The sequence below is a fragment of the Haemaphysalis longicornis genome, unplaced genomic scaffold, assembly GCF_048455015.1.
Source record: "Haemaphysalis longicornis isolate Haplotype H1 unplaced genomic scaffold, Haemaphysalis longicornis Haplotype H1 scaffold_3, whole genome shotgun sequence".
Classification (NCBI taxonomy): Eukaryota; Metazoa; Arthropoda; class Arachnida; order Ixodida; family Ixodidae; genus Haemaphysalis; species Haemaphysalis longicornis.
The window spans coordinates 24,657,171-24,728,858 of record NW_027526335.1 but is presented as its reverse complement, the minus strand read 5'-3'; the positions used below and the strand labels follow the sequence as shown (position 1 = coordinate 24,728,858).

At 46.3% G+C, this 71,688-nt stretch overlaps 2 protein-coding genes across 3 annotated transcripts; one reads left to right on the top strand and one right to left on the bottom strand.

The window, feature by feature from the left end:
* Window positions 1-36,981: 36,981 nt before the first annotated feature.
* On the top strand, window positions 36,982-49,636 carry LOC144174155 (uncharacterized). Of its 2 annotated transcripts, none has more exons than XM_077702652.1 (10): window positions 36,982-37,642; window positions 39,696-40,005; window positions 40,140-40,299; window positions 40,514-40,907; window positions 40,983-41,147; window positions 41,304-41,490; window positions 41,629-41,871; window positions 43,681-43,852; window positions 44,401-44,549; window positions 44,624-44,793. In XM_077702652.1, exons 1-10 carry the CDS (start codon window positions 37,316-37,318, stop codon window positions 44,644-44,646), a joined length of 2,130 nt encoding a protein of 709 aa, XP_077558778.1. In that variant the 5' UTR covers window positions 36,982-37,315; the 3' UTR covers window positions 44,647-44,793. The 2 variants fall into 2 exon arrangements, with proteins under 2 accessions (XP_077558778.1, XP_077558777.1); XM_077702651.1 differs by having other exon boundaries at window positions 36,984-37,642; window positions 44,610-49,636.
* Window positions 49,637-49,696: 60 nt separating this feature from the next.
* Window positions 49,697-51,404, bottom strand: LOC144174156 (P2X purinoceptor 7-like). Its single transcript, XM_077702653.1, has 3 exons — window positions 50,958-51,404; window positions 49,999-50,214; window positions 49,697-49,910 (listed from the first exon to the last, which is right to left on the bottom strand). Exons 1-3 carry the CDS (start codon window positions 51,122-51,124, stop codon window positions 49,697-49,699), a joined length of 597 nt encoding a protein of 198 aa, XP_077558779.1. The 5' UTR covers window positions 51,125-51,404.
* Window positions 51,405-71,688: the final 20,284 nt, after the last annotated feature.

Below are 71,688 nucleotides of genomic sequence, written 5' to 3'. Positions count from 1 at the left end.
CGCTTCGGCGTTCCTTTTCGCCTCTTTCACAACTGTTAATGACCGGTATCTTCCACGTTTAAGCACGGGCGCATAGGCGGTTGCCGGTTGGTGCGTGAACGTACGGGGAGTGGAAGGAGGAATGAGGGGGGGGGGGGTGTCGTACACGCGCATATAAATTTTCTGCCCTCACTGATGACAGGTCCATTGTGCTGGCACAAGGCATATACGTGAACGTCAAACAGCCGAATGCGACCTGTCTGGTGTCTTCACTATTCAAGCGGACTGGGTTGTGTGTTACACAGACAGTAAGATCCCTGCGATGTGGGAGGGCAACAGACAGCCACATGCTTGTTCACCAGAATAAAGCTCGAGTCTTTCCAAGTTTGATTCGGCTAAATGGCTAGGAAGTATGCTCAATCGCAAATTCTAAACAAACGTAGTTTGTTTTGTGCATTGCGTCGACTGCGTCCAGCTTCGCAGGTCATCCATCTTCGCAGAATGAAAGAGCACTAATTTTTGTTTGGAGGTGAAGCCAACCTTTAAAAAAATTGTTGTGAGCTGGGTCTTTGTAAGTTGGCTTTCCCATATTGGGGGTTGCACAGCGAAGCACGACTTTCTACTGAGGGGGTATGAATACAGCCCCCCTTTAAAATTTTCTCCACCGCCGTGGCCTCTTTCCCGAGTAGTGTATATAACATCGCCACGCGCGGCGCGTCTCTTTTCCCCGACGTTGCGCAATTCGGTGCGCTCTTCGGAGGCCACCTGTGCGCCCACTAGAGACTGCGCCGTGAGTGGTGTAGCCACGCTATAAAAAACGCCATTGTCTCTAAACACTAATCGTGTGTGTCCTTAGTTTATGACGTGCAAATGACGCCACTGTCCTTATAATTCAATCCAGCCAATCTCCAGCGTAGCTAAACCCCAACGTAGCAAATTCCGCTAGTGCGCCAGCCTCGCTCAACTTCCTGTTCACAGGGGGAGGGGCTGACAATTTAAACACGACAGTGTTTAATTCCGGGGTACACAAACATTTGAGGGATGTCATTTCGTCACGGAAATGACACCAGTACAACGAAACATGCGGCCTGTAGAGGGTGCATCCTTGTACACAGGGTTTTCTCGCACGGAAGCAACCTTTAGAACCAGAGTACGTTATACTTAGGGATGTTCGTTTTCGGGTTTTATATTTTAACACAACAGTGTTTTATGCCGGGATACACGAAGAGGTCACTGACGTCACATCCGTCACGGAAATGATGCCACTACACCTTTGCCGAAGCGACCCGCAAGCAAGGCGTCACTCGCCAAGCAAACCCGCAAGACAGCCGCCGACCATGCTCAGCTGCAGATTTCGCTACACATTTCACTTTCGTGTTTTACAATTCCTATGACAGAGGAACCAACCACATTTTTTATCCAGGAGACAAATACCTTGAGAGCACGATGTAAATATAAGTTCAAAGCATGCATACGACTATGGAACTTCGTTAAAACTCAAGTGGCAGGTAGGTGACTTTTAGGAGGTAAATAGGTAAAAACTCAAGTGGTAAGTAGGAGGCGGCAAATGTTGCAAAGCAGGTAATTTCCACATGGTAGTGTTCTGAAGCGTTGCTTACTAACCCTATGTTATCTGATACGTAAAGGCGTGTCCTGACGGGAAAATAGCCGGATGGAAATGGAAGCCCTCTTCGCGCTCACTGAACAGCACACCCACTTCGGTGAAAGCCTTGGACCCACACATCGTTATCTCCGCATGAGTTCCCTCTTTCGAGTTGAGTGCCCTTTCAGAGAGTGGCCATCTGATCCCGCCGCATTACTCTTTTCGTATCTCTTGCTACTTCTTGCAGTGGTGACAAAACAAACGAGGGCGTAGCTCGGAAGACAAGAAGAAATAACAAGAAAGGAGCGGGCCTCGAAACTGTGTCTTGTGATGTGAGAATGCGTGCGCATCGCTTCTCACTGAGTAATGTAGGTGAGCTTGGGGTCGCTGAGTTTTGTTGGGCTGAATTTAGTGTCTCTGAGTAAATAATGGCCTGAAACATGCAAGGAAATTATTTTTTGTGAGTAGGCTTCTCTTAACCGTTTATGTGGAAAGCAAGTTTTAAAGCGATTACACTTTAAATCCAACTTATTGTATACCGGTTTCACTATTTCAGAAAAAAATTTGGTTGATTCCTCTGTGATAGGAATCGGTAAAACACGAAAGTGAAATGCGCAGCGAAATCTGCAGGAGAGCATGATTTGTCTTGTGGGTGTGCTCGGCGAGCGACGTCTTGCTTGCGGGTCGCTTCGGCAAAGGAGTACTGGCGTCATTTCTGTGACGGATATGACGTCAGTGAAATCTTCGTGTATCCCGGCATAAAACACTTTCGTGTTAAAATATAAAACCCGAAAACGAACAACCGTAAGTATAATGAACTCTTTAGTTCTAAAGGTTGCTTCCCCCAAAGAAGACCCTATGTGAAAGGGTGCGCCCTTTACAGGCCGCTTGCTTCGTTGTACTGGCGTCACTTCCGTCACGGACATGACGTCACTCAAATGTTTGTGTACCCTGGAATAAAACACTTTCGTGTTAAAATGCATTGCTGTGAATAATTATTTTTAGGGGTAGTCTAAGCCGTTGTATATTATATGAGGGCCCTATAGAACCGTTCATTTTAATTTCAACGTCCCTTTGGAACCATTTCCTGGCCTCACGTTGCTGTTACGATGATGTGGGGGCAGTTTGTTTTCATCAAAAGATCCAATTAACGCGTGAGCGATGCTCGCGAATCAGTTTCATTGGGTTCAACAGGCTTGCAAGCGTTTCTTTGTAGACTCTTAGGGTTTGACGTGTCGCACTATAGCCGCTAATGAACATGTGATATTACTAAATATAACCGAGGTACGACGAAAAAAATCTCTTGCATATGAATGAAAATTCCTGGTGTACAAATTCTACCCCGTGACCTCTCGGTTTGCATGCCGGAGTCTTATCGACTACACTACCTTTCTTTTTTTGTTTTGTATTATTTACACACGTAAAGGGTGTATTCCCTGGCGTGGCGCGCATGCCGGCAACTATGTGTGTGCGCCGCCATGCCAGAGCCTGCGCGTCCCCGTTGCTAAGGCGACGTCGTATGCACGGCCGCGAGCAGCGCAGGCGGACGCGACTCCTCCATGTTTGCCGGGCTGCCCGCGATTCAGTTTGTTCTGCGTGTTCTAGTAAAAGGCCTGTTCGAATAATTACATAACGTATGGTGTGCCCTGTTAACGCTGGTTACGCGAAGAGAGTGGCTGTTCTGTTCATTGGTGCGACAACCTTGCGCTACAATTCAACCGCGTAGGCATTTCGCGGGTAGTGCCGCTTGCTTTCGCAACCCCTCCTCCATTTTCCAGTGGTGATGCGGAGTTCTCAAGGGCAAGTAGAGCATCACTACACAATGTAACTGCGTTTACTCATATCTGTTATACGCCACGGCCGAAAATCGGGTGGTAACGGCTGAAAATGGCGCAGACGCCGGGGCCTGTTTTGTATTATAGCGTGAGCTACACTGGACGAGGTTGAGCAGTTTTGTGTAGCTCCTGGGGAGCCATGCTGCGCATGCGCGAGGAGCATTGACGTCTCACGGCGCAGCACTGGCGCCGAAGCCGCCGCTGCCACGACTGGATTGGATTAAATTGATTTGGATTGAATTGGAAATCGTTTTAGCAGCGGTAAACATGATAATCAGCTAATTCTAGACAACCAAGAAACCTAAGAATAACCAGCTGAACCTTAGCTCACGCTACGTATATCCTGACATAGCCGAGCTATGCCACTGCTAATTTTTTTTGTCTTTTCAGCGTGATGCGGACGCATGCGCAGAACGGTAGGCGTGGTCATGGCGGATTTCCGTGTTGCCAAGAGAATAAATCACCCTTTAAACTTTTATGCGAATACCTTCTATACACAGTGCTTTATAGGACCATTTACAATTCGCATTGCATAGAATACAAAGTGAAATGGAAAACCTGGATTAAGCGTACAAATAAACAGTGACACTGATACCTACTAGCCACTGGGAAACGCGGAACGTCGAAGCACAACAGGATACCGATGAGGTGTGAAATCACTATGGCCACAGAAACACTTTAGATGAATTATCATTTGACTAAAGTGAAACTTCGACGACACCATCGCTTCAATGTTGCTGCCCGACACCTGCGTTTTCTGTGCACTATGTAGGGCTATCAGGGGAAAAAAACAGCTCATAATACCCATCATCGCAGGGACCTACAAGGTATCGTATACTATAGGGAGTAAAGTCAAAGTACTTTTGGAGTGTCCTTTGAAGGACATCCTACAACAGTAGAGCATCCCTTCAGTCAATGAAACTGTGTTCCATTGTTTGCGAACATCAAAAGAGCGACCCTTAACAGACGACAAATATGTTTCTAATATGTAACTATGCCTTAACGAGTAAGGTTTCAGTATGAAGCTTGAAAAAGGAAGATTTTGTACCCGGAGAAAGAGCCTTTTTTCAAACTCCCGATAAAACATCATGACGGGGTAGACCATCGCAAAGACATCTGTAGGGAGACGCAGGCACTAAATCTAACGCGTCCCTTATACAACTCTAAGAGGAGTTTCTGCCTTATTTCTTAACGCCGACCAATACAACATTTTTCTGCCAGGAGTTTGAATTATGGCGCATTATTTTGTAACTTTCGTTTACTTTAAACTATTTATTGTGACTCCGGCAATCTTCCGTTTCTTGCGTTCCAGTAAACAGTGCGCTGACGTAAGTCGATTGGCCCGCAAACACTATGTATGTCGGCGCTTTTAAGTACTTGTAAGCGCACAGCGTATTTTCGTCTTCACGCAACGTCCAGTGGGCAGCTCGAGAGAGAATTTCACCAGTTATACCTCCTAACACTACTATTCGGTTCAAATCCCTGCATTATATAAACTGCCCACCCCCTTTGTCACCGATGAAACAGGACACATAAGCTAGCGCATTAACTCAAACACAAAGTTTTAAAAACAGCCGACGGTGGCACCAACCAGGGCAACTAGCGGATGTTTACCTAGAACCCGGCCTTATACCTAATAGTGCGCCTATCAGAGTTCTTTGCCCGTATAAATTTCGTTTCAGTGCTTCGCAATGTTTTCCACTCCACGAACCCTCTTTTCCTTTCTTTAAGACTGCAGTCTTAGTAAAAGCGCTTCTGTACCGTAAATTAGTAGGTGGCACGGTAAACAAAAATTGCGTCCTTTTTTGCGCTCTTGTGGCAAAGATAAAGGCGACACAGTGCGTAGCTTTGAAACATGTTCAGACGAGTATTATATAACACACTTCTCTAATGCCCACCACATGAAATAACCTTTCTGAGAACTGGATTCACGCACACAGTTTAAAAAAAAAGTTCTCGGCAGGATTTCAACCCGCACTGCGGACACTATATGCAACGTGAGCAGAAGGCCCTACAAGCCGAGCTATCTGGCGAAATTAATTCCCTTCCGAACCTCGACGTTTACACACAGATTTAACCTACCATCTCAGTCCTGCGATACTCGATGTCATGCCATTTCACAATACACAGTTGTTAAAGGACCACGTATTAACACTTGTCTTTTCCGAGCTACACGCTCGGCTAATTCCCAGTGACTGCACTGCTTTGCAGTGGCCGTGAATTTTTTTCCGAAAACATAGATCAAGCTCCAGCATATTTTCTGATCCTACAGGCCGTAAGTGTTGGGAGTGCTTTCCAACTGTTTTTTGGTGTCATTTTCCAGAGCATGTATTTGACATGCGCCGCGTATCTTGCTCCTTTTCGCAAAAGGCGAGTGCTACGTGAACATCTAATACCTGTTTTTCTTCCTAACCAACTTCCAGCATTACTTTGCCGAAATGTTATACAGCTCTTTTGCCCCTATCGCACTTATCCGAACTGTATGGGTGGCGGTATTTGTTTAGATGCTTATGCTGCATCGTCGAATCTCTAGACCCACTTCACGGAGAGAAAGCATGCCATGTTGTCTTTGCAAAATGTTGTAAATAAAATCCCATGTCACCTGTTCGTAACCATCATGAATTACTTACGTGCACAGGTAAGGGGGGGTTTTTCTACTCGAGGACACTCCAGAATCGTCATTAAAACAACAGCGGTACGTGGCAGTAGCCTCAAAAGCCTGTCGTGTTGATTACCTTTCCACAACCTCCATGCCTACTATCGTGCCGCCAGTGACTATATGGTATGTTTAGAATATTGGAGATCTCTTAAAACAGGAAATACACCACCCCTAGGGAATAACTACGAAGTGGAGTATTATCATTTGGTCATAGCGTACAAATGTTCGCAGCCAACGCCGCCAATGTAAAAGATATCGCGTTGATGGAAGATCTACTTCAATCAATTTTAATAATGAATGTCCAGCTCTAAGTGAATGACCTAAAAGCTAATTCCTCTGCATTTTTCTGTTGCATGCGGGATTTGTGTTTTTGTCAGTCATATGAACAAGACATCTTCGAAAAAAACCCGTGTTCTTCAATTGTTTGCCTTCTTAATTGCGACTTCGATCGGGCTCCTTGTTACGGGTACGTACAATAACAAGCCGGCTAAGCCGGCCTGTCTTGTGATGGGGCAGCTCCAGAACTTGGGCTTAACTTCAAACTGCGATCTTCCAGGCCACTGGCTTTGTGAAAGCACTACTAAGCTCAAATAAATAGTGGGAAGCTACAAAGTATTTCCTTTCTGTTGTTGCAGTTGTTTGAAAGCACGTTTCGCCCTGTTTTTTGTAGATATGTATATATACGTTCATCTAGTTTTTTTGAAGTGGAACCCCTTGACACGTGAAATCCGGTTGCCAAAACAGGTGTATATACGGGAGCAACGACCCGCGCAAAAAAGGAAAGAGTTAAGAAAGTGGAGAGACGGCCAAAAGGGCTCGTTTGCTCCAGAGTGGGTCCACGTCATTGTTCAAAGGTTCAACGTACTATCGGCGTCAAATGAAACGCGAACACTAAAATATGAACCTGAACACACAGATAGCGCGATTTCTTTCCGTGCCAGCCACAATGACGCGTGGCTTAGTTACAAAAACAAAGTTAGGAAAAGTGGACTTCCAAACATACCAATATCAAGTCATTATATGAACTCTACGAACAGTATTTTTCAGTTTCGCACGTTCTGGTTCATATTTTCATGCTCGCGTTTCATTTGGCGCCGATGGTACGTACCCGTTTCCACAACAGCTTTCATATTGTGGTTATTGATGGCTTTAAGATATCGTTCGCATAAATATATACCGACATTCTATTAACCACAGGTGGTGTGCCTTCGGAAGCGAGTAATCCAATAGAAATTTTATTGCGTATTTGTTGATTGGAATTTTCTGCTATCTCGTACTGCAACTGTAAAGGATACTGTACAATTTCAAGAAATAATAGACGCCAGCATCGGATATAAATAAATAAGCGTTATCTGGTGTGCATGAGTGTCCTTTTCGGATTTCAGTTGTAATTTCTGTGCGCTCTTTTGTACTTTAGTCATGCGCAACTAGTATTTATTTTTTGTTTAAGACCAGTGTGTACTTTTGTTTTGCCATAAAATTTTGTTATTTTATTGTAGTTTATGGCAGTTTGTGTGTAAATTGTGATACCACCCTACAGAATACCTCCTAGTGAGGGTCTTTAGGCCTACCTTGAATAAATAGGCTAAACACATTGAATAATTTTGTTCAAGTATACACTGGAACCAACGAGTAATGCCTTGCGTTATTGGCAAAGTTAAGACGTTGAATACTTACATTAGCGTAAATGTAGATCATTCATAAAAATACAAAATACAAAACGAAAAGACAACCAATAAACCTAAATGAAACACAACGTCGCCCAATTTAGCCAAGTCCAGACTAACAGTTACGGAAAGTAGGGTAATTCCACTATTCATTGCAAAGTCCGGATTTAAAAAATCTCGCAATGAAAAGAAGTGGCGAAAGAATGCTCCTGGATTAAGAAAATTCTCAAAATTGTCTCAGAATTTTCTAACGAAGCTTATATGTTTTATTTTGTGCATTTTTGATCCCCTAAAAAATCTCCAGAGGCTCCAGGTGTCTTTCCAGCGCGAGGCGTCCTATAGAGCGAGGCGTTGGAAGATGAACGTCCCCATGTGTGCGCTGATGGCACCCGGTAACCGCAGAAGTTGCATGCGGTTCCAAAGGTGATTCAGGCATCAAGCTCATAGCCTCATTGCTTGGATATGCATTTGGAGCAGATAAGTTACCTGTAAAGCCAGAAAAAAAAAACATGGACCGTGTATATATTAGTCTTTGTCAGGGATGATCGCTGTCAGCTGTACTCATAAGAAATAAAAATTGCTCACACCTTTCGCTCAAATTCTGTGTCGGGTTGTAAAAAGCTTCTGTGGTGATCCGCCTTCACCGAGCGAATGACTCAATTTTTTGACACAGGGCGTCCCGGCGTAGGTGCAGTGTGATTTCCGTGAGAAAGATTGCAAACCTATGTTGGTTTCTGCGTTTTAGTTCACTGCAGTCGCCAAAAAACAGAAAACGCCCCTGGCCGAGGCGTACTTATGCGAGTGCAAGTCACATCGTATACAGTGATATCTGTAGGGCCAAGCGTCACAAAGCAACTGCTAGTGGAAGTGAGTAACGGCGGTTGAGGACGAGCACTGGCTTCTAGCATTCAAGAAGAGCATCTGGAGGGTCTTCTCAGCGTGGACAGTTTGAGGCGCGACTGCGCTCCGTCCCCAGTGAGTTGTTAGCAACGGCTGCACCCCGCTTGGCGTAATATGAGGCGCTCTGGAAGAAGAGCAGGAAACAGCTTTGCTTATGATTTTCTTTAGCTATGCTAAAGCGCCTTTCCTGCTTCTGTTCAAAGGTGTTGGTATTTGGTTTTTGGTATTTCTTGGCAGGCTGTTAAACGATGGGGTGAGGGTCGTTCAGTTAGTGATAATAGGAGCATACTGATTTGTAAGTTGCTGCGTAGTTGCTCCATGGCTTTTATTTCATTTCATTTCATTTATTTTACTCCCGGGGCCATTCAGGCGTCACAGAGAGGAGTGGGGTAAAAAAAAAAGTATATAACAAACAATGGAGGGGCAATAAAAATGATTGGCAAGTGAAGACTTCAATTTTTCCAGTTCTTTTGTAGACACGATGCCGGCAGGAAGGCTGTTCCAGTCCACACTGGTTTTCGGGAGGAATGAGCCAAAATAGAGGTTAGTGTTGCTGCATGACACACCTACTTTTATATGGTGGTCAAAGCGGGAAGAAATATATGAAGGGGGGCTGAAAACAGATTGTTCTAGAATTTCGGTTGTAAAAAAATTTGTGGAAGAGGCACAATCGTGAAATGCGGCGTCGAGTAGTTGAAAATAGAAGGCAAGGTTTTTCTTCATCAATAATGTGCTAGCCTTTCGGGCTTAAACTGATAGAATGAATCGTGTATTCATTCATTTAGCCCTGGAAGCTTGGCCAGCTGGCTTCCGGAATGAATGTTTTTGATTGATTGATTGATTGATTGATTGATTGATTGATTGATTGATTGATTGATTGATTGATTGATTGATTGATTGATTGATTGATTGATTGATTGATTGATTGATTGCAGTTTTGGAATTTGCCAAGTACCTTAAAATGGGTTGCGTGCTTTACACGCCGTGAAAGTAGCTGAATCTCCGCAGAGTGAGGCGTAAAACTGATTATCTGTAGGCAGGCTAATATATACGATGAGGTCATTAGCAATAACCATTAAATTGTGTTCAGCCTGTTCGTACGATCACACGACGGGATGTGTGGTGCGGGGACAATTGGAAATTCCCATTCCAGCGGACGCCTGTTCTTTTTCCACATTAGAAAGCTACCTTTGTCTTAATTAAGCTGTGGAATCAACGCATCGTGGTTTGAGAAGGACGGAAATAGCGGCCGAAACTTATTCCAGCGCAGAAAAATGCTGCCTATTTCTCCTCGCTTCAATTCCCGGCATTCCCTTGGCACGCAATACGCTTTACGTTGAATAGAATTACCCCCTGTGCCTCTTGCGGGCCATTGCCCCTGAGAAGCATCGTGCTCAGCAATTAAAAGTAAGTCTCCAGACAAACAGAGGCGTAATGAGCTCACGCTTCTAGGAGGTCGAAAGAGATCGTTAATGGGTTTCCTCAGTACGCCTTGGAAAGTTTTTTTCGCTTGCCTTACTGGTTCTAGTGAAGCAACAATCGAATTAAGCGGTGGTGGAGGCATGGTGTATTTTATTTCCGTTTATTTTTGTGTATATCCGACTTCAGTTTCTATGCAGCTCAAGTTTCGCAAGCAATGTATTTACTGGCCCACGTAACAGGTTTTGTGACAGCGCTGTCCCGCTGAGATGTATTGCAAGAGTATCCTTAACAATAAATAACCCCGGTGAATGCGTGCTAACGATGTGTTGTTTAGCGGTGCCAGGTTCCAAGTTAGTGTTCTCCCAAACGAAACTCCCTCCGCGAGGGGTTGCAGTGTAGGGCAATTAGGGAGAAGCAAAAGCACCGTTGTTTACAGTAAAGAAAGGGAGTTTCATGAGCGGGTGAACGTAATTGGACCTTGCCCCTATGCCAGCGTTTGTTAATTTCTGGAATGGGACGCAATGACCACTGCAGTAGAATACAACTTAGTTTAATTGAAACGGGAACTTAAGCCGATTATCAGCTCTGCGGTCATAAAAAGGTGCGCCACACCTCGAAAAACAAAAGTCTCACAGAACAAGAATACTTAAAAAAATGCAGTTGACTTTTGCATTGGGAAGCTCGGACGAATAGTTGCGTAAATATCAAGAAGTGTTCGGTACTGATATCCAAGTCAATCCTCTAAACAGCAAACAAAAAGTGTTTACAGCTATACGCTGGTGGTTCTATTCATGACAGAGTAAGTCAAATTATATTCGGAAAGAAGATAGCCAGTCACAATCGCCCGGTGGTTTTTTACAGTTCGAGATGAAATATCTGGGAGCCAAACGTCATACGAATTCTATTCTACAAGACTCCCTAGAAAATACGTCACCCTTTTGGTTATGCTTTACTTAGATATGGCGGTATTCCCCAACTTCACAAACAATTATACTTGTGTAGTGTTCATGAACCTCAGCCTCTACTCACTCACGATCACAAGGCTCTCTATGCCCCCTGCAAGATGGATGACTCTGCCATTGACTTCCAACCGCTCCTGCCCTGTGCTCCCGAGGCCGTTCTTGCGACTACATATTTCTTACTTCATCCCTCCATTATGTTAACTGTCTTTCGCTTGCTCTACCCAATGTCCAGCGGTTGTCAGTTCTTCGCATTAACTGCCCAGTTATTTTCTTTTATTTTAACTATCCGTTCTAGCACCAGAGTGTGTTTCCTGGTCCAAGGAGTTTTCTATCCCTAACTGGCACCCTAAAAGCCTTTCTTTTTAAACGGCTCGCTGGGCAGACGTAACTTTTCTATCCAGGCGCTTACTAAAGCGCCATTTTTTCTGGCCCATATATCACCGCCGGCATTACGCATTACTCGTGTATATTTCTTTTTAAGGCCTTGCTTCCATAAAACAGGTCTCTGGAAGAACGCATGCTCGTCCGTTGAGGCCCGTTCTGCGGGACGGGCAACGTGGATCACCAGGCAGACACGAAAAAAGAAAAACCAGGCTGGAGAGGTGCCTTAACAATGGCCCGTACCCACTCCCTCTGCCGTATCTTTTTCTTTTTAGGTCGAGGTGGTGGTGGGGGTGTAAACACTTTATTGGCACGAAGCTGAAGAGAAAGAGGCGCCGGTACTCTCTGGGGAAGCTAGGGATTTGCCAGACGAGGATTGCAACGAGGGGATAGGAGTGGTGCCGCTCACACACTTTAGTCCCTTTGTGAGCGCTATAGTCTTCCAGCTAAGCCTGTGTCCTTCATGAAACGCAAAAGGCCTTTTGCTGCCTTCTGCGAAGTTGACTGTAGGGGCCGATGTCCTAGAATAGTCTCTACTTTGAACGGTTGATTGTCCAAACGGCTGAGCTTCGCGGCCAAAGCGCGTCTTTCCGATGAATACTGGGGGCAACAATAAAGCACTTGTTCGATTGTCTCTTCAACCTGACAAAAAGCGCAGAAAAACGCAGGATAAAAAGAGGAACTGCACAGGACATTATCCTTATACTACACTATTCAGCTCCAGTTGGCCCGCACTGTGGCGCTAAATCCACCGTGCAACACCAGACGTGTGCCTGTATCTCCGACCCCTCTCCTCCCCCCCCCCCCCCCACAAAAAAAAAACAAAAACAAAAAACCTCCCCTGACCACTGACCGGAAGCCCTGGGCCGCTCGGATGAAAACTCCCAGCGCCAACTGGTCGCCCCTGCACAAGCGGTGGTGCAAATAAAAGTTTCTATCTCTTTCTTCTTGTTGCCACCTGTCGTATTATCTGATAAACGACAGACTAAGGAACTTGTCGAAGCCAATGGGCATGCCATTTTTCTTTGTATTTAATTTCTGATGGAGTTCCTACCAAACAAGTCCCAGCCAAAGTGAATTGAGCGCGTGCTGTAGGTGTTGCGGCTGCAGGTGTTTGTGCCGGTGCCAGTTTTGGTGGGAGAGGATGGGTCTTCTGAACATCTTTTGTGAGGACTTTTAGGGGCGAAGTCCCTGAGGGGCTCGGGCTGTCGGCGTCTCCTGTCGTCGTCGTTTCATGTCATCCGGGTACTAAAACACCAGGGCAATCATTTTCAAACGCCTCGCGCTAGAACGCTTCGTGTTTGAAAGACACGAGGCTTTTACAACAGAGCTGTATACATCGACCCCCCCAACGGTTTCATTTCACCAACACGTCCAACTCACAGGTCTTGTTAGTTTCATCTCTGCGGGCAAAAACGCCAAGGCACCAAGAATACACTTATACACTGCATGCTTCACCCCTCCTCGTTTTCACGTTTGTGGTGATGGCTCAGGATTTCTTTTTTTTTTTTTTTTGCGGATGCCGGCTGCATGGGCGCTTTTCACAACCTAGCCAAGTAACGCTTCCGCTGTAGCAATGCCCCTTTACAAATCATCCATAGGCCCCAAGCTGTTCCGTCACAGTATGTACAGCAATGCTTAACAGCGCAAATCAAATAGACGGCGGTAGTGGCTCCCCACTTCCGTGGAGAGCCATTGTCCCTGTATACATTTAAGTGTTTGCACCTGTAAGGAATCTTTGGAATGTCATTGATATAGCACACTTTCATTTTCAGCAAGGGTAAAAACGAACGAGGGGACAAGCGTGCAAGAACCAGAGTTACTGGATATAGACAGTTGCGAAACTCCCCATAGGCCCCATGTATCGAAAGCCGGTCTTCGGTTGCCCCCCTGCGCCGGGGCAAGCACGGGGCAAGTTGACTAGCCTGTCGTCTGTCGGCAGGACGTTGAAGCAGTACTCAAGTGCTTGCGGCTGCTGCCGTAAGTCATAAAAAGAAAAGCCGCAAAAACACAAGTAAATTTTACGTAATTGTTGTGTTTTAATTTAAAAAGCCATCTTTATTTTACAGAAGAATTTTGAATAATAATAGTTTTGCGAAGTTTTGTTTTTATCTCCTAGGTGCCGCGCGCGTCGACTTGCCCCTCAGCTTGCACGGAGTGGGGGGGCTAGCGCCGCCCGGATTCTGAAGCGGAGTTTCGCAACTGTCTATATTGAGTAACTCTGTGCAAGAACAGCTTATCTTGTTCATTTTCTCTGGAAACAAATACTTTGTCCGATTGTGAAGTTCTTGTGCAGGAATATAAGAGTAAGAAAGCGCACCTATACTTCTCGCACTACCATGAAAGAGACAACGGTAACCCCTGGGTACGACGTGCGTACTGTGGCGAAGACATTTCACAGGTCAGCATTGTGCACACTTCGCCCTTAAAAAAACATAGCCTGCAGTACAGACAGATGGGCGGGCTATCATCAAGTGAATATAGCGTTCCGCGTTATGAGTGGCTGTCGTGCTGGCGGTTTATTTTTAGTTTCGACGGCATCGAAGGCTACTAGGCTGCTGTCTAATGCGGAAGACCATCTGGTTGGTCTCCTGTCGTCTGATGCGCAATGCAAAACGCTTTGCAAGCGATCAGTCGATCAAGAGCCGTGCCCAATATATTGTTGGCTGTTGTTTGCTCCGAAACAGCAACTTTGAACAACAAAAGCAACAACACAATCTCGACAATTCTTTGTGGCATACTGCGCGTGTTGTTTTTATATAGAACAGCATTCGAACCGTGCAGGAAAACCACGCCTTCAACATCATCATGGCCCAAATCTGGAAACAAAAGCTCAGTGCTCGGTTGCTGAAACCGTTCATGGGAAATGATAACGGGCGTTCTCTGTAAGTACGAACAAAACGAAAACGGGGAAGCGCCGCATTCCATCGATTGATGCACAGAGGCGCTCAATGCAAGTTCCTTACGGTAATCTGGCGTCGCTTGGAAGAAGCGTTCCCTTTGAGTCGTTTACAGGATCATCACCATGGTAACATTTCCTTTCGCCCCATTCAAATGCGAGCAGTATCAGAGCCATAAAACTTGTAAAGGTTCCCTCGTGCATGCAAAATAAACGTTAACCACACTCTGAAACAAAAACGGGCGTTTCTACTTGTACTGTGATCGCTGTCTGTAACGATCCATGATCGTGCGCTCTCTTATTTTCCTCACAAAGAAGCCTTTGAAACTTTCAGTGCACTAACAGCCCACACATGTGACTTAATATCGCGCGCGAGTGGAATATGCATGCTGCCCTAAATATAATAAAAGCGAACTCAAAGAAAGTGAACACACGTAATAAAACGGGACAACACAATCACGTAGAAAATGAACCGTGTACGCTAATGAAGTTCGCAAAAAGCTTCTTGGTTTTTACGCACGAGCTTCCATGCACAATTACGACCAAAGTTTCTACCGGGAGGGAAGTTTCAGACGTCATGGAGCTACATTTTGCACATTGTTAAAAGTAAGAATGTTGAATATGTACGTAGCATATGTCCGCCGCTCGACCATGTAGGACATCTGTCAGGTCGCTTCAAGCTGTGAGACGTCCAAGTTGAAATTCCCCACCAGCACAACGCGCATGTCACAAGTGCTGATGGTTTTTCTCACCGTAGAATGTTATCAAGAGCGTAAAGTTCAGGTGAAAAAATTACCCTGAACTTCCAGGACTTCAGGTAACAAGCCGAAAATGTAGGCATTAAAAGTACCATTTCAATCTAGTCAAGCCATTACGTAGGTAACGCAGGAGAATCGCAGCTAGTGTAGCTTTGCTTCCTTTCTTAGGCACCGCTGTAAATTTTTAAGTAGGTTCTCAAAAACCTGCAGTTATCTGATCCAGATTTATTAATACGCGAAGCAAACTACGTTTACCGAGCCTCCAAAAAGTCAGCAGCGAGCGCTTCAATAATTTTGGGAACATAAACAGCAATGGGGGAGAACAGGACCAGCCAACTCTCGTCAAAAATCTGCAGGCCAGTTTCTTCCGTCATCCCTCAGCCCTTCAGCGCCATCCGTCAGCGCAAAGCAGGTGGCATGGGCTGGAAACCTACAGCTTTAAAAAAGAATAAATACCAACACCGGAAATGCGTACAAAAAGCAGGCGTAGTAGCCCATGCGTTTCAATTGCTACAGAGTTTTGGGTAAACAAGAAGGGTCGTCGAATCATTTTCTTCATTCCAGACGTGACGCGCTCAGCCTTTTTTTAGACTGCGTATATGTTTTCTTTTGCTTTCCGATGTCTCGTGGATGTGGCAGTACCCTGGTATTTTAGCCCCGCACCATTTCTTTTTTGCTCCTCGCGGCGGTGTTGAAAGACGAGTTCGGAGTGATGGAGCACATAGAATAACGACTACGCGGCTTTGCGGCAAAGAGTACAACGCCCGCTTTTCGCTTTTTCAGGAACATCGGAGGCTGCACCAGACGAAGCACGCGTATTCCTCGCTCTACTTCGATGGCGAAACCAAGGCTGCAGTCTCATGGCTTCATGCCAGACGGACTCGCGAACTACCCCGCTACTCCAAAGTGACGCTTATCTATTGTCCTCCACTTGGTATTGTTATACTGAAGGTTGTCCTGAAAGTGTTAAATGTTTGACAATTCGCGTTGCTGCACCGCACTCCACGGCATCTCTTCCGTATTGCCGTCCACTTTTTTTCCTTTCTGAAGTCAGTTTTATATTTTAAAAGTATTTTTGGAAAGTAGACAGCTGTCGTCTGCTTTATACCGATTCCTCTCGCTTGCTGTCCGCTTCTTTTTGGCAAATTAGTCGTGAAGATGCGAAACATTTTTGCAAGGTGCCATGCTTCGGCTTCCCTGTTCACTAGACTGCAGTGAGGAAATACAGCGCTGCCCGGGGCCCTAAATGTGGTTGTTTTAACCATCAGCAAGCTACTTCTAATGCGCCTTTATTTTAGGAAAGGATTTGAAAGTAAGCTAAGCAAAGTCGTTGCGTTCTCTTGATATTATTCTTTCTGAAATGTCTAAATTCTTTGCTTCATTCGGGATCTTAACTTTGATTCCGATGGAGGCGTGCCTTTCTAACTCATTGGCGGCGAGCTTTGGTGTCAGTGAGCACCATAAGAAGCCAGTGCTCTCCCTTAAGTGCAGCAGTTTCCTTTCCATGCCCTTTGGTTCAACTGTATAATTCCATTTACCGCGATAGGGAACGCAAGTGGCAGAGTTTGCGAGATGCGTAAGAGCTAAATCCACTTATGCCTCAACGAATTCACAAGATCAGTTCAAACTCTTGTTCCAGTAATTTTTTTAACCCGACCGACGGCTTTGCAGAAACCTTAGTGTGTGTCGAAGGCACTCAAAAGTATGCCGCAGTGGTGGAGAATTCAGGGTATGTGCTGGTTTGGCTAGCTTGTCGGGTTAGCTCCATAGGGAAGAACTTCAGCTACAATCTAAAATTAAACTAATTTGATCTTGCTTTTAAGAGGGTCGTCGTTACCATATTCTTCACTCAGCTCATGAACAAAAGCTTTAACATAGCAAAAATGCGTCTAGGGTTGCGCACTTTTATTCCACCAGTTCTTGAGTTAACTTCAATGTAATTAATTTTAGGCTCGCTCTGGCGTCTCGTATTTGATTAACTGAGGTGGATATAAAATAAGCTTTCTCATCCGAATACGGAAACTTGCCCCTCATGCTTTTCGCAGGCCACTAGGGCATATGACATGGACGAGAGAAGCTGGAAACGGTGGACCGGTTTTAAGTAGATATTTGCGTTGCCGTTGGATATTGGTGGATGCCTTGATTTACTTGCTTTTTCCACTCTGGTGAGATCGGGTCGAGAATACGCATAAAGGCAGTGGTCACGTTACTTCAAGCCATGCTTTAAGTTGGGCGCCATTTTCACAACACGCTGTGGATCTCTGACCACACTGCGTCCGATCTGTGAAATATTAAGCTTTCAGATGAACAAAGCAAATAATGAAATGTATTTTCAAAAAACTGAGTTTGTTGAGAAATATAAGAAGTGCTTCCCAGTTTACTAAAACAAATGTGTACTATATATTGTGTAGATGCAATTGATAATTATTTTAGAGAGTGGTTCGAGTACGCTATTTTTATTCATTTGCATGATGTGCTCAGCCGTTTGATGATATAATTTCGTTGAATGAAATCTTTCCATCATCATCAGCAGCCTATTTACGCGACCTGCAGGACGAAGGCCTCCCTTGTTGACCTCCACACAATCTTCGAGCACTAAACTAAATGTGCGTTATACAGTATGTCTGCTCCTAAATATTCGCCATTAATTATTTAATTAATTCGGTGTTCTTAGAAAAATTGGAACTTGCTTATTACGTATTCCTGCGGCATTACAGAGTGTGTGTTCCTGATTTGTAAATGAAGGATTTGTTGATTTCTAATGCAATCATGTGGTGTAATCATTATTAAAGTAATGCTGTTTTCCTATGTTTTGTGTTGCACCCGAATCAGCATAAATGGCCGCATTTCAACCACCTAACGTTCCGATTTCTGTCTTCCGTTATTATACGATAGCAATACACGTTCTTTCCTCCGATTACAATGATTGCCAAAATTTCGCTCAGAATATGTAATTCCTAACTTTCCGGCATGACGTCACTAGAGTTAGTTGCCTGCTTCCTCTGCTGCGTGTACATTGCCTCGCAATTCAGTGGCTCTGCAAAAAAAAAAAAAAAAAAACAGCCAGTTATTTGAAATGCAGTCCTAAGGCTACAAAGTAAAGCTTCCTTAAGTAGTCGTACGGTTGCATTTAAGGTGGGTTGTGAATTTTCTTTAGCAGAAACTGACTCCACCTTGGGGATTACCCTTAAATCTCGGCGTTATCACTTAAATGCAGTGGCGTGTGCATGTATCTGAGAGCACATGCATGCGGGCGCGGGCGTATGTTCATGTTCCTATGTCCTCAATACCTTAATGCAAATTCTTTTGCTAGTTGTGTCCCTGTTGTTTAGCTCTTTTCGACGTCCTCTTTTCAGTTTTTCGCCAATGTTGCGCCCGTCCTGGGAACCCGCTCGAAACTCGCCAACTGAGAGTGCTAGATTTCTTCCGTTTCCGCTTTGAATTTTTTAGTATTTCAGTAATTTTGTTTTTTTAGCTTACTCCGCCCCTTTTTTGGTTGCCGTTGCAATTTTCATGCCCAGATTTGACTTATCCGCCTCCTGCGCAAGAAAGCAGAAGAAAAACTTCATGGGACCCGGAGTTCAACCCCTACAGTGACTCAGGGTTACTTTGCATCTCTGCTCGTGTCTTGGTTTTCTTTCTTTCTCAGTTAACTTTTTTTACAATATGTTCTACCTCGATGTATGGGGAAGCGCTTCTCATGCTGCTCAGGGTCGCCGGGAGCCTGTTTTTAGGTTAGAGGGTGTTTCACCGTGCGGCTCAAATCGCCTGTCTGGCTTCCGCAACAAACCTCCTAATGGCACCATTCCGCTGAGACGCAAGACGTAGTACTCCCGCGCTTCCAAACAGACCACCGCAGAAGCAAAAGGATATATAGATTTACGCGCTTATCCTCTACCTTCTTAAGCCCTTCGTCCGGAATAATATAAACAAAACAAGAGCAGCCCCCGGCCGACGTGGGTTCCCCTTCGCCCAAGCCGTCTAGCCGATAAATCCGAGCCATTTGTAGACTTCTGCCTTACTCTACAAGTTGGTCCAGCTTTCGCTGTATAACGAGCGGAACAAGCTTGCTGGGATGCCCTGACGGTCGGCTGGCGGGCACTTCCCCTGACTGACAATCTCCGTGGAAAGTATAAGTGCAGTGATTCAGAGTGCGTAAAGCAAAGGCAGCGGTTGATGATTGTTGCCGAGAAGCAAGGGAAGTTGCATTACTAATGCATGCGAAAGCTTTTCAGAAAGTTGGTTGGCTCGTGAATTATATACCAACGTCCCAGAAGACGCTAACAGTGACTCTGAGGACTGTGCCTGGACAAACAAGAATATTCTGACGTCAACAAGAACAACGGTTTCTTCTGAAGATTCCGTCTTTCGATCGAGACAGTTGACGACCAAAGACCTCTGGTAAATATTTCAGCATTTTGCACTATTTTCTGCAAAATGCAGCTTCAGAGATATTTTTTTCTGCGTTGGGTGCGCATGTTTTAGGTTTTTGTTTTTGTTCTTCATTTGTACTTTAACATCCGCGATGTAACTCAAAGAGGGAATTTCCAGTCACCTTCAGCCTGCGTTACATTGCACCTTGGGCTGCGCCTTGTAGGTTTTTAAATTAAAATTTCATGTAGATTTCGACGTTTGCTGCTATCTACCGCGCGCTAGTACAAGCTGAGCAGCAAATGTTAAGCTCCCCAATGCCAGATAACCGACGGGAAATACGACTTTCAGAGGAATAGCTTTTGAGTGACACAAGTTCCACCAGAAAGGTTAGCGCCTCACACTGAGTGCAAGTGGATGTTCGTTAAGCTTTGCGGGTGACCTATGACCCCTCACGAGTCGGCAGGAATTTGCATAGGTGAATTTGAATTCAACACTCCTTTGAAAACACAACGTAAAGTTTGTGTTCAAATGAAGGGGAGGTGGGGGGAGAGTTATCTTAGCCACTCTAGCACTGAGGAGAATGTATTTGGTGTTTTGTTTATGCGTTGGGTATAGGAACCGTCAGCACGAAAATGTGGAATGGGACAGAGTCCTCTCACCGAAAAGTGCCGCAGCGGGAGTGAGGGTGCTCGATGGTACAGCTTTTGACTAGGCAGGGTCACTCGCGATCGCTTTGTCCGAAAAAGCGAACGTGAGAGTCAGCACGCTATCTACCGGAGCACCGAAATTTATGTGGAGCGAAAGAGATAACTGGAAGGACCGCTGTTTCGAGCATTATGAACGGTTTCAGAGACTAGTTTCTTGTGGACGCCGCCGCGAAGGAATGTACGAGCCTGGGTAAGGACAACGACATTAAGATTACTGCCATCTGTTACGGTCTATGTAGTTAAAAATTTAATAGCAATTACTCTTCGGCCATTGTGTCTGTTATAAGTGTTTTCATCGCGAAAATTCAAGCAGCGGTTGAAGATTCGCTGCGTTAGGCCGGGTTCAGACTGTTGCCGCAACTGTCGTAATAACTTTAAAGAATGACGTCATTTCACGTCTGAGCCAACCTAACAGCGGGACGTGCCGCTTTTTTTACGTCCATTGATCACGATATGGCTTTTGCGTCGGTGGTCTGAACATAGCCTTACGGGTCAGTGCGCAATAAAACAGGCTTTGTTTTTTAGCTACGTCGGCCCGAAACCGCCTTGGAACTGAAATACTCCCACAAAAGTTTTGGAATTCTAGCAGTCACCTCTAACAGTTCCATAAAAAAAAAATTGAGAAAATTAAACAAGCAAAGTCACTTAAACCCTGAAACTGATGCATCTCTTTTGGCACACGCACATTTTTGGAAAGCTCGTTTCTGGTTTGTTTTCACAGGAAAAAAAGAACTACCAGGATACTCTAGTACTCTAACGATGTTGTGGTTGCGGACGCGCTAATGTTTAGTTAAGTGTTCCAACACGTTCGGCGCTGACAGGAGCAGACGAGGCCGCAATGCCCGCAGGGAATTCGGTGGCGCAGTCTGCAGAGAAGACTGGCTGACTGGTGAATGCTGCGCCGGTGGGTGAGGCTGCGCAGGTTTGTGGACAAGCGGCGTCTCGATTCTCGCCACCGCTTGTATGCGTTGCTGAATCGAGCCTGCAGCCAATGCATGAAGGTGAAAGAGGAAGGAAGGCGAAGAAATGCCGATACTCGTGGACAAAAGAGAAACAAACCAGGACGCGACAGAAGGGCAATGCTATTTACCAAAGCGAGCAAACGTGACCCCTCAGATGGTCAAAGCGCTAAGCACGGTTGGTGCAGTGTACGAAGGACGAGCGATGAATGCCGCGTTCCGGCCTTGTGGAGCCGGAGCAAGGCGTGCTTTTCAACCAAGCCCAAGTCGCTAGGAAGAAGGACAAGATTGTCACGCATCCCTAAAGACCCTTCAATGAATCCTTAATTGTTTTTCACTCCAGGAAGACACAGCCCGATTTTCGTAGCTTTAATTTACAGTTAGAGTCTACGCTTTTGCAGAGAGTAACCACGTTTAAATAATCAGGTGTCACGTATGACTTGCTCGAAGGTGGCGTATGGCTGCCACGCGTTACTAAAAGCCAGTGAATGTTTCAACGCAGCCACCTTGCGTACCCTACATTTTGCATTTGTGCTTAGCCACCTAAGCTACCGTATAGGATCGCGGCGCAACACATACAAGACATATTTGAAACGTCTCAGGCGCTTGTAAAAAATGGCAATAAGAATTATTACATTTTCAAATAGGACTGCACTTTGTTCGCGTAATAAGCGTTGCGGATATAATGAACAGAACAGTAAAACATGACGACCCTCTACCACTAAGCATTTTTAAGTTACCCGCACTCGGTACAAGAGCTCCGACGAATAATTGCTTTAATTTACCGGTTGCTAAAAGTGTATTCGGTCGGCGGCTAATGGAATTTTATGGTTCTCTTATTTGGAATGCTATACCGGCAGATGTGAAAGCCGCATACAACTTTTCTGCGGCCATGAAGCGTTCTTTGTTAGAGGATAGTGCTGTAGTTTAATTAATAAACTATGTGCTTTTCTTTTTCTCCAAAAATGCATTGTGTAATCCAGCATATGAATTTGTACATGTTTCGTTTGCCACTGTGCTACCGTTTGCTGAGTTATGCGGTATGTCTAACCATTGGTCTCTACACTAGCCAGCCAGGCTATGGGACCAAAAATGTTTTTCCGAAGTCTTTTTGTATCACATGCTGAAAGTGACAATAAAAAAATATTTTTTCCCAGGCAGAGCCTATATATCCATGTTTTTTTTTTCGGAGAGACTCTAAAACGTGCTTTGCTGACTCTTTGCTGACGTGCCATGGGACACGTCGCAACTAATAATGACTGAGATCGTGCGTTTCGGGGATGGTGGTGCCACGCTTCAGAAATGCTGGCCTCCTTGCTGGATACGACCTTAAAAGCTTTCAATTAAGTTCTGGTACAGTTCATCAGCGTTACACGAGGAGATGCGCTAAATGATCGGGGTGGCATAATACCCCACTAATGCACCACGCAGCTTAAAGGTACATTCTTTTAAACATCGGGAGCTCGAGAATATCTATCCACGCGGAAACTTATGAACGCCATTTTTATTAGCGCTTGCTGTATTTGCGTATTTTTAAGCTACCTAACGAAGGCAACCTCCGATGTCACCGGTGGGCTATATGTTTTTTATTCTTCCTCATATTTTTCTTTTCTTCGCATATTCTTATAAACCCAGATAGCTGCGTATTTTTTTTAATTTATGGCGCAACTGCAATATATTCAAGACGTTCACTTAAAATAGTAATCATCATCTTATATTTATGCACTGTAAAACTGGCGCAGACATGAACATTCCGACGCTATTTTTATTTTTGGGCCGACTAGTGTTTTGATAACTTATAATTGTTTTCTTCTTTGTGTGTCAAATATATGAATCCGCCCGTGGCCAGGAGGGTGTTTTTTGTTGCCCGCATCAGTTTTTACTTCTTTAGCCCTGAAATAGACAACTGGAACGTGAAATCTCCTAGTGGATCGACGGAATAAATTGGCACGTAATGATGTTTTGCAACAGCCCATATGCATTGCTGCATGCTTGATGTGGCGCTGGATGCAGGACCTGAGGCACGTTTTCTAGTGAATGGCATTCCTATCTATAGGGTGAATGTGGGTCAATGTGCGGTCGATGCTGCTATGTTCGCCTTGACATTATCGTTTGCGCAACAATGGGTTGGTAACTATTCGAGTTGTGCCTGACGGTGCGCCTGTAGAGCTTGAAGACGTAGTGCATACATATCGCAGTAGTAAGGAAAGCCAAACTAGTTCACAAGCCTGCGTACTTGAAGTAGTATTGGATTGAACTGTAGGGTTTAACGCACCGACGCAACGCAGGCGATGAGGCGCGCCGTAGTGAAGGGCTTCGGATTAATTTTGACCACCTGGGGATCTTTAACGTGCGCCGAAATCTCGTACACAACGGGCGTTTTTGCTTTTCGCCTCCATCAGAAAAGCGGCCGCCGCGGCCGGGAATCGAACCCGCACCCTCGTGCTCAGCAGCGCAACGCCTTAGCTACTGAGACTTGAAGTAGTAGTTCGGAACCTGTAGTACTGCACTGCCGCCGACATTGAGCCTATAGCGCGTGAGCTTTCCCTTCTTGAAGGTGATGGCAGTGCATTGGCTTGCTAAGATTTCTAGGCCTCGGGTAGGAGCATTGCCGCAATGAAGTTGGTTTCTCTTGGCAGTCTCGGCGTCAGCACATGCTTGTTACGGCCAGAGCTCAAGATGCTGTTGTCATGCGTGTGCAAGAAGATTTCGTCCGACTGTGGCAAGCATTTATCATCGCTAATAACGGAGACGTTAAACAGTGCTGGGCTTAGAACTCTTCTTGGAGGAACTCTGTTGTCATGTGTCAGGGCACCCCCCCGGAGAGGGGATGCATGAAACCCCCCGGAAAATGGGAAAAAAAAGAACAAAGGAACGAGAATTTTCAAGGGCGCGCCAGGAGCGCGCCAATCAGTAAGCGCCAGCGCCGACGCACCAAGGAATCCTGGGAAAAGGTGGCAGCACACTGGTCGGCCAATCGGGGAAGGCCACGCAGGGGACAAGTGGCGAGATGGCCATATAAGGACAGGGAGGAAGAAAGAAGCCAATGGGAGCGCGCCACGGGAGAGCCCAGAGGGTATAAAAGCGGGGCGCACAAAGAGAAGGGGGAGGCAAGACAACGGGAGGCAGACAACCAGGAGGCGGCCGGAGCACGTGCGCTTCAACGAACGAGCCAGGGGGACGCGGCCAGGCCATCGACCACGCCATCCGAGCCTGGGCGGGAACGGGCCGACTTCGCATCGGCACCGTCATCCTAGGTGCACCACGAACCTCTGTCTTCGTGGCCCCAGCGGCATCGGTCGGGCACCAGCGGCCAGCGTCCACGCTCCGTCGACGTTCGTCTCGACGGCCCCGAAAGGCGACGTTCGGGCCAAGCCTACCTGAGACCTCCAGCGGCAGCGGCTACCAGGGGGTATGCAGCGAGGAAGCACGCCGCCGAAGGGATGACCGCGCGCATCGAACGCCGGCATCAAGGACCTCCAGCGAAAGAGGCTACCAGGGGGTAGCCAGAGAGGAAAGAAGTGAGGACGCGCGGAGCCCACGCCGTCCAAGGAGTGACCAAGGTAAATATAACTGGTAGCGAAGCTTCCATAGAAGCCCATACGTTCAGAAAATGGCGGCTCTTAAGCTGCTCATGGGGCTTAGCGCCATCTGTGTGAGGAGGGAACACTTCCGGCGGAACAAAAAATAAACAGGATGTGACGCAAGATCCGGTCAGAAAGTGACGTCATTTTGGTGGCATTAGCGGGAAAATTTGACTTCAAAACACCCTTAGCAGGACTCTGATAGCTGAGGGCTCATTTCATTGCCATCTGACGCAAGTTGGCGACCCCTTGGCGTGTGTGCTTCAAGTCAACGCCAGCTTATACTCGTGACTAGAGAACCGCACTTTAGCATACTGTCGTATGATTCGCCTCGGTGTTTATAAAAGCATCTTGCATCTTCTCTGAACCTTTATTCTGTATTCATGCCTTCCACTGCTGTATAAAAGCAATCAGGTGTTTATTTTGATTGCAGCGGGTGGCAAACGTACACCCCCCCCCCCCGACCGGAATTTTTTTTCTGCCTTGGGATACAGAGCCCAAAATGACACTTGACCACTCTCCCCGGCCCCCCTTTTATATAAAAAAGGTGCCCACTCCTTACCCCGATACCAATTTCTACCAACGCCACTGCTAAGTTTAATTGCGTCGCACATACGCAGGTAGGCGTGCGTGCCTTAAGTACAGATCAAGGTTATATAATGCTTGCTCAGTTTTGTGTACTTCTGTTCTAAGAGAAGAAATAACGCGAAGTCATGCTAAAATCAAGACATTTGAATTTTATTCCAGGATGAACATAAAACAAATTTACCACACTGCACGAAATGAGCACGTATACAGTAAGTACAAAATGTTCGTGGGCACTACATGCATTATGATTTTCCTTACCCGCCGAAAAATTGACTTTACCCGTAACACATAGCATTATGAGCAATGAAAGCGTCAACAGCAGAACTACTTCGAAACAAGAGAAAAGAACTAGGCACTGCATCTTGACGTAGAAAACCGGGCCGCAGGAATGCCGATTCACGAAAGTGCAGCGAGCACACTGCAGCTGTCCCGGCGTCTTATCAAGTAGACAAGGCAAGACAAGGGTTTCTACAGAAGTTCACTCAGCATTCACGCCTGCAATTTCCTGGTTGCATTATTAGGCAAGTGTCGCAACAGATAAGTAAAAAGAGGAAAAATGGATCAATGCAAACGAAAGCTACGGCAGTATGTAAAAGCACATAGCCGGAAAGATCTGGCAGCAGCGCAGCACAGAGCAGCACAACACAGTACTGCGATGGAAATAATGTTTGCGCATACAAGTGCGGGAAGCAACGAGCACTACAAGCGTTGTAATGCAATAGAGAAGACACTGAGATAGACAATTAAAGCGACTCGTTTAAATTCGAGTGGTACTACGTCGAGAAGTCCTAGAGTAATTGACACAACTTGCTCTGAGCCAGCCTGAGGTGAAATCAAGAGATAACTGTGACATAACAAAGCTTTAGACCCATTTTTTTTTATGCACCACCACGTCCCCTTAAACAACCCCCGTACACATATTAACAGTACAATAGTTTCGCGTTACCTGTGGAAATGAGAGGAAAATGGTGCAGTAAAACGCCAGGTGTACGGGAGTTGCTGTTGCAACTTGTACAGCACATCGTTTCTGTAGGTACCGACGAAAGCGCTCCGCTCCAACCGTTGGCAGCATCGTCCCGTAGTTCACCGTGCCTGCCGGGCATTGTACTAAACGTGTTCACCGACGATGCAACGCACCTCGCAAGTCCACGCACGGCAAAAATTAAGTTCACACCAAATTAACAAGGAAAAACGAATGCAAATGTGCACCACCAAAACACGCGAGGGGCGTTTCCTAGCAGACGAACTTTAGGAGCGCCTTTCCGATCATTACAAGGACTGCATCACAAAGCAATGACATGTGCCATTCTTCAGAGGGCGCTACAAAAAAGGTTTTTGAGAATCAACGGCATTTTTATAAATTATTTATACACTGTGCCTAAATAAATGTGATTCAGAAATAAATATAGTTCGTAAAATATAATTGTTGTTTTATTGTTGAACAAAACTTGGTTTTTTGTTACTAGTGTTTGTTCCCTCCTCACCTAGTCGCGCTTCAATCGCCACTCCCATAAGCCCCCATGCTGATGTCGCTGGCAATAGGTTCTGAACCACTTTTTGCCCGAGCCTTCGCTACCATTTATATTTACCTTGGAGTGACCGCGCGCATCGAATGCCGGCACCGAAGCGAGAAGAAGACGGCTACCACCGAGTCGCGGCCAGGCAACGGCTGCGACACGGCAGCGCCGACAACAGCGGAGTAGGCCAGTCCATTATAGGGACATAGTTGTAGAACACAACGGAGGAGTTGTGGTACAAGAGGAATTAATGAGAACTTGGTTAAGGAGTGTATTTAGAGTGTACTTAGTGTAGGACGTTATTGTAGAGACTTTTGAGTTTTGATTTGAATTGTATATTGAGCTGTGAGGTTACGGGTTTGTATTTGAGTTGTGTTTTGGGTTAGTTAAAGATGTGGGTGTTTATCGTTTACGTGTAGTTTAATCATTGAGTGCTTTGCGTGAGGGTTTGTTTGTGTGTTATGTCAAACTCGTCAACGGCTTCCCGGTGTCCATTGCTCCGAGCTGGTTAAGACCACCCCACCATCCGTTCACGTGACATCTGTGCACCGATCAGTCGCCGCTGCCCGTAGATTTGTGCCCATACTTCTCTGGTATCCATGGAAACGAGCGGCTCCGAACGACCCCTCAGCCACGATACGCCTAAGGAGTTGGTGTAATCTCGTTTGGCTGGTCAAACCCACGACTCGAAGCCCTAGGTTCTTCAGCAGCTTTAGCGACGTGTGATGGAAGGCTGCTGCAAAGAAGTATTGCCGGCGGTTTTCATTATTGAGGAAAAGCAATAACATGCTATGAGTTTAATTTAGAAACTTTGTCACAGCGTTAAACGTTGCCTGGAAGTTTATAAGCGCAGCTTTTGTGGAGCGATTCCTAAGAGAATAGTAAAGTTAGAAGTGAGTGGCAGAAAAATGGCTGGCAAAGAAAACGCAACAAGCTTACGACCACAGACGTGCTCATGTTAACTATTGCCTTCTTCCTTTGTGTCTTCTTTTTCGGGAGCCGAATGCCCACGTAAAGAACTACGAGACCAGGAAAACATTTGTATGCCTAACTCCCCAAAATCATGGCAAACCCAACAAAGTGCAACCGGGTCGGGCAACAATTTTATCTCTGGTTATCTTCGTTGTTCAGGAACATCTTAAGCTTCTTTTTAAAAAATGGATAGAGGAAAACGGGCATGAACGAAGCAGTTTAAGATTAAATATACTGGCGGGTATTTACAAAGGTTCAGTTCTGTAAGTTGTTCCGATACTTATAGCCAGCATATGTAAAGAAACATTTTTTAACAACAGAACTGTTTAAACTTGAGATAGGGCCAGTGGCGTTAGCAAAAAAAATACAAAGAAAAAACATTCCGGGCCATCTGCAGTAACGGGAAACTTGGGGAGGGGCGAAACATGCAGTGTATAAGTGTATTCTTGGCGCCTTGCGTTTTTGTTAACGGAGACGAAGCCATTGGGGTGTGGAAGTATACAGCTTTGCTGTGAAAGTATTGTGTCTTTGAAGCACGAAGCTCTCTAGCGGGAGGCTTAAACGAGTGTCCCGGAGTTTTTTTTAGTGCGCGTTACGTTCTAGCGCGAGGCTTAAGCGAGCTTGACGGTGTTTTAGTGCCGTGACTACATGAGAGGAACGACGATTACGACGATGACTACAACAGGAGACGCCAACAGCCCCAGCCTCTAAGGGGCTATGCCCCTAAAAATTGCGCTGCTTGTAAAGGTTGCAGCCAGCAGATAGGGCATTATAACATTGAATCCGGCTTTCTCCCGTGCTCGTAAGTGAGCGCAAGAGGCGCATACGTATGCGCACCCCTTACTAGAGACACACCCGATTATATCGAACCAGGACAGAGCTAATTACGCAATATATTATAGAAGAGTACATCTGTCACGAAAATGCATGCGAAGTATATTTCTTATAACAAAGATCACATCGGATATATCGAACTCGGCGCTCCTACAAGTGCCACCGAAATGCGTGATCTCGGAGCGGAGATTGGGATGCTGATTGGTCACGAGTGTGATGCTGAGCCTCGCATGGACCGGCGTGACGCCCGACACGTTCCGTACTGCTGCCGACGCACAGGATTCACGACGGAGCCCATCCAGCCAGCGATCGAGTCCGGACCAAGACGGCACCATCGGTGAACTGCGCGAAGAGCTCGCCAACGTTCCAGATGCTGGGCCCAAAGGGGTGTCCTCAGAGGATTCCCGGAGTGTTTACGACGATGTTGCCGTCACTTTGAGCCCCTCGAGCTGGTGCTGCTGAAAGCACTGAAGAGACTGAGGATGTCACAACGTAAAGCCGTCCGACGCTGTATGAGCCGCTTTTGCCAGTCGATGAGGGGGCCGCGCGGAGTTGCAGCAGTCTACATGGGCTCCGTGATTTTTGACCATCGGTGGCGAAATTCTTGGTGTTACAAGTAAACAAATACCTGTTTCGTGTGTCCGAAGGTGATTGCTACCCGCGGACATTAATTTTTTGAAGATTGGACCAACGGCCGTCAAGTTACGGCGAGATCTCCAACACAGGCGAGCCGAGACTCGCCCTGAGCTGACGGCGCCAACGCTTCTCGGAGCTCACCCCGGGCGCTCCGACAGCGGAATGGAGGTCGTGGAGGTAGAAGGTGCGCCAATTACACCGGAGGAAATCACTACAGAGGCGGGATTGATGACGAGCCATCGCCAGCGGGGCGCGAAAGCCCTGAACGAGCTAAGCCTAACGCGAAAGCAGAACAACAATGATGGCGCCGGCTCCGGTGCAGTGCAAGCAAGTGTTGACGGGCGCTCGCGGGGCCGCAAGAAGGTGCGCGTGCTGCGCCAGCCGAATCTTCCGAAGGAAGATATCAAAATAGTATTGCGGCCGAGGGACGGGCTCAACGTCTCCAAGATCAGCCAAGCGCTCCTCAAGGACGGGATACTGCGGGCTGCAGCACTGAAAGCCGAAGAGACGACGGAAGATACTTTTCGCACCAACAACTTTAAGAACATAATCGTCGCGAGCACCCCCAGCATGGAACGCGCCGCGAAGTATAATAGGATCACAGAACTGTCCATTGGCGGACAAACGCACGAGATCACGGCTTACGTAACGCCGCCTGAGGACTGCACCAAGGGTGTAATACACAATATTCCGGCGGAAGACAGTGATGAAGACATCACCCACAGCCTAGTTTACAGAAGGAACCCAAAGATCCTGCAAGCAAGACGGATGGGGAAAACAAATTCAGCCGTCATCGTTTTCGAGGGTGATGAAGTCCCCTACTTTGTCTATTACAGAGGAGCAGAATATCGCTGCTACTTACATAAGAAGTGCCATGAAATATGCAAAACATGCGGAAGACTTGGGCACCGAACTGATGTCTGCAGTACACCAGAAATCAAAGTATGCAAAGGCTGTGCCACCACGAACCCACCAGAAGATCACAGATGTGATCCCAAGTGTGCCCTGTGTGGTAGAGATCATCCAACAGGAGACAAGAAATGTCGTCAGCGATACCAGGTTCCTTATCTTCTGAAGAAACGTCAGTGGGAAAGGAAAAGAGCACAGGAGCGTCAAACAGACGGCAACAGCAGACAGAACCAAGGGCAACACAACGTTGAAGAAAACAGCACAGGCATTCTCAGACTATAGAAAGAGACAGATCAGGGTCCTTCCCCCGCCTACCTTTATTAGAAGATGTGAGCAACAAAACAAAGGAAGAAGAGAAACGAAGAGCTACGAGCAACGGCGTCCGAGGCACCCCGTCATCCGGCAAACGAACCTCAAGATCGACATCACGGCTCCGAGATGAATCCAGGTCCAGATCCAGGTCCAAGTCCCAAGCACGGAACGGGACCAACGTGGCATCACACGGAGACGACCACAGGGATGAAGACCACCACCAAAACAAGGTGAGCTGGGCAAGCGCCGTCTCCCACAGCTCCACACAACAACACAAACAGAACATACCACCAGCGGAAAATGAGAGCCGAACAGAGTTAGCGAAGATTAAAAAAATGCTGGAATTAGTGCTGGAAGAAAACAGGACTCTGAAAGCTGAAATCGCAAAACTAAAACAAAATGGGTCGCCCAATATGCACAGCACAGCCATGGAAGTGGAGGTGACGCAGCAATCAGACATTCAGGGGTCGAGGCAGACCACAGGAGCTAGCCAAGAAGGGGTATCACCCCCGATGAAAAGGAGGGCCACAACCCAGAACACTCAGAAAGAAGGCGACAACAAGCCATCACAGGAAAGATACATAGAAGAGGAAGTATTAGACAAGCGCTTACAGGTAATGGAAGAGGAGATAGACCGCAAACTTAAAGCCCTACATACATCTATTAGTGACCAGCTAGAGCGCATGCTGGAAAAATTTGTTGGCAACAGCAATGCACGGCTTGCCAAACTAGAAACTGCACGACTCACTGAAGGATTGGGGGGACAAATTGGACCGATCAAAACAACCAAACCATATGCAAGGCCCCCCGTGGCAGAAGGAACCAGAGCGCAGCATGACAATACGCGATCAACTAAACATGGCCACTAACAACAAATACATAGTCTGGCAGTGGAACTGCAGGGGATTCCTTCGCAAACGCGGAAACCTAGCCCAGTATATACTAAACAAAGAAGATTCAAGCAAGCCAGATGTCATATGCTTACAAGAAACAGGAGGCATTGCCAAATTACCCAATTACAAATCATTTGGACCCATAAACAATACCCATAGCGAGGACAAGAAGTGTACAGTAACCACCTTAATTAAAAGGAATACGACTGTCATACAGCACGATACAGGCCTTGATACAATCGATCATATCTTGACAGAAATCATTCCCATCAAGAAGAGAAGAAATGGCAGTCTATTTATACTAAATATATATAGCAGTCCCAGGAGCAAGCATAAGTTCTCTCGGCTATTCCGAAAAGTATTGGATATCATCAAGAAACAAGCTCTAATTATCACTGGTGATTTCAACGCACATCACCTGAACTGGGGATACAAAAAGGAAACGGCCAAAGGCAGAAATCTTTGGCAGGATGCACAGGTAGCAGGGCTCACACTAGCAACTGACCCGAGCTATCCTACCAGACTTGGCAGCAGTTTTGTAAAGACACGACCCCGGATTTGACCTTCACCAAAAACATCGGTGGCCACATAGAATGGACTAACCTCCAAGAAAATTTAGGCAGTGACCATTATATCGTGAAAAACACAGTGAGCGCAGGGCCAGCCCAGCGCAAACGAGGGAAAGAGATTAAGATTGTAGAATGGGATAGGTTCAGAGAAATCAGGATGGCCGAAAACAATGTTGACGAGTCAAGTAACAAGATAGTAAACATAGAGGAGTGGGTGGAGCAACTGCAGAAAGACACCAGCGAAGCGACTAAGACAATTACTGAAGAGGCATATCTCCAAGAAGTAGATGCCAAACTACTACATATGTGGGAGGCCAAACAAAGTCTAGAGAAGAGGCTAAGCAAGCAGAAATTCAACCGAAGTCTACGAAGACGAATAGCACTTCTCAGCAGAGAGATCGAAGACTACGCCACTCAGCTCACAAGACAAAACTGGTATAGCACATGCAACAGAATGGATCTGCAAATGGGATTAAAGCGAACCTGGAACATCTTCCGTCATCTCATTGATCCCCAACAATGTAAGACTACCCAGAGACAAAGCCTAATAAGCTCATCCACGGATACCCAAACACAGATGACGAACTAATCAGTGAACTTAAGTGCAGGTACATCGGTGGGGACCCAAAAGAGAGACAAAAACCATACGAGGGATTGCCTAACCCAGCATTAGATCAACCGATCACAACAGCAGAAGTTAGGGATGCCATACAAGATCTCAAGACAAGATCTGCACCTGGACCTGACGGCATAACTAACAAAATAATAAGGAACCTGGATAACGACTCTGTTGAAGCATTAACCCAATATATGAATGAAGTATGGGAGACAGGGTGCATACCCAAATCATGGAAAAGTGCCAATATCGTCATGATACCAAAGCCAAGAAAAAAACTATCACTCGAGAATTTAAGACCAATATCACTCACCTCATGCCTGGGCAAACTGTTAGAACATGTTATCCTGAAAAGGCTGAATAGATATATGGAGGACAAAGACTTGTATCCTCATACTATGATAGGATTTAGAGCCAACCTGTCAACACAGGACGTACTGCTACAACTTAAACATCAAGTTATAGATGGAGAGGGCAGCTCACCCAAAGACACCAGAGCCATCCTAGGACTGGACCTAACCAAAGCTTTCGATCAAGTTCGACACAAGGCCATTTTACAAAACATGGAAAAGCTGGGATTCGGCAACAGAACTTACAACTATGTAGCAAACTTCCTAACAGACAGAACGGCAAAACTACGAGTCGGAAGCATAGAATCAAAAGAATTTGAATTGGGGGGAAGAGGCACACCGCAAGGATCCGTACTCTCTCCCTTCCTATTCAACATCGCTATGATAGGACTACCGCAAGAATTGAATAAGATCGAAGGCCTACACCATACCATCTATGCGGACGACCTCACACTCTGGGTAACTGGCGGCAGTGATGGTCATATCCAAGAAACCTTACAGACAGCCATCGATGTGGTAGAATCATATGTAGAACCTAGAGGACTAGGATGTTCGCCAGAGAAATCGGGGCTCTTGCTCTACATGTCAGGCAGGAGTAGACTAAAAGCTCACAAGACTCCACAGATAGAGCTCAGAACACACGGCAAGCCTATACCAGCAGTCTCCGTGATCAAGGTGCTGGGACTCAAGATTCAAGATAACGGCTACAATACGGAAGCCATCAAGACACTCGAAAACAGTGTGCTTCAGACAACAAGACTGATATCACGGGTAGCAAACAGACACCAGGGACTCCAAGAATCAAACTTGATCAGGCTAATACAAACCTTCATCCTCTCCAGATTGGCATACGCCACACCTTTCTTATCACTAAAGACGGATGAAAAGACCAAGATCAATAACATGATTCGTAAAGTTTACAAGCAAGCCTTGGGTATCCCCATTACGACACCCAATAATAAATTCGACGCACTCGGTCTACATAACACACTAAGTGAGTTAATAGAGGCCCAGCAGACATCGCAGCTTGAACGACTTACCAAGAGCAACACAGGAAGACAAATACTAAGAAAACTCAACATCGGATACGACGCACAACACGTAGCCAAGAAAGAAATAAAACCTGAAATCCGGACACAAATCTATGTACCTCCGCTACCCCGTAACATGCACCCAATTCACAACCAAGAAAGAAGAATGGAAAGAGCCAAAGCCCTCCATAAACGCTTCGAAAACCTTCACGAGATCGTCTATGTAGACGCTGCAGATTACGCTGATCAGGCAGCCATGACAGTAGTGGTTGTGAATCAAAAGGGACAACTCCTGACCTCAGGAACAGTGCTTACCACCACGACAGAGATTGGAGAAGAAGCAGCCATATCCTTGGCCATCGCCTCGACCCAGGCTAAGGTCATAGTCAGTGACTCCAAGACGGCGATACGTAATTTCGCAAAAGGGCGCATTTCTAACATAGCACTAAAAATACTCAATAGCAACGGCACTACCAACATCAGAAACATTCAACTAGTTTGGGCCCCAGCGCACTCTGGTCTACCCGGAAATGAGAATGCTCACCAGCTAGCCCGAGGACTCGCCGACCAGGCTAGCACCAATGAAACCACCGAGCCACTCACTTTCCGCAGAGCAGACAGGGATCGCATGGTAACCTATAGCGAAATACTTGATCATTACAGAAAAGGCAGGCTTTATTACCCGGAAGCGCATAAAACCCTCAACAAGCAGCAGGCCACAGCTTGGAGACGAATTCAAACTGGTATGTACGCAAACCCAGTCTTCACAGCTATTACTATCCAAGCATACAAGACGACAAGTGCAAACACTGCAAGCAGAGAGCGGATTTAAAACACATCATCTGGTTCTGCTCCAAAATAGATAAAAGTGATCAGAGAACACTCATTATAAACACACCCGAGCAGTGGGAGGCAGCCTTGCTCAGCTCGGAAGCTGACATCCAGCTACAAGTAGTCCGGATGGCCGAAGCCACCGCCAGGGACCAAGGACTCCTGGCTGATGGCTGAGGGGGAATGGGCGGGGACTCACACCTCTCCTACTCCCAACCCCTTACCGGGCAACAATAAAAGTTTTTCCTCCTCCTCCTCCTCCTCGCCAATATTGCTTCGATATTGAAGGACACGGACTTGAACTGGTGCAAACGATGTCTCGTGTAGAGAATGCGATGCTAGTTCGTGCCGCCAAAACCCAAGTGAAACCAAAAATGACCCCTTTCTTGCGAACTAGGCAGTTAAGGCGGAAAGTAGCTGTATTTGATGCAATAAATGGATTGTTTTGTGCGAGGTAATGGCCTACTTTATGTGTTCTTTTCATTATGTGGGAGTGGCAGAAGAGGGGGGGGGGGTCCTGGGTATTGCGAACTCGTAACAAAAAATTTGTTATAGACGGGTTCGTCTATATCGAACTATTGGATATATCAAACAAATCGCGGCGCATATTACAGTTCGCTCTAACCGGGTTTGGCTGTATGCCATTTTAAAGGTGATAGTCTTTCTTGGGCTACTAAAGCGAAAAAAATGGCGCAGCTTTCTCTAGTGGCGCTAGGCCGGAGAAACAGCTGAGCTGGGGGTCGACCTAGCTTCTTCGCCCTTGCGTTCTGCTGTCAGTCTAAGGAACTGACTGGAACGGCCTTGCAAACTTCGGCTAAAGTTGGCCTCACCTCTCAACACTTAGCCTAGCCTAGCAAGAGCATCGAAAAACGTCACAAAACTTTTCAAAGCCTAGAGAAACCTACGAAAACTTAGCAAAACCGGAAGAAGCTAGGTCGACCCCCACTCTTCTGTTTCTCCAGCCTTGCACAGCTTTCGACCACGGAATCTGACATCGCCGTGGCAAGCGTTGATTATTTTCTGCAGAACAGTGCAGTGGGCTATTTGCTGTCGCTCCTTGAGTCCCAAATGAAACACCCCTACATCATCACTATACAAAACTCTGCCGGCCACAAGCTGTCGGGGGTATGCCCCTTAACAATATACCAACGACACAGCCATCTTTGTACAGCGCAACATCTAAGCACAATGCGACAGTCTTGTTGACAGCCTTACCCCACGCAAATTCTTAACTATCTTCCCCGCCAACATCACATAACCCCACATCTTCATGCTAAGGATCTATAGTAAACCCTCTGAACATCATCACAACTGCAAACCCCTCTTCGTAGCCCCCGAACCCATCCTACGCAGCACCCCCTCATTATTACTGGGGACTTCGACGTTCCCCACACAAGCCTCGGGCTATCCAAACGGTACTAAGAAAAGAAGGAACCTCTGGGATCTCCTCCGAACTCAAGATTTCACTCTAGAGACACCTCCTGATCAGCCAACGCGAGAAGGGATTAGCGTCCAAATAGACACTACACCGGAACTCACGAAAACCAATCGCACATGGCCAACCGCCTGGCAGCGTCTAGACCATACGCTAGGCAGCTATAACCACATTATACAGTTACAAGCATCCAACCGAGCCTCCTGACCCCCCGTGCAAGCTTCGAACTCATATAGCCGATTGGGCTGCCTTCTGGTAGTTTCGTACTTCTGCTTACCCCAGTGACTCACCCACTCACACTCCTAGCACTGTGGACGCAACAGCTCCTCCACGATGTTTACACGCACCGACACCTCCATACTCAGCCATACCAAATCCCCGTGTAGACGCCAGACAATACCACATGTCGCAAGCTCTTGGCAGTCTTAAACGTCATTGGCGCAAGCAACGTCAAAACAGGCGACTGAAAACTGGCATTGCCCATCGCGGAAAGGCCATAGAAACCCCTTCCCAAACACTAGTCAAGGAAGCCTTGGACACTGTATGCGACAACATTCCAAATGGCCTCAGCATTAGGCGCTTGTGGGCTCTCCTACGGCACCTGATGGACCCCACATCCCCCTGAACAATCCAAACCATTCGTAAAACCCAACTAGCCCACCAGTTAACAGACTCCAATCACACCTGACCCCAGGCACACGCCCAGGAATACGTCCCAGCAGGCTCATCTGAGCCACTGCCTTAAAGGGCTGGTGAAGTGGTTTTGAAAGCAGGTAAATGTTTGTTTTTTACAATTAGTATGTTGGATAGGTTATGACTGTAAAAAAATTTTCGTCATATCTCGCTTGGGGACTGAGATATTCGGCGATAAAGTTGACCCGACGCCCCGCCCACCGCTCGCCACTGTGCCGCCGGAAGAGCAAGAAACTCAGAGGCCGCGACCGGAAGTACCGTCATAATCGGAAGGCGACCAGCGGTGAGCGCCGCCGCTTCGCCGTTTCCCAGCCTTTCTGGTCGAGGCTCCGAGTTGGATAGACGTGTAATCTAATCGTTATTGATCTTTGTCTTGTGTCTTCACGTATATCTCTCGCCACAACACAACGCGTTCACTCTGACGCCACCGGCTGTGCGCCATGCCGTCGTACTGTGCTATGTACGGCTGCACGAACACGGGCGGACGAAATGCTGTCGTGTTTCACAGCTTCCCCAAGGACCCTCGGCTTGCGGCCCAGTGGACGGCAGCGTGCAAGCGAAAAGGCTTTACTCCAACTAAAAACAGCCAGATCTGCTCCGATCATTTTCCCGACAGCGCCTATGAACGCAGCCTTTCACTAATGCGTGAAAATAACATTCCGGTGAAGGGCACCCGCCTGAGACCCGGCGCTGTTCCGACAACGTACGCTGCGGAGAGAGCTTCGCCGCTACCAAGAGCAGCTTTCGAGAAGCGAAGAAAGCGGGAGGTAAGTGGCAAGAAGTTTGTGCCGTTATAGATGATAAAGGCCATTTCATTCCGATAACATTGGCGTACGCGCGACCGTCGCCGGCGCCGGCCGCGGCCAAGCTCTTTCGTAGCAACCAACTCGCCAGCGCTTCTAAGCAGCACTTGAAGTAATGTGACGGAGCGTTTTTGAGCTAATGCACGCGAGCGAACCACAGAGTGGCACTCACGAAATGTTTGAGAACTCCGAGTAGAGCAGATCGAGTGGCAGCGCCGCGAGGCTAGGATGGTCGCTGATCGCTTGGATTTCTTTAATTAGCTGTCCGCAGGACGTCGCAACGCGGCGTGCGGTGGTGACGCGTGCTTGAAGTTCAGTTATTACTAGGAAGTGCGGTTAAATTGCCTGGTTTATTCAGTAGTAAAATGGCCCAAGGTGAGCTCTCAGGCAGCTAGTTCTTTCAAAACAAAGCGTACACGCTCCAAAATTTTTAATAATGTAGCGGGAGCGACGACCGATTGCATGTCAGCGCCTTATCACGGTGTTCAGCAGCTACGCGCACAGGACTACCTGCTGTATGCGCGTCGTCTGCTACGGCGTTTCCTTGAGATTGGCACGCCCCCTGCCCCTGCATCCGAATGACTTTGCTCACTAGAAACCGTGGTTATTTGAAGAGCATGCGCGTATCAAATGCGCGTTTGATTTTTCTTTCGGATTACTCGTTCCGCACAGCGTGAGGAATGCCATCTGAAAAGATAAATAAAAGTAGAACAGGACCGGTTTTATGGCCGAAATGGCCTTAGACCGCTGCGCGATATAATGCGATAAATAACAAATCTGATAAAAATAAAAACTTGTGCCCTACGCTGCTTACTAGTTACCTTTGGCGGTAGCGAAACGACCTTGCGAGATAAGAAAAACTGGGGGTGTGTTGCCCTGAGGAGAACAGTGGAGCAGACGACGCTCCCACCACAGATAGTTCTGTGCGCGTGCGCGTACTCTCCCATATCTCGCCGGTGAACACCCTGATAAGGCGCTGACATGACGGTCGGTCGTCGCTCCCGCTATATTGTTAAAATTTGGGAGGCTGTACATGACGATACGACTACAGAGGCACAGTTTTGCTTCTAAAGTGTATTGTATAAAAGTGCTGTGATAGCCTTCTACTGTTGCTGACTGGTAGAATGGTTCTAAACCTCTTGGGGCTTCGAAACAATTTGCACAGGCAATGAGAGATGGCAAATAACAGTTGGGCAGAACTTGCTGTTTGGCGACTTAGTTGTGTATCCCTGTTTTTGTATTTTATGTATAGTGAGCTATTGTTTTTGGCACTCATTAGTATTAGATCATTTGATTAGTGCGACCTTGTTTAAATAACAAAATTGGTTGCATCTTGCATGTACAGGGCTAAAATATCTGTGAACGAAGTGAATAACGTGATCGACACCTTTTAGCGTAAAAAATATTTAGACGAAGGACATGCAGACCAGAAATGAGAACCTGTCGTCCACGTCCGTCGTCCAGATATTTATCATGCCTAAAGCTGTCGATGATGGAGTTCCAACTACCTCGAACCCACACGTTATGATGGATAACGTGTGGCCGCAGCTGCCTCATGTGGACACTGAACCGAACAAAAAGCTTCCCTCATTGGGTGGTCTAAACTATTTGCAAGTATACATGCTACCGTTAGAATGGTTAACCGTCAATGTCGCAACTGCTTTAGTTGTGGCCTTTGCGACCACTAACTAGGACACAAGTTGGGAGCCACAGCTTTCACGGCTAAGAGGGTCTTTCTATTCCCCCCCCCCCCTCAAAAAAAAAAAGCATTGTTACGTATGTTGATGGGGCTCATATCAGTAGCAACCTTGTGTCACATTCAGTGTTTTGCTTGGCAGTGGAGGGGTGTGAAAAGGCACTAAATAAGTAATTGGGGGCATTCATTGGCAGGGTTTAGTCAAGCATCGCAAAACAGCAGCACATGCACGTAGCTTTCATAGCGCGAATATACTTAACCACAAGAACATAAATGGCTAAACAAACATATTTCTGGTACATTTTTCTGGTGCCATTGCAGATCCTGGAAAATTTGCTGCAAAGTGATGGCAGCACCTCACAACAAGCTGATCGTGCTGAGGAGGTTGACACTGACGTACATGTGCTACCTCTGCTGCCAGAGGCCCCCGCTGACCCATCCTCACCAGCTGCAGATCAACAACCAGAGCATGGCGCACAGCCAAGGCCGTTCAAGGTGGCTACAAGGAACCAGTTTTCGCAAGTGGACTTCAAGGCAACCACATCGTCGCAGCACAAGGGCTCACAGGTCAACTTGACGCCAACCAGGTCATCACGTGGAGTCCTTGCAAGACCACCTTCTGTATCCATTGGTATGTTAAACATATAACACCTTTTCAGAGTCAAGGCAGGCTGGCAAATGTTACTTCATTCCACTTGAAAAGAAGAAATCCTAACGTAAGTGGGAGTTCCCACACTGCAATGGGCATGTCACATTTTTTTCTAGGTATCCAGGTTTCCGTCATCGGGGTGGATTTCGGCTCCCAATGCGACTTTGGATGTCAGTGCGGCGATGTGGAGGCTGAGAGCGAGGAAGACGACTTTTGCAGTGACGATGACGACGCTGACGACGCCGACTACTACCCAGGGAATGAAGAAATACTGGAGTACGTAACTGCATGGATGATGTTATTTGTTTTTAAACCAACCTTTTCTCCTTAATAACGTGTTTACGCAACTCGTCCTCTAATCACTGCAGTTGGCCTTGACGCCTAGCTACTTCATTTAGCTTATGTGGCACGGTAGCGGCAAAGTAAAAACACACAAAAAAACGGTTATGTGTTACATGCCTTGCAACTCCCTCCCCTCCTGTTCTTTTAGGGATGGCGAAACATCTGAAGCCTGTGATGAGGAAAAGGATGGACCGGAAGAAACTCATCAGAGCCGCATTTTTTTAGTAGAGGAGGCTTGCCTAAAAAGGCTGCTGGCAGTTTGCCATGACTGCCTCTCCCCCTGCCACACTAAGATTGTGTGTGAGGGTACACAGGTGTATGCGCAGGGCAAATGTGCTGCTGGCCACAATGTTTTCTGGACAAACCAGGAAGTTGTTCGGCAGCAGCCTATCCTCAATCTCAAGATCTGCGCTGCAATACTTTTTGCGGAGTGCAACCCCCATGTGAGCTTGAGAATGCTGGCATCAATTGGAATACCCGTAGTGACACCGCGGACGTTCTTCACAATACAGCATGATCACCTGTGGCCAGCAATCGACAAGGTGTGTAGCAACCCTAAAGAAACTCACAAATTGATTTTCCTCAATGGCACATTTATTTACTGTTCCTTTTTTTAGCTTTGGACTGCAAATCAGCAACACCTTCTAGAGAAGGCCCAAGGCTCACCGGTCAAGCTTGCTGGTGATGGCCGAGCGGACTCCCCTGGCTTCAGTGCCAAGTATGGCACGTACTCACTTCTAGATGTTGAAAAGAACAAAATTCTTCATTTTGAAGTCGTGCAGGTTCGTATTGACTGAAGCCACTTTTATTTTAATCAAGCAGTATCAAATGTTGTCTAAACAGCGAACCTGTCTGGTAGTGCAGTAAAATGTGCCAGGTTGTGTTCACTCAAGTTGCGCAATCTGGGAAGTAACAGGGTTGCGTGTCACTTGTTTCAGTCCAATGAAGCCGGGGGAAGTTGCCGCATGGAACTGGAGGGCCTGAAAAGGTCCTTGATGTTCCTGGAGGACCACGGTGTCGCCGTCGAGCTTATCGTGACAGACAGGCATGCGCAGATCAAGTGCTTCCTTCGAAAGGAGAAACAGAGCATCAGGCACGAGTTTGACGTCTGGCATGTGGCAAAAGGTACTTCTGAGGAGTTCGTTGTGCTAAGTTACAGTTGTATATTTTTTATATCTGATCTGCTATTGAAGTAAAATTTAGAGGTATAACACTCTGTGGTGCTGCTAAAGTATTGTGCTTGTGCATTTACATTTGTATCAGGTGTCTCAAAGAAGCTCCACGCCGCAGCCAAGCAGCCTGGCTGTCGCGAGCTCGAGCCGTGGATAAAGTCGGTGTCAAACCACCTCTACTGGTCGGCTGCCTCAAGCAAGGGATGCCACGAGATGATCGTCCCCAAGTGGCAGTCCTTGCTGAACCACATTCGAGGAGTGCACACACATGACAGCAGCCTGTTCCCTTCGTGTGTGCACGGTGAGACTGAACCAAGGGATTGGCTTCAAGAAGGTAACACAACACCTGCTTGCTGTAATTTGCCTACTTTATAGCACCACCTGGGAATAGGGAGGTGAAGCCCAAGTTTGCCGAGCAAGGGCAGCGCTGATTTTATCGTGAAGTGGCAGCCTTGGATTTTCCTCGAAGTGAGGCGCCGCACCTGGGACATGCTGGGTTTAGTGGCTTGTGAAGCCGGCGGAGGCTTTGTTTGCATTTGGGAGTAGGGGGGATGAATGCCGCTGGTGGTACAGTACTACAGGGAGACAGAAGGCCTTCGGGAAGTGCTAGTGTGTGCACATTGAGCAGCACGCGTGGTTGTCAGAAACGGCCAGTCGGTGAGAAGCGGACGGTGAGAACCAAAAAAACAAAAAAAAGGTGGGGAAAAAAATAGAGGCCTTATATTTTTTCCATTCTCTTTACTGTTTTTCCACCTCCACTAGCAGTAGTCTGGCTTATTGCACAAGGCAACCACATTTTGTCATAGCAGTGTCTGCAGGATCATAAAAAAAACGCAGAAATAGTGGAAAACGCGTCGAACACAGAGGCTCGAGCCTTGGCAAGCTGTTCTGTTCCCACCGCACTGTTACCCTAACCCGTAGTTATACTCCAGGCGAATCAGTCTCTGTGACAAACATTGTGAACGAAAATTTCTTCAAAGACAAGAAAAAGGGAAATGCAGCATTGTCAGTGCACCCAGCATGTGCCTTTTTAATGTGCCTTTCATAGGAGGCAGCTAAGAATTTCAACAGCCATAAATAATACTTCGACAGGAATCAGTCGCGTTTCTTGGAAGCCTCAGTGTTTCCGCAGTCCTTAAAATCGGGATGTTAGAAGCATGAACACATAAAGGAAGTAGCAAACAAGAGAAAAATGCCCTACGACAAATTGGACAGCTGTCACTTGGCTGATGCAAAGACGGCAGCTGACGACCACCCAACAGTATTTTCATCCCGTGAAACCATGGGGGCACACGGCCTGTCGAGCGGCGCGTAGCAGATGACGCGTCTCTAGCAGGCAACAGAACAAGCGTCGGCAAAAATGAACTCGGTAACTACTCTACGTGTAAACCAAACCAGCTGTACACATACTAACACGTAGTGCTTGATAAGAAAATTTTACCCAGGCCGCATCTTAGCGCGGGAAATGCAGCATGTGTGCACCGAAAAAGCGCTTGCCAACACAGTGGCAGCTCCCACATCCTCTTGGTGAGGATGCGGGAGCTTGGCGCACGGCTGTTTTCAATTTTTTTTTTGCCTTCACCAGCCCCCCTGCCAAGAGGCGGCGGCCCTCTCGAGTACCCAGAAGTAGCAAGGACGCTCGACGTCTGGGAGCAGGAAGTCGAGATTAACGTACAGGCCGCGTTGGAGTAGCATTTTTTCTCCCTGCGTGGAGGAAGTGTTTACTTCTGCAGGCAACTCAATAAAGCTGTCCTCTCTCTCTTCACCAGAAAAAAAAAGGCCACTGCAACTCAAAAACCTCACATACTCGAGATCAGCTGTGCAGCACCTCCGCCACTCAGGCATGTGCCTGCAATGTGCAACATGGTGCTCGAAAAATATTCCATGGCTAATGCAAATACAGGTGTCTCAAAAATAGAAAACTATGGTGCTGTTTATGATGCAAAGCTGGTTACAGTAATCATTGAAATAAAAAAGGATCACCTTACTGCTCACTGACCTCTAGCCCCAAATTTTTAATCTAAAAATGCATATGTTAATGTTAAGAGATAGATATTGCCAATATTTGTGTCCAATGAAATAGTTTTGACAGATTCATGCTAGCTACTCTGGCTTCAAAATTTTCCCTCTTTACGCCTTCCAGGTTCCAAGGCCTACAATAAGCTGAAGGACGTGGTGACGGCCAGGGTGCTCCTAGCTGACATGCCTCAGCTGTCCACATCTTTCCAGACGTACGGCCTGGAGACGTACCACAGCCTCATGATCCATTTTGTGCCCAAGTCTCGGCACTACTCTTACGATGGAATGAAGGCTAGGTAAACTTGCTTGGTTTCTCTCTCGCCTTTGTTCTCTGTGCCTGTGAGGAGTGAAGTGGCCAGGCTGTTATACTGATGTAGATCAGTCCTGTATAGCCATCAACAAAAGCGTATAGTGGGTGGTTTGTATCTGTCTTGTTACTTTGGATTAGGAAGTAACCGTTTATGGGACCCCACCATGGTGGCTTAGTGGCTAAAGCGTTGCACTGCTGAGCCCAAAAATGTTTCGATTTCCGGCCACAACGGCCACTTTTTGATAGAGGCGAAAAGCGAAAACACCTGTGCATTGGAGATTTCGGCGCACATAAAGATCCCCAGGTGGTCAAAATTAATCCGGAGCCCTCCACTAGGGTGTGCCTGTGTAGCGTCGGTGCGTTAAACCCCATAATCATCATGATCGTCTATGGGCTACCCTCCTTGACAGTGTGTTCTATTCAAGCTTTTATCCACCCCAATGCCCACGTGGTTGATTTTATATACAGTAGCAGTGAACAGGCTCACCTAAAAAACCTGTAGGAATCTGAGTACTCAATACGTGCATTTTTCAGAACACAGCTAGCAGCGCTGCACTACAATGAAAATTCAGCGCGAAAGCAGGCGACAACAAAGGATGGCACTCCATGTTGGGAAGTCAAATTCCCAAGAGCACGGGGAGGTGACCCCATCGCTTACCCTGTGATGGAGCCGCCAACTTATGGTGAGCCATTCAAATTTATTTATTAACACTAAGCATTGATATGCCGTATTAACTACTCAGGCTATGTTGAAAAGCTGCTGAACCTGCTGCTGTCTGAAGCCAGGAAGCCAAAGAACAAGGACGAGGTGGAAACTCCCAAGCAAGTGCACCTACCACTGAGCAGCTCCTTTCCTGGCGTGGACAAAAAGCTACTGGTTGAGAAGAAGGTGACACGGTACAGCATGGTAGTGTGAGTTGAGGAGCAGCTGCTGCTGAGGTCTGCATGCGTTGCAGTCATTTACAGTCAGATCCCGCTACAATGAAACTCATGGGGCACGCCAAATAATGCATTGCAAAAACTGTCTTAAAAAGAGATGCGGAGGAGGAGACACAGAGGCTGCACTCACAGGTGAAGTTATTTACTGCATCCAACCTGTTGAAAATAACAGCTACACTGACTAACAGACGGTTGCATACCAAGGTGTTTTTTTCAGTGTTGGCATGGGATGTTGTGCCACGGGAGTTTTTGTTTTGTCAAAAGTAAGACCAAGCTTTTTTTTTTCTGCAGGTTGGAGAATTCGTATGCTCTGACTGTTTGAAAGGCGTGTGTTAGAGCCAGACATGTACTCTAATAATTTTGCACCATCTGTTTGTTTTCTTTTGACGGAAATGTTGTTTAGTAGGTCATTAACACTCTTTGGTCAGTTGTGCAACATTCGTAAATGATTCTTACCTAGTTGCATTATCAGTTGTCTGACAACTGTCTTCCCCGTTTGCCATATGAATCCAAAGTTATGAACGAACAATTTCGAGACTTTTAACCAGTAATTAAGAATTATAATGTTTCGTTCACAAACACTTCAGTAAAACAATCAAGGAAAGTTCTTTGTTGAAAAAGCGTTGAAAATTTGTTGAAGTTCATTGTAGCGGGATTGTACTGTATGTCGTTGCGGAGGCACTAAATCAAATTGTCCAAGTTGAGCTGCATTTGTGACGTGAAGTAATTCTAATCCCCTGCCAATATGTAGTGATATTCTTAGCCTGATGTGACAGTCACAAGCAGCTGAAACACAAGGCACCCTTGATAGTTGCCACACTAACAGCGGTTACATCCCCTGCTTCACTTTGTGGCTGAAGGTTGAAGTTGCACCCAGTCATAGGAGAAGTAAAGAAGTACTTGTGGGTTATGAGGCTCACCGTCGTTGCGCCGATTGCATCTAAATTTCATACACCTTGTTTTGTGCTTTCATCTAAAAATAGCCACTGCTGCCAGCAGGCCATCTAGGGTGTCTTGCTCAATTCAACATTGCCTTAGCGATTGTAAACTCGCATGGCTGTTGCTTGTTCGCATGCCAACAAGTCATTTTGTTTTTAGCTTACAGGACTGGAGCATCTGTAGGTGTGTATAATGACGAGAGGAGGGAAAATTTGCTGAAGCTTAAAGAGCCATGAAGAGAAAATACAACTTCGTTTAATTTGAAAGAACTAAGATTCAGTATCTCACTCAGCTCCATTACAGCTCCAAAAGATGTTTTTTAACAAAAAAAAAGCAAGAAGTATTTAATAACTTTCAAATTTTGCGCCACAGTGACGTGTTATGAGCAAGAATGACGTCATACGGGCCAACAATAAAACATAATTTTCAGTGCGTTAACTGCACGTTAGCATTCAAGTGATGCGGTCAAATGGAACTAGAGGCCCCATTACAGACGTCCAGTCATGTGTCGTCGCGACAGGTCAATTAGGCAGCCGCCAATCGCACAAACAAGGTTCCGTGACGTCATGGAAAAGTTGCGGGAAATTGACTAGGGGGTCGCGACTACTTCAAACGTTTTCTTTAATATCTCCGTTACTTGTTCGAAGATTGCGATGATATTGGTATCATTGTTATCGGGACTAAGCATTCTTTCTAATAAACCCAACTTGTATTTTGTCTTCATGGCTCCTTTAAGTTGCCAGTCATTATGCATACATTTTTGGTCTAGCAGGCACTAGGGCCTCGAGATACTTCCTTTACATCTTGATCCACTTCTACATCTCCCCCCCCCTCCCCCCGAGGAAAGTGCAGGCCATATCCTGTGAACCCACTTTTCAACAACATCCTCTCCCCTGGGAAGATGCTGGCCTTATCTGCAGAATTTGTAGTGCCCAGACCCCGTTTGTTGGGCTACTGATCATTCACGTCCGTTTCCGTCAAAATGTCGTCATAGAAAAACTTGACCAAATTCAGAGCTCCCTTCAGTCGACTTTTCCTCTGGGGCCAGTTTGCGTGAATGAAGCGTACAGATCCTCTGGCACAGCTCCCTCCACAGCCTTTGTCTTTGTATCGTTGGTCTGAGGCATTCCTTGGTATTTCTTGCAGCTCTGTTGAGCTTTTTTTTTTCGGCGTGCTTCACTGAAGGCAAGCAAGTTTCCGAAGATGACTTGTTTCCCTTGCCAGATTTTCGTTTTGCGTGATGGCAGTCCTTGCGGTGCTGTGGCGATCTCTTGGTGTTAAAGCACTCTCCAGAGCCAAACAAGTCACCGTGTGTATGGGCGATGACAATGATAGGAAATGGCACCTCGCCCTTCTGACTACGTCCTTCAATTCCTTTCAATTTATTATTTATTATTTTTTCAGAGGAGAACATCCAAAGTGCCGCACTTTTGATCCCACGTGGTCCTCAGCCTGCTGGAGTGTAATAGATCTGGGGTGAATTGTGGTCGTCATCCGTGAGCCTGTGAAGCCAGACGCTTTACAAGAACCTGCGTCTTCCTGTGGAGCACCCTGAACTTTTCTAAATTTGCTTGAGCTGCTGCTCTCAGTGAATGACTTCTTGTCTGAACAAACAGTCACTTTCAGCAGGTGACATTCTGATATCGAGATTGTTGACACTCTTTCGGTGCTTGACTGAAATTCCTGTGGACTTTGTCGAAAAAAACATTGGCTGTGTTTGATTTGTTATCTCCGTCAGAATAACTACTCTTGCAATGTGCCAAGCCCTTCTTATGGTTCAGCAGATTCCTTCATTGAGACCAAAAAAATCTCGCTTTTCTGTGACTACCTCATGTGCCCTTTAGATTTGTTGGCTGAATTCGTGGTATGCGTATCAAACACTATTTTGTTGCTCAGACTAGATGCTTCAACCCTCTGGTACTTGGTGCCTACCAAGGTGCCGGGCACAACAGATGACCTGTGGTGAGATTTGAATCGAGAACTGATTTTGTGGCCCCAATGGTCTCGTGTGAAAAAGCTTGTGGGTTCGGTCCATTAGGGCGTTCGAGCAGGTGACCATTCCTTCAAACCTTGTGATCACTGACAAATGTGGTAGTGTTCGCAGGGGTGATACGGCATCATTGTTTCCACTCCTATAAGAAACCCTCCCCCATCGTATGTTATTCTTGCCTTTTATTCATGTAAGTCTGGCGTAAAGCTGAGGTTTTGGAACACATTTTCCAGCTCAAACGTCGGTGAGGTCATCGGTCAAGGTGTTTCATTGGACCCTTCTTGCAGGCTCCGTGAATCAGCGTGTAAGGTCATATGAATCGATAACAGTCCTTCCCTTGTGCCACGAAGATTTTTTGCTACGCGTTCCATTTGGGTGGGGATGTTAATCTAGTAAATGAACTCTTCCTCCTTGTTTGATAGATTTTAGCTGTAGCAGGTGCCGCAACACTTGGGGTGGGGGGGTCATTTGATAAGATGTTCTTTTTGAGGTCTTTCAGATTTGGCTGGACTAGCAGCCCCGAACGGCAAACTTGGACTTGTGGGAACATCGCCAGCTCCAGCCAACATTGGACCACAAAAAACTTGGTCTCGGTGAGTTTCTCAGCATCCTGGGAGACTGCCAAGACCACAAAGACAATGGCATACCAATCGCAATCCAGCAGGACACATTTATCAATCCTGAAGACAACTTGCCAGCGATTGTAAGTCAAGAGGAGCACCACCCCGTCAAGCCACCTTGCCAGCGATTGTTAGTCAAGAGGATAACAACAATTTACTTGTATAGTATAGGGCTTTCTTTTTTGTTGTTGTCTGCCCCAATGGGCTTTTGAACGTCACTTGCAGTTAGCATCAGTGTTTCTGTGTGCAGCAATAATGTAAATACTGTATTGATACTTCATCAGTTTTTTTTTCTTGCAGTTATGTTGTATGGTTTCTGTGCTCATTTTTGTCTTACTCATCCAGCTCGTGCAAATTAATGCTGCAATCTTGTCCACCTGCTGTGTAGGTCTGGATTTGCAGACCTTGGTCCACACCCCCAACTTTCCTTCACTTCCTCAATCCTTGTCCCTTCATTTGTCCCCCCCCTTTTTTTTTGTCCTTTCATTTTATTTCTTCAATGGCTGTAGCAACCTTTATGTGCCTTTACTTATTGCTGTCTTGTGTTGCTGGGCCCAACAAGGCACTTCACTTGTCATTGGGAAGTGTAACTACGTGACATTATAAGGTGTAGTTCTGTTGTGGCACCAAAAAATGCCACTTAGGGGGGTTCCTTTTATGGTATTACGGTAGTATCTTTTCGACGAGTGCATTACTGGATAAAATTGTCTTCAGCTATGTAAAGTACACCTTATCATAAAATAGGCTAGTTTGGTGGGTTCAAAATTTAATGTTTGATATTTCCTGTTGATGGACAGTTATCATTCTGTGACTACTTTGGCAGGTGAGATTATAGAGGACAGGGTGAAATGCATGGCGTTTTTTTCTTCCACCATGTGACTGTCTGTTTTCATGCTTGGTCTGGAACATTACGAAGAGCTTTTTTTCTTGCTGTTTAGTTGTACTTTTGTGTCTTTTCCTTATTTGCTATTTTTGTCCTGGCAGTGCATGCATAGTGGACAAGAAAAATGAGTCGCTGCACCTGGTTGTGGTTTTTGTATTATGATGTTAAAAACAATTTGCATAAGCATAGTGAACTGTTTCATTGTATATAATATTTACATTATAGTGTAGTGACGCATAGTAGTTGGAATAAACATTGTATGGTGTGTATTTTGTGCTCTATTTCTTTTTAAAATTTGCCCTGGATTCTGCCAGTGGGATAGCCTGGTCACAATGACTGCTGACACGATTGTTCGTATGTGATAGTTTATTTTCTTCTACTTGAATTCCAAAAGGATTTGCAGCGTATTTCTCTCTCAGTCTTTTCTCTGAGTCTGCAGGAGAAAGAGTATGTCACACATCAGAATGGTTTCATGCAGGCCATGGGATTATCACTGAGCACTTTTTGTACTATAATACTTGCATGTTTGAATCCACTGTACTGCCCAGTCACCGATGGGTACTTGCTGCGCACTGCTGTCACGACGCAGCTGGGCAGAACGCGCCTCTTCCCTTTCCCCAAGCGTCCCCACGTGAGCAGTGCAAACTGCATGAATGCAGCATGCCGTAGCGCTCTAAAAACAAAAAGGTGTCGTTATACACAAGTTATATTCACTCTTGAAATTAAAGCCGCCTGATTTCTGGTGCCATGGCTTAGCTTGCCTGTTCCTGCTGTCCCGATCGCCAGCTGGGGGCAGCCGCCTCCTGCGCTGTTTCAGCGCCACTTCTAGAACTGCGCGGTCCAAGCATACCGCCTTGAACTTCCGCGTCAGTGTGACGCACTGGTGCCGCCTTAGCCTGCGCCGAATTTCCGGGATTTCCCGGCAGCAGAGGCATTCAATTGCTTCCCCCATAGGGATGCAGTGGTTGCAGGCACACCTGACAAGGAAGAAGCGTTTTGTGATAAGTTGAAACACATTAACTTTTTCGTAAACTGACGAGTGGCGTAGGTTGGCGCATATCTCGTGGAAAGATAGGGGCCTGCCATGCTCATCTAGATATCACGAACCGAGCACACTAAATATTCAAACATATCATTCGTACATAAAAATTATTGAGCAAATCCGCAAGCTCATCCCTCGAACATGAGTAGATTTTAACAGCCTCGATCGATCGAGAAAATAGCCGCATGTGCGCGAGATCTTCACAAAGAACTTCAAAGCAGATACAGAAAACTTGGCTGGGTAATAACAACACAAGCGAAAAAAAATAATAAACGTATCGCTTACGCGCAGGTTTCTTTTTTCCACCTACACAAGCAAAAGTGGCCGGCTAGCACGGTCAGCGGTGTGCGCGGCTTTGTGTATATCGTGTCCCGTCGCGAGGGCAATCGTCAGCACAAACGTGGAAATAAACACCGCTGAATGTCTTCGTATACAAGCATTAAAGAGCTGCGGTAATACTGAAATATCGAAAACGCTTATATTAACTGCTATTCAATAATACAGCCACATTAGGCGCTGGCGCAACCTCACTGAGCACGCCGGTGTTGTGAACCTGGCCTCGAAGCAACGCTTGCTCGCCAGCGCTTGTATAGTCGATCTTTCTGATATCACATCACGAAAACGCAGCACATGACTCTATTTTTAACTACAAAATGAGTGTTACATCGTATCACTTACCACAGCAGATTTCTTAGTCGTGCGCTCGTGGGCACTTCAGGGGTAGCCGAGCCGTCCGTGCCGCCGGGATTCATGGGCGGCTTTCGCGAAGCCATGGGCTCAAACAAGTATGGAGCTGCCCCCAGCTCCTCATTCCTCAATAAAAAAGGGTTGTGAGAATCTTCCATGTCTTTTTGGCCTGGATGTAAACGTGTTCGCACGGCACTTGTACACCGAGCGGCCGGCGCGCCGCTGACTATTCCGATGATGACGTCACCGACCGCCCGCCAATGGCGAAAGGCTGCTCGAGCTCAGTTCGTGCCCTCGGGCGGGGGTCGTTTATTTTGGCGAAAACAAGCCCTTTGCGTTCACTTACGCATCAAATAAACACGTTTTTTGAATTCAGCGTGGTGAAAACCATAAAGTACTGCGCTTAACTAATTTTTTTCGAAAAGTGCTTCACCAGCCCTTTAATACACCACCCCTCCCCTAACGAGCCCCTTGACCTACCAATCCTTGAAGCGGAAGTGAGGACAGTCCTAGATGACCTCGAATCTAGTCAGCTCCCGGTTGTAGCCGGTTTGCTAATAAAATGTTCCGTAATTTAGATGATCCTTCAGTAGAATATTTTACCGATTGGTATAATGCTTACAGGGAAGCAGGCCCCCTCCCTACCCCCGAGTTTACTCACGCCGAAGTCACTCTCATTCCTAAACTAGGGAAACCCCTTTCCGTCAATCCGTTCGGCCTATATGGCTAACTTCCCGCTTAGGGAAACTGATGGGGCGAATAGTACTTGCCCGGCTCAATAACTATATTGAGGACAATTACTTTCCCCACACACATATTGATTCCGCGCAGGCCTTGCAGTTAATGACGTACGCCTACATCTGTACACTGATCTCCTCTAACAACCCTCTTAACACGACTATTCGGCCACCTTGACCCTAGACTTAAAAAAAACATTTGATCAGGCAACTCATCAAGCCATACTTCGAGGCCTTGCCCGCATAGCTTGTGGTGAACGTACATACAACTACGTAGAGGCATTCCTCTCAAATCGCATACACGCTACAAATTCAGCGACCTCCAATCCCCCAACTACCAACTCCCGTCCATCGGCACTCCACAAGGTTCAGTCCTCTTCTCATCCTCTTTAATCTCGCTGTCTCCCCCCCCCCCCCCCTCCACCAATGCTGGATAATATCCCTCGGCTAAGCTATAGTATTTACGCTGGTGATATCACCTTTTGGGTAACTGGGGGCAGCGCAGATGATATAGAAGCAACACTTTGAGCAGGAGTCTCACCGTACAACAGGCAGCCCAGGAAGCTGGTTTAACGTGCTCGTCACCAAAATCCGAACTCATCATGCTGTAAATACATTTCACCACCCCTAAAACGGCACCCAATGTGCATGTATCTCTGGACAATGTCCCTAAACCAACTGTGAATTGCATAAAAATACTCGGCATAGTCATCCAATCCAATCACCGAAACACATCGGTCCTACACACCTGTTCTTCCCATGTAACGCAGATTATAGGCCTCCTGAAGCGAGTAACTGCTAAAGGCCACAGCCCGAAGGAGAAGGACCGCTGCCTAGTCATCCAGGCATTTCTACTGAGCCACATTATCTAAACCCTCCCACAACTGTCCTTCTCTACCACTTACCGTAATTACCCGATTCTAACGCACCCCCGATTCTAACGCGCACCCGATTTTCCTGAAAAAAAAAACGAAAAAACTTGAACCTCCGATTGCAACGCGCACGAAACTTTGTGAGCCAGAAAAACGAATGCGAGAGAAACGGGCGATTTATTTCGCGAAGTATTCTCACTCATCTCACTCCTCGTCGCTCTCCGCTGACCACAACAGCTCGTCCTTGGTGCCGTCAAGCGCGTTCGCGATGCCACACTTCTGAACGAACGTTCAACCATGGTCGATGGGATCGTGGCCCACGCCTCGCACGCCCATCCTGCGAGCTTCTCCAGAGGCGCACGCTTCAGCCGACCGCTCGTTTTGAACGCGTGAGAGCCGCTGCTGCCATTGCTGTTATCAAGCGCGCAAGTGGAACGATTTCACGATTTGTGTCAACGCCGATGGAAAAGCCTAGGCATCTGTGCTTCGTGCGTCCGAAAAATTGTTGCTAAAAGCTTTGGCGTCATCTTGAGATGGCGGTGGCGATGGGTGGGACGAAATTTCCGCTGTTTCGGCGTTTCAGTTTTGTATCCGATTCTAACGCGCATGTGATTTTTCGACCTATTTTTCAGGAAAAAAAGTGCGCGTTAGAATCGGGTAATTACGGTAGTTCACCAAAGTAGACGGGCTCATCTGTAAGGCCCACAGGGCTGCCGTCGGCTTACCTCCTCACGCATCCACAGCCAAACTAAGGGCCACCGGCACCTGCAAAACCCTGGTTGAATTAATTGAAGCGCATCGCACAGGCCAGACACATCACCTGTCTAAACGAACAGTAGGCGAACTCTTATACTTAAGGAAGCACAAATACATACTCCTTTTACATCAACACCGTGGTTCTTTCTCCACCCGATTACAGACATTGCATAACAATCCGCCCACTCAGCCGTAATATGAGCCCTACTGATCATACTATATATACTGCCCGAAAAGCTGCTCGGTCGCATGCCCTTGTCGTCCCTTTTTCCCCCTCGTCAAACACCTTCTACGTAGGCGCTGCAGCACACAGGCACAAACCGGCCTTCACGGTCGTCGTCTGCTCGCCGACTACTACTCTCCTTACATCCCTCACAACTGCCACCACAACCCCACATGTTGCGTAAGAGGCGGCCATGGCTCTGGCTCTCACACACCGGCCTTCCCCTGATCAAATGTCATCCGATCCAAAGACGGCCATCAAAAATTTTGCCAGCGGCCCCATCTCCACACTACCTTACAAAATTTTTCTACAAAATTAATCCCCCTAGCGTCCTACCGAACTCCTTTCATTACCGGAACACACGGGACTAGACGGCGCGGAGTGGGCTCGTAAGACTGCACGAGCACTCGTCACCCTTGCGCCTGACGAGACCACTTGGTCAAAGAGGTTACTCCGCTAGGGACTCCCTCACTACTTATCTGGGCGTTACTGACAACTACCGCCACTCCCGCAACACGGTACCCCCAACCCCACCAATCCCTAACCTCCTAGGAATGACCGTGGCGCTTCCTAAAACGTAAGCGCTTCGAAACCGAGCCTTCCATCGAATTTACCCAGCTTGACCTGGTGCAAAGGGCCCGTGCAGCCAGCCGCAGCCAGGGGATCCCGGACTAGGGATCCCCACCACCGGGCAGGCGCCCTAACTGCACCTGTTGTTGTCAATAAAGATTTCATTCATTCATTCACTCATCCGCCTACCCCTCTACCCTTACGAGCACCGACAAATGGGCAAGTTGGTATGGAGACATATTGACTAGAGAGAGAGAGAAGAGAAAATCGAACGGAAAGGCCGAGAGGTTATCCAGGCGTAGAGCCCAGATTGCTACTCGGCACTGGGGAAGGGGTGTTGAGGGGATGAAAAAGAGGGCAGGCGAAAAAGAGGTGTAAGAGCGGTGCCACTCACACTCTTTAGTGCCTTTGTGGGCACTATATAGTCTTTCTGCTAAGCCCGCGTCCTTCATGAAACGAAAAGGGCTTTTGCGTTTCTGCTTTTTGCCTTCTGCGAAGTTGACTGTAGGGGTAGATGTCCTAGAATAGTCTTTACTTTGAAAGGTTGATTGTCCAAACGGCTGAGCTCGGCGGCCAAAAGGCGTCTTTCCGATGAATACTGGGGGCAACAACAAAGCACATGTTCGATTGTCTCTTCAACCTGACTAAAAGCGCAGAAAAACGCAGGATAAAAGGAGGAACTGCACAGGACACTATACCTATACTACACTATTCCGCTCCAGTTGGCCCGCACTGTGGCGCTAAATCCACCGTGCAACACCAGACGTGTGCCTGTATCTCCGACCCCTCTCCTCCCCCCCCCCCCCACAAAAAAAAAACAAAACAAAAAAACAAAACAAAAAAAACCTCCCCTGACCATTGGACGGAAGCCCTGGGCCGCTCGGACGAAAACTCCCAGCGCCAACTAGTCGCCCCGGTACAAGCGGTGGTGCAAATAAAATTTTTACCTCTTCTTGCTATTGCCACCTGTCCTATTATCTGATAGACGACAGACTAGGGAACCTGTCGCAGCGAATGGGCATGCCATTTTTCTTTGTGTTTTATTTCTGATGCAGGTACTAACAAACAAGTACCAACCAAAGGGAATTGAGCGCGTGCTGGGCGTTTCGGCTTTAGGTGTTTGTGCCAGTGCCAGTTTTGGTGGGAGAGGATGGGCTTTCTGAACGTCGTTTGTGGGCGCTTTTAGGGGCGAAGTCCCTGAGGAGCTCGGGGTGTCGGCGTCTCCCGTCGTCGTAGTTTCATGTCGTCATGGTACTAAAACACCAGGACACTCGTTTTCCAACGCCTCGCGCTATAACGTAACGCGTACTAACACCGGGACACTCGTTCTCGAACGCCTCGCGCTAGAACGCTTCGTGTTTGAAAGACACGTGGCTTTTACAGCAAAGCTGTATACCTCGACCCCCCAACGGTTTCATTTCACCGACTCGTCCAACTCGCAGTTGTTCTTAGTTTCATCTCTGCGGGCAAAAACGTCAAGGCACCAAGAATGCACTTATACACTGCATGCTTCGCGCCTCCCCATGTTCATATTTGGGGTGATGGCCAGGGATATTTTTTTTTGTCGATGCAGGCTGCAGGCATGATTTTCACGACCTAGCCAAGTAACGCGTCCGCGGTAATAACGCCCCATTTGCAAATCATCCATAGGCCCCAAGCTGTTCTGACACATTATCTACAGCAATGCTTAACACCGCAAATGAAATGGAAGGCGCTAGTGGCTTGCAACTTCCGCAGAGAGCCATTGTCCCTGTATACATTTACGTGCTTGCACCTCTAAGGAATCTTGGGAATGTCATTGATATTGTCACGAAGACAAGGACATGCAGTTGTCTTGAATGAGAAACACGTTTATTGGAGCGAACTTGTGCTCCCATAACAACTCAAAAGAATACAGAGGCGGCGAAGCAGCGGTCAACAAAGTGACTTGCGTCGGCGAGCGTCGCAGAATCGAATGCCCCGGCGTCCGCACTGCAGGCTTTTAGATGCATAGCATCTTATAGCGGCGGCCTGTCACTCGTCGTCGGTGCGCGCCGTCCGTCCGCACCCGCCAGCTGTGCGATAACGTGCGCTCGTACTCTCCTCTCCCCTCCTCCTCTCCACGCCGTCTGTGCGCTGTCGAGCTCCTCCCTCCGCGGCTCCACCCCCACCAGCTGTGATAAGCGCGCATGCGCGCGCCCTCTCTCATCCTCCTCTCCACTCCAGCTGCTAGCGCGCGCTCGCACCTCCTCTCCCCTCCTCCTCTTCGCGTCGTCTTCGGGTTGGCGCGCTTCTCCCTCCGGGTGCGTGCTCTCTTAGTCGCTCTCTTAGGCGCTCTCTTAGGCGCACTCTTAGTCTCATACATTCAAAGTACTCGAGCAATGTGTGATGATGATGGTAACCATTCGCAATTTAAAACGGAATAACAACGTAACAACACCCAACAACGTAATACCGTAATTAACAACGCAATTAACGCCGGTATAGCAACAAAGATGCTCTGCATCCTCACGATCCCCCTCGGGGAGGTGCGGGTAATTTTTTTATCTTTCGGCGCGCGTGGTTCTCGAAACGTCGATTCACATCGAGAACATAGTAGATCCAAGAAGATTATTCTGGGCTGTTCACGTTAGATCGGAATGCTCTCCCTATCACAACAGATAACACATGCGGCACAGAAAGAAAGAATGGAACACGCGCTTCCCTTGGCGCAGAGATAACACAGACCGGCGCAGCCGGGCGGTAAAAGCAAAACACAAATAAACAAACCCAATGTATGGTTCGCGGCAATATAGCGCACTTTAATTTTCAGCAAGGGTAAGAAGGAATGGGGGGACAAGATTGGAAGAACAGTTTATCTCGTTGATTTTCTCTGGAAACAAATTCTTTGTCCGATTGTGAAGTTCTTGTGCAGGAATATAAGAGTAAGAAAGAGCACCTATACTTCTCGCACTACCATGAAAGAGACAATGGTAACCCAGGACAAGACGTGCGTAATGTGTCGAAGACGTTTCGCAGACAACATCGTGCACATTTCGCCCTTAAAAGAACAAAAGTACATATGGGCGGGCTATCATCAAGTGAATATAGCGTTCCGCGTGATGAGTGGCTGTCGTTCTGGTGGTTTATTTTTAGTTTAGACGGCATCGAAGGCTACTAGGCTACTGTCTAATGCGCAAGACCATCTGGTTGGTCTCCTGTCGTCTGATGCGCAATGCAAAACGCTTTGCAAGTGATCAGTCGATCAAGAGCCGTGACCAATAACTTTTTTGCTGTTGTTTGCTCCGAAACAGCAACTGTGAACAACAAAAGCAACAACACAATCTCGACAATTCTTTGTGGCATACTGCGCATGTTGTTTTTAGATAGAACCGTATTGGAAGAACAGTGCAGGAAAACCACGCCTTCAACCTCATCATGCCCCAAATTTGGAAACAAAAGCTCAGTGCTCGGTCGCTGAAACCGTTCAGTGGGAATGATAACGGGCGTTCTCTGCAAGCACGAACAAAACGGAAACGGGGACACCGCCGCATTCCATCGATTGATGCACAAGGCGCTCAATACAAGTTCCTTCCGGTAATCTGGCGTCGCTTGAGAGAAGCGTTCCCTCTGAGTCATTTAAAAGATCATCACGATGGTAAAATTTCCTTTCGCCCCATTCAAATGCGAGCAGTGTCAGAACCATATAACTTATAAAGATTCCATCGTGCTTGCAAAATAAACGTTAACCACACTCTGAAACAAAAACGGGCATTGCTACTTGTACTGTGATCAGTGTCTGTGACGATTCATGAGCGTGCATTTTCTTTGTTTCCACACAAAATAACTTTTGAAACTCTCAGTGCACTAATATCCCACGACTTATTATCGCACGCGAGTGGAATATGCTTGCCGCACTAATTAAAATAAAAGTGAACTCAAAGAAAGTAATATATGTAATAAAACGGGGCAACAGAATCACGTAGAAATTGAACCGTATATGCTAGTGAAGTTCGCAAAAGGCTTCTTGATCTTCAGGCACGGGGTTTCATGCGCAATGACGACCAAACCAAAGCTGGAAGGGAAGTTTCCGACGTCGGAGACTTTATTTTGCACATCGTTCAAACTAAAAGTGTTGAATATGTACGTAGCATCTTGGAGCGATGACGAGTTCCTTAATGTTCATCATCGGTGCAAGCATTATCAAATTGTTTGTGCTTGCTTGGCTGCAAGCTACACACCGGAATTTAATGTTTCAGTTAAACCTGTATATTACGAAGTTGACAAAAACTCGCAATTTTTTGTTAGATCTAGGTTTTTGTTACATGCAGTTTTCGAGTTAAGGCTCGTGGCAATGAAAGAGAAACGAAACCAAAATGCTACACATTAGTGATGGTGAGGTCAACCTAAAGAATTAATTTCACAGTGAAAAATTGCGTGATTTGCAGTTCTACTACTTTCCCAGAAACGTAGTCACTACACGGAACTCCAAAGAATCACGGTAACGTTCCCCCGTATTCCCAAACGCAACTTAAGTACCACTTATGCCTTTTGAGACTTTCCGGTGCCTTAACTCGTTTTAAAAAAGCCATGAAGACGAAGCACAAGCTTGGTTCATTCAAAAGATTGCCTCGTTAGAATCATACTGACACCAGTTTTAGCGTAAACTTGGCTGAAATAAGCTGTATAATTAGGAAAAAGGGGAAAGGCCATGCGACCCACTCGCTCATTTCCCGCAACAGAACCTATGATGTCATCATACCAGCCAGCTCTGCGATTGGCGGAGGCCGGCAAAAGCAAACGCAAATTTGGCAGACCTTATAAGCTTGCTGAACGGGCTATTCGCTCTTAAATTTAGGCCATGTTCTTTTTAAAGCAGTAAGAATGGTGGGACCGACAGTGGAAGTTACGAAAGCGTCCGGAAAAAGAAGTACCGATGCGTACTGCTGTAGGTACTGCGCGCACTATGTTTGGTTTAGCTACACAGGACTGCAGGGCTTTGGGGTAGTTTTAGACGACACCCCGATTGACGCAAGCAACGGTGTATTACGTGACCATATTTGTCGAGCGGGCACTTTGTTTCACAAAATGATTATTTTCTCTCTAAACAAAAACAAGCCAGGTTCAAATACGGTCAAAAACAAACCAGAGGCAGAAAACGGCTTGCCACGGTATGGTGGCGCCATGTAGGTTCACTAACGGTAAACAAGGCTTACCGTTAAAGGAGCATAATTGAGCATAATACCGTTAAATGAACATAATACTAACTTAAAGGAGAATAATACCGTTAAATGAGCATAAATCTGCAGCTAAAGCAGCACAATTTGCGGGTCGGCGGCTGTCTTGTGGGTGCGCCTGGCGGGCGACGTCCTGCTGGCGGGTCGCTTCGGCAAAGGTGCGACTACTTCGGTCCTGATTTGTGGCGGGCATGGCAGACGGTTGCGTTGCGACGTGCTCAGCTGCAAAGGCAATGACGCCCGTTGACGTTGTTGCTTTTGCGGCGCGTAATGCAAGTTTTCTTACACAGGTTACCGGCTACCCTGCCCGATCGAGGCGCCAACTGTCGGCGCTCATTAGCGACATGATACACTACTTCGCTTCCCGTCTCCTTGACGGCAGCACCATCAGCGTCAATGATATGTTTTCTGTCGTTTCTCTTGTGTTCGTTGTATTAGAGTCATTTCCGTGACGGTAGTGACGACAGTGAAATCTTGGTGCATCCGGGCATAAAACACTTTCGTGTTAAAAACAATGCCTCATCAGGGTAGCGAATTCGTTACATCAAAGTTAACAGTCGCAACGCCTTCATTACGTACAGGTCGCAAACACATGGGTTTCAATAGGACTGGCAATGGAGAACTGGAAAACTTTCTTTAAATCCAGGAATTCGCTACATGTAGGTTCGTTACGCCCAGGTTTAACTGTATTCTCTATCCTTTGATGTCTCTGTGTTCGCAGCCGTGTATGAATGGTTGTCGCGCTGTGCCAGACAGTCTTTCACACGACATCGCCGGATCGCTTCAGCTGCCTCCCTGCGCTTTGTCTTCGCCTAAGCTAGCTCCCTCTTGCTAACGCGAAAGCACTACTTGGTTACGTCGGCTGAATTACACACCCAGCTGGCGCCCGCAAAAGCCGCGCCCGAAAAGCACGTGATTTGTGTCATCTTTGCGACGTCGGAGCCAACACCTGCCGAATGAATTCTCGGGAAACGTTGTTCGGTAAGAATCGCACCTATAGAGTTTCATATTAATATACTAAAGGAAAATCTTGCGCCACTGTCTAGGGGAGCCGCGATTCAGGGAGCGTTCTGTCATGTAGCGGGCAGGCACGTTCCACTTTTTTCAGTTTCAGTTTATTGTTTCAGTTGAAATGGTACAGCGCATAGACAACTCTAGGAGGTCCCATAGTCATAGACTGGGGAGGGACCTCCTACCAACTAGTAAAAAGGAAAAGTACACATAATGCGGTTAACTTTTACTTGGCATGGCTCATGAACAGGCTGAAAAGTTGCCTCTGGCTGCAAAAAGGCAGCAATATTAGTTTAGAAGCTTCGTTTTGTCATAAAAGTGAAGCGTCAAAAAGGGTTATTTGTCAAAGATTATTTAGGAGCTCAATGGAACATGAACAAGAAAAAAGATGTTATCCTTTTTTGTTGATTTTGGCTTCGATATAAGAAAGAAGCCTTGTGGCTAGCCAAGCCAAGTAGGCGAGAAACGTCTGTAGCTTCAATGGCGGCGCCTGCGACGGCCCGCGATTGCAGCGCCGGATTTCTTTCTGGTACATATCAGTATGACACTCCATGCTCGCACCATAGCGCGCGCGTCAGAAATAAAACAGAGAAAAGAAGCGCGTCCATCGCCACTGATGCGTTCCATAGCACGTCTCTCATGAGCGCGCGCGCTCGCTCTTACCCACGCTCTCTATTGGCCTTTAGCTTCAGTGGAGGTAGCCGCAGCAGAAGAATGAATAGGGATTCTGCCACACAAGTAGCTGCAGTGAGTCCGATGTCGAGGTTGCAGGCTTACAGCTGACATGAGAACAGGACTCGCCGACCAACGTAGCCAAATGAAAGAGATTTGCGTTTGCATCTCATAAGACGTTGCTTAGTGAATCCCTGACACAATTAGTTTATATACACAGTTAAGCCTTAATGTAACGAACCTCTGTGTAACGAATTCCTGTATTTGACGAAGTTTTTCAATTCTCCATCGGCATCCCCATTGAAACACTAGTGTTTGCGACATCTATGTAACGAAGGCGTGTGGATGGTTAACCTTTATGTAACGAATTCGTTACGCTGATGAGCCAATTTTTTTTTTGCACTTTTTCTGAAAAATCGGCCGGAGAAATGCACTTATTTAGCAAACTTCGCCCGCACCGCAAACTACCACGCGTTTAGGTGCAAGGCACACCAGTCGGCGTGTAGTTGCCCGTCTCCATTGCCACCTGTGGTGTCGGTTCTTCGGTGAAGAGTTCTGCGGCCAGAGAATGAGATGTTTTGTCTTTTCAGTCAAACCGCGCAATTTTAAATGCCGTCACCGTCGGCGAGAAAGAAGAATGCCACTGCCATGCAGTTACAGTATCCTAGCTCGCACCCTCTCAACACTGTTGGGTGCGGGAAGGATCATCAAGTTGGCTAAAGGAGCCCCTTCAGCATACGTTTGGTCCTTGAAACGGCTAAGGCACCGTGAGATGTCAAACGGCAAAAATGATACTTAACTTACGTTTGTGAATGCAGGGGCGGTTGAGCTTGCGTCTTTGGAGTGCCGCGTGGTGACTAAGTTCGTGGGAAAGCAGGAGGCACAAATCACGCAGTTTCTCACTCGGAAATAAATCCTTTAGGGGCGAGCTCAGCATCACTAATTTCTAGCGCTTTGGTTTTGTTACAGCTTCATTCACACTAGCCTAAGCTCGAATACTGCATGCAACGAAAACCTGCATGTAACGAGAAATTGCGAATTTTCGTCAACTTCGTTAAATCCAGTTTTAACTGTAACGTTTTACAGTGTTTTCACAGCAGTAGGCATGTGATTACGCTTTGTTTTCCAAGTAGTTGAAAGTGTAGGTACCGTAGTTTTTGGTGTTTTATTGTTCCGAAATAAATAAATAAATAAATAAATAAATAAATAAATAAATAAATAAATAAATAAATAAATAAATAAATAAATAAATAAATAAATAAATAAATAAATAAATAAATAAATAAATAAATAAATAAATAAATAAATGCAATTTTAGCACTTGCTGTGTTCTGATACTGTAGAATTTGGTGAATTTTATGCAGACACCTGTGATTAGCTTTTTATACGGGATATCTTTTTTCCGGCATCTGTCTGTCGCCGGTATCAGTGTGCATGCGCGCCCTGTTACAGATCGGAAATTGAAACTGCTTTTGCAAGTTCGGAATTTTGAGGATCAACCTCTGGCCCCTTTGCTTCTGAGGTCCGGAATCATAAGTCAGATTCACTAACCCACGATTTCCTCCGTTTTTTTTCAACAAGGGGCGGTCTCGGGTCTTGCATTGAAGTGTTTCGCCTCGTTTTAAGGACTAAAAGGGGAAAAGAACACCATGGCTCATGATTTTGGCGTCATTTTATTTCGGAACATAGAAATACATCCCGTTGGTTCTCCAGACACGTGGCCATGCACACGTGACACCGCCCACGTGAAGAATTGACAACAGATGGCAATACCATTACTTTACTAGTAAATAAAGAGTAAAAGTAAAGAGGGTTAATTTTGTGACCCTGGTCACTATATTATTCATGTTTTCACCTTATGTTGAAAATTCGGAACTTGGTCAAAAATGAGAAAATAACTCAGTGGTTGGACTCCTACTTATCAAGCCGGTACCAGTACGTTCAAATAGGTGAGTCTACCTCTCCCTTGTCATCACTTGTTTCTGGAGTCCCACAGGGCTCCGTCTTAGGTTCGTTGCTTTTCATTATCTATTTAAACGATTTACACTTCGACTGTCCGGTGCGTTTCCGTTTCTTTGCCGATGACTGCGTTGTATATTGAATCGGCAAATGACCAGAAAGTTCTCAACAAATACTTAACCGCTGTTAGTAATTGGTGTGCCGATTGGAACATGAGCCGCCAAATGACAATAACGCGCAAAAAGTGTTCTCTTCAATGTGCTTATAAAATTGACAATGTTGAATTAGAGGCTGTTAACGAGTTCAAATATTTGGGTGTAACCATGACATCAAACTTCACCTGGAACAAACAAATACAAAACATTACATCATCAGCACTGCGCAGACTTTGGCTACTAAGACACCGACTTCAGCACTGTACAAGCAGAACGAAGACCGTTGCGTATACTACGCTGGTCCGCCCCTTGCTCGAAAATGCAGACGTTGTTTCGGACCCACACAGAAAGACGGATTCAGCGATGCTCGAGCGGGTACAAAAGAAAGCGTTGCGATGTATTCACAACGCATATATATACAGCAGGCGAGTATCCGTGACAGAACTGCGCAGGCGTTCTGACCTACCAACACTAGAGGCCGGCCGCAAATAAGATCGACTTAAATTATTACACAGCATAGTCAATGGTTATTCAAAGCTTGACTTCAATACCTACCTGGAATTCAACATGTCACGCCCCACCCGGAACAAGCACAACAAAACAATCCTAATGCCTTCCACAAGAACAAACGCTCACGGCCTATCCTTTTTCCCGAAAACGATAGCAGAATGGAACACTTTGCCACGCAACGTTACTAACTTAACTAATCAAAATGTTTTTTCAACGGCTGTTCAAAATTGTGTATGATTGAAGAGCTAGTCTGGTTCCCCTTCTGTTCTGTTGAACCGTGGCCGCCGACAGCCGATCGCGGAGGCCGTGGTTGAACTAATGTATTACAAGTGTTAGCTTGCAACCACGCCACTAACGCACACTGCTCGTCTTTTTTTTTTTTTGCGCAGTGTTTTCCTATCTTTAATTGGCAACGTCAGACTTTTTTTTTTTTCGCACTTCCTGGGCAATGACCGTAGTGTACTTTGTTGTGTTTTGCATTAGACTAGCATTGCCGGTTTTATTGTATACTCATGTAGGCATTTCATTTGTAACGAGAATTACTGCTGCTTTGCGTATCGTGGGCGGTGTACTGATTGCGTGCGCTTGTGTGTCGTAATACTCTGTAAGCTTACTGCATTATTGCTTCCCTGTGAACCGCGGGCCGTGTTGTCTGGTCGCGTGTAAACCCTGTGTTCGTACTCTGCACTGTACCACTCCTGCTCTGGCTGCCAAAGGGCGGATGGCAGTATTGAATAAATAAATAAAATAAAATAAATGTTTTAAACCAATTCTACAAAACAATTCACACTGCCCTTCCACTTTATGAAGGAGAATGACCAGCGAAGCTAGACGCAGTCCAAGAAGTGAAAGAAAAAAAAAATTCTGCAGAAATTCAGAGAATTATCTACTAATGCGAAGCATTCTTATGCCGCCTGCCTTGAGTGTGAGTTTTTTACGGCCAAATTTTTGTTTTTTTCTCAATCCTGTCCGACCAATTACCTCCATTTACGCTATTGTAATGATTACAGGTGAAACTTTCGTGAAATCTTCAATATTGTGCAAATGTCATGCGTAGTACATTTTGCCATTTTTCGTATTTTTAAAATATTTTTTTATTTTTTTATTTTTTCGCAATTTCGCCCGGGTAATTATCTCCATTTACGTTACTATAAGGATTACATTTGGAAATTTTCCGAAATCTGCATAATTGTGGAAATGCAGGAGGTTACACGGTTCGCCATTTTCCGTAATTGTTTTCTGTTTTTCTTATTTTTTTTTTAGTTTTTCAAAATTTCGTTCGACAGATTATCTCCATTTACGCTACTGTAACGATTACAGGTGCAACTTTTGCGAAATCTGCTTATTGTGGAGATGCCAAGCGGTATACGTTCTGACGTTTTTCGTATTTTTTTTATAATTTTGTAATTTTTTAGTTTTTTCAAAATTTCACTCGAGCACTTATCTCCATTTACGTTATTCTTATGATTACGTTTGGAACTATTGCGAAATCTACATTTTTGCGGAAATGCAGGGCGTTAAACGCTCCCGGGTGTGGGGGTACTCGGCAAAGAATGACGAATTAAAATACGCTTGCTTATAATTAGCAAGTGAGTCTACTTAGCTGAACGAAAGTTGGAAGGACTATAGAGTTATATTCAAGCGGAATAACATGAGGCTGCCCGTTTCCCTCCCGAGTCGGAGGCATCATACGGCCTGTGTAACACACCATCCCAAACCGCTCGACCGTGGCAAACAGCCGTCAGGTCGCATCGGGGCGTCAGACGTCCAGGTTTAAATCTCCCACCAGCACAACGGGCATGTCACAGGTGCTGATGAGTTTTCTCACCGTAAAAGGTTATCAAGCACGTAATGTGTAGGTGAAAAATTAGCCTGAACTCCCAGGACTCCAGGCTAAAAGCCGAAAATGTACGCATTAAAATTATCACTTCAATCTGGTCAAACCATAAGTTAGGTAACGCAGGAGAATCGCCGCTAGCGTGCCTTTGCTTTCTTTTTTAGGCACAGCTGCAAATTGTTAAGTGGGTTGTCAAAACCCAGAAGTTATCTGATAGCGACTTATTAATACGCGAGGTGCAATACATACCCACCCCCCAAAAAGTCAGCAGCGAGCGCGTCAATAATTTTGGGAACATAAACAGCAATGGGGGAGAACAGGAGCACCCAACTGTCGTCACAAATCTGCAGGCCAGTTTCTTCCGTCATCCTTCAGCCCTTCAGCACCATCCGTCAGCGCAAAGCTGGCGGCATGGGCTGGGCACCTAAAGTTTTAAAAAAGAACAAATACCAACACCGGAAATGCGTACGAAAAGCAGGCGTAGTAGCCCATGCGTTTCAATTGCTACAGAGTTAAGGGTAAACAAGAAGGGTCGTCGAATCATTTTCTTCATTCCAGATGTGACGCGCTCACTCTTTTTTTTAGAATGCGTATATGTTTTCTCTTGCTTTCCGATGTCTCGTGGATGCGGCAGTACCCCGGTATTTTAACCTCACACCATTTCTTTTTTGCTCCTCGCGGCGTTGTTGAAAGACGAGTTGGAGTGATGGAGCACATAGAATAACAACTACGCGGCTTTGCGGCAAAGAGTACAGCGCCCGCTTTTCGCTTTTTCAGAAACATCGCACGCTGCACCAGACGAAGCACGCGCATTCCTTGCTCTACTTCGATGGCGAAACCAAGGCTGCAGTCTCATAGCTTTATGCCAGACGGACGCCCGAACTTCCTCGCTGCTTTGAAGTGACGCTTATCTATTGTTCTCCATTTGTTACTGTTTTTCTGAAGATTGTCCTGGAAGTGTTAAATATTTGACAATTCGCATTGCTTCACCCCACTCCATCGTGAATCTTCTGTATTGCCGTCCACTTGTTTTCCTTTCTGAAGTCAGTTTCAAAAATGTTAAAGTGTTTTTGGAAAGTGGACAGCTGCATCTGCGTTACACCAATTCCTCTCGCTTGCTGTCCGCTTCTTTTTGTCAAGTCAGTCGTTAAGATGCGAAACATTTTTGCAAGGTGCCATGTTTCGCATTCTATGTTCACTAGACTGCAGCGAGGAAATAAAGCGCTGCCCGGGGCCCTAGATGTGGTTGTTTTAACCATCAGTAAGCTACTTCTAATGTGCCTTTATTTTTGGAAATGATTTGAAGGTAAGCTAAGCAAAGTCGTTGCGTTCTCTTGATATGGTTATTTCTGAATTTTCTAAATTTTTTGCTTCAGCCAAGATCTTAACTTTCATTCCGATGAACGCAGGCCTTTGTAACTCGTGGCGGCGAGCACCACGAGCAGCCAGTCCTCTCTCTAACGTGCAGCAGTCTCCTTTCCGTGCGGTTCGGTTCACCCGTGTAATTCCATTTCCCCCGATACAGAACGTAAGTGGCGGAATTGAGCTCCGGTGTGCGAGATGCGTAGAGCTAAATTCACTTATGCCTCAACGAATTCACAAAATCAGTTCAGGCCCTTGTTCCAGTAATTTTTTTAAGCCGACCGACGGCTTTGTTGAAACTCTCGTGTGTGTCGAAGGCACTCAAAAGTATGCCGCAGTCGAGGAGAATCGTGGGTATGTGCTGGTTTGGCTGACTTGCTAGTTTAGCTGCATAGGGAAGCACTTAAGCTACGATCTTAAACTAAAGTAATTTGCTCTTTTCTTTAAGAGGGTCTTCGGTACCATATTCTTCACTCAGTTCACGAACAAAAGCTTTAACATAGCAAAAATGCGGCTAGGGTTGCTCACTTCATTCCATCCCTGTTTGAGTGAACTAAAGTGAAATTCATTCTAGGGCTCGCTCTGGAGTCTCGTATTTAATTAACTGAGACGGCTATAAAATACGTTTTCTTATCCGAATACGGAAGCTCGAACCTCATGCTTTACGCAGGCCACCAGGGACGAGAGAAGTTGGAAAGGGTGGACCGGTTTTACGTAGCTATTTGCGTTGCTCTTGTATATTGGTTGTTGCTTTGATTTACTTGCTTTTTCCACTCTGGTGAGAGCAGGCCGAGAATACACAAAAAAGCAGTGGTCACGTTAATTCAAGCCACGCTTTAAGTTGGGCGCCATTTTCACAACATTATGTGTATCTCTGACCCCACTGCGTCAAAACTGTGAAATATCGAACCTTCACATGAACAAAGCAGATAATGAAAGATATTCTAAAAACGCCGAGATTGTTGAGAAAAGTAACAAGTGCTTTCCTGCTTATCAAAACAAATGTTTATTATATCCACGAATACTCTTATACTATGCACAATCTATTGCTTAGATACTACTGACAATTATTTTAGGGGGTGCTCGAGTTATTCATTTCCATGATGAACTTAGCTGTTTGATGACATTATTTCGCAGAGTGAAATCTTTTCATCATCATCAACAGCCTATTTAGGCCAACTGCATGACGAAGGCCCCTCCCATTCGCCTCCACAAAACCTTGTCGCACAAAACTAAATGTTTGTGCGCCATAAGTGTCATTTGTTTGCTCCTAAATCTGTGCTATTTATTATTTGATGAATGAGGTGTTCTAGACTATTTTTAATTGGCTCCCTACGTATTCCTGCGGCATTGCCGAGTGCGTGGTCCAGCCTTCTAAATGAAAGATTAGTTGATTCTTATTGAACTCATGCGGTGTAATCTTTATTAAAATAACGTTCTTTTCCTATGTTTTGTGTAACACCTGAATCAGCAGATGTAGCCGCATTTCAACCAGCTAACGTTCCGACTTTTTTCTTCAGTTATTAGACGATAACAATACACGTTCTTTCCTCCGATTACAATGATTGCCAAACTTTTACTGAGCATATGTCATTGCCAACTTTCCGGGACGAAGTGGCTCGAGTTAGATGTCTGCTTCCTCTGCTGCGTGTACATTGCCTCGCGATGCAGTGGCTGTACAAAAAAAAAAAAAATCAGCCAGCCATTTGAAATGCAGTCATAAGGCTACAAAGTAAGGCTTTCTTAAGTAGTCGTACGGTTGCATTTAAGGTGGGTTGCGAATTTCCCTTCGCAGAAACTTACTCCACGTTGGTGATTTCCCCTAAATCTGGGCGTTATCATTTAAATGCAGTGGCGTGTCTCTGCGTGCGCGTGCATGCCGGCAAGGGCGCATGTTCATGTTCATGTGCCCACAATACCTTGATGCAAATTCTTTTGCTAGTTGTGACCACGTTGTCCTCTTTTCAGTTTTGCGCCAACGTTGCGCCCGTTCTAGGAACGCGCTTGAAACTCGCGAACTGAGTGTGCTCGACTTCTTCCGTTCCGCTTTGAACTTTTTAGCAGTTCAGTAATTTTGTTTTTAGCTTTCTCCGTCCTTTATTTGGTTGTCATTGCAATTTTCATGCAAAGTTTTGACTTATCCGCCTTCCGCGCTAGAAAGCAAAAGAAAAACTTCATGAGACCCGGCATTCAACCCTTACAGTGACTCAGGGTTACCTTGAATCGCTGCTGGTGACTTGTGTTTTTTCTTCGTTCGTTTTTTTTTTTCTAGCTCAATGTGGGGTGAAGCGCTTCTCGTGCTGCTCAGGGTCGCTGGGAGCCTGTTTTTTGGTTAGAGGGTGTTTCACCGTGCGGCTCAAATCGCCTGTCTGGCTTCCGCAACAAACCTCCTAATGGCACCATTCCGCTGAGACGCAAGACGTAGTACTCCCGCGCTTCCAAACAGACCACCGCAGAAGCAAAACGAAAAATAGATTTACGCGCTTATCCTCTACCTTATTAAGCCCTTCGTCCGGAATAATATAACAAAAAAATGAGCGCAGCCCCCGGCTGACGTGGGTTCCCCTTTGCCCAAGCCGTCTGCCCGATAAATCCGCGCCATTTGTGGACTTCTGCCTTACTCTACAAGTTGTTCCAGCTTTCGCAGTATAACGAGCGGAACAAGCTTGCTGGGATGCCCTGACGGTCGGCTGGCGGGCACTTCCCCTGACTGACAATCTCCGTGGAAAGTATAAGTGCAGCGATTCAGAGTGCGTAAAGCAAAGGCAGCAATTGATGATTGTTGCCGAGAAGCAAGGGAAGTTGCATTACTAATGCACGTGAAAGCTTTTCAGAAAGTTAGTTGGCTCGTGAATTATATACCAACGTCCCAGAAGACGCTAGCAGCGACTCTGAGGACTCTGCCTGGATAAAAAAAATTAGGACGTCTACAACAACAACGGTTTCTTCTGAAGATTCCGTCTTCCGATCGAGACAGTTGACGACCAAAGACGTCTGGTAAATATTTGAGCCTTTTGCACTAATTTCTGCAACATGCAGCTTCAGAGATATTTTTTTTCTGCGTTGCGTGCGCATGTTTTAGGTTTTTGTTTTTGTTCTGCATTTGTACTTTAACATCCGCGATGTAACTCAAAGAGCGAATTTCCAGTCATCTTCAGCCTGCGTTACGTTGCACCTTGGGCTGCACCTTGTCGGTTTTTAAATTACGATTTCATGTAGATTTCGACGTTTGCTGCTATCTACCGCGCGCTAGTACAAGCTGAGCAGCAAATGTTAAGCTCCCCAATGCCAGATAACCGACGGGAAATACGACTTTCAGAGGAATACCTTTTGCGTGACACAAGTTCCACCAGAAAAGTTAGCGCCTCACACTAAGTGTAAGTGGATGTTCGTTAAGCTTTGCGGGTGACCTATGACCACTCACGAGTCCGCAGGAATTTGCATAGGTGAATTTGAATTCAACACTCATTTGAAAACACAGCGTAAGTTTGTGTTCAAATGAAGGGGAGGTGGGGGGAGAGTGATGTTAGCCACTATAGCACGGAGGAGTGCACATTTGGTGTTTAGTCGGGTATAGGTATTTGGTGTTTGGTGGGGTATAGGAACCTTCATTACAAAAATGTGGAATGGGAAAGAGTCCTCCCCTCTCCCAAAAGTTCCGCAGCGGGAGTGAGGGTGCTCAGTGGTAGAGCCTTGGACTAGGCAGGGTCGTTTGCGATCGCTTTTTCTGAAAAAGCGAACCTGAGAGTCAGCACGTTATTTCCCGAAGCACACAAATTTATAAGGAGCGAAAGAGGTTACTGGAACGACCGCTGTCTCGAGCATTCTGAACGGTTTCAGAGACTAGTTTCTTGTGGACGCCGCCGCGAAGGAATGTATGAGCGTGGGGAAGCACAACAGCACTCTAAGATGACTGCCACCTGTTACGGCGTATGTAGTTTAAAAATTAACAGCACTCGTTCATCGGAAGTGGTGTCCGTTATAAGCGACTTCATCGCGCAAATGCAAGCAGTGGTTGAAGAGTAGAAGAAGGACGGTGATGCTGATAATGAGGAGAATGATGACGATATGGTTGTGGATGATTGTGGTGGGGGTGGTGAAGATGTGGAGGAGGAGAGGGATGATTGTGATCATAGATTCACTCACAAAAAGGGCAGAAAATTGGCAAGAACTCCATACATTCGAAAAACGTACCAGTACAATCCAAACGCAATCTACACCGATGCGGCCGTAAACAAGCAAGGCAATGCATCAGCCGTAGCTACCAACAAACATGGGTATATTCGTGATTTTATCATTACCAGAAAACAGAATACTCCAGAAGAAGAAACCACTGCCGTCGTACTAGCAATCAGATGGGCTGAAGTTAAGAACAAGGACTCCATAATTATCACTGAGTCGACTAGGGCCATACGAAGCTTCATCTGCGGCATCGTCCCAAGGGATGCTAAAAGACTTCTTCCAAAAGTTCTAAAACAGAAACACACACTTGTGTGGACTCCCGCCAATCAGGGTCTAGAGGGTAACGAGGGGGCAGATTCTCTTGCGAGGACTACCATACAGCGGAGAGAGCCGGAACATTCGTACGCCTTCCCTGCTTACTGTCAGGGCACAGACAAATTAACATCATATTTATTTATTTATTTAGTACATACTGCAGGCCCAGTTTGGGCCCAAGCAGGAGGGGCGATACAGCACATACAATACACGCAAATAAAAATATAGGCTTTACCTATAGACTTTAAATATAGACTTTACCGAAGAAAAATCCCTACGCCACACCCCAGAATAAGTTCTGAAGGAGCGAGAAATCTTAGAAAAATGCAGACGAGCACCTACTTACATACGTCCGGACTCTCACTT

Bases quoted from the DNA above. Each gene is read 5' to 3' on its own strand.
- LOC144174155 (XM_077702651.1), top strand. From the start codon at position 37,316: ATGCCGTCGTACTGTGCTATGTACGGCTGCACGAACACGGGCGGACGA. The intron at 37,643-39,695 runs GTAAGTGGCAAG...GTGCCATTGCAG, and splicing joins AGAAGCGAAGAAAGCGGGAG to ATCCTGGAAAATTTGCTGCA. The intron at 44,550-44,609 runs GTGAGCCATTCA...TTAACTACTCAG, and splicing joins GATGGAGCCGCCAACTTATG to GCTATGTTGAAAAGCTGCTG.
- LOC144174156 (XM_077702653.1), bottom strand. From the start codon at position 51,124: ATGGAAGATTCTCACAACCCTTTTTTATTGAGGAATGAGGAGCTGGGG. The intron at 50,215-50,957 runs GTAAGTGATACG...CTTCCTTGTCAG, and splicing joins CGACTAAGAAATCTGCTGTG to GTGTGCCTGCAACCACTGCA. The intron at 49,911-49,998 runs GCAAGCTAAGCC...TTTTGTTTTTAG, and splicing joins GATCGGGACAGCAGGAACAG to AGCGCTACGGCATGCTGCAT.